Raw genomic sequence first — 72,089 nt, 5'->3', positions numbered from 1 at the left:
AGATGATTCAGTCTTGATTTCTGGGGTGTTCTACAAAAACGGTTTCCAGAGCTGGATCAAACGATGGGAGAAATACATAACTCTGGGTGGTTCCTATGTAGAGAACGACTAATAACTGTGCCAAGTTTCACTGCTCTACTGCTATGGGAAGTGGGTTAGGGGCATTACTTATTGCATACCCCTCGTATTCAGCCATCTCACTGATACAACTGCATCAACAGTAATAACCTGTACAAAACATCTTCTCGAGCCATGGTATACCCAAACAGGTAATATCCAATAATGGCCCCCAATTTAAGTCTCAACAATACAAGGAATTTGCTACAAAATTTTTCCATGTAACTAGCAGTCCAGAATACCCACAATCTAATAGTCTAGTCAAGAGAACCACCCAACCAGTGAAGAAAACACTGCACAAATGTTTCCAGACTTGAGACGATTCATATCTTGCTCTACTAACCTTACGTACAACACCTGGTAAAAATAACTCTCCTTCACCAGCAGCTAAACTGATGAACCGCCAACTGAGAACACTTCTTCCAAGCATAAGAAATAATGGTTATGATTTTTGCAGATCATCCCCAACTAACATGCAGAAGGTAAAACAGCATATCAGCAATAAGCATGTGCTGCCTTCACTAAAGATAGGGGATCACATCAGAGTATGTGATGGGAAAACTTGGTCCAGGATAGGCAAAGTGATTGAACATTGCTCTCAACCAAGGTCATACTTGGTACTGATGGATAATGGCAGAACTATATGCCAAAACTGCGGAGATGTACTGCTAGTACCTCATTCAAAGTACCAACATTCCAACCTTACCCTGACACAATATTTGGTTTACCCAAGCAAGTTCATCAACCAAGAGCAGGAGCACCAAACCCAACAACTCCAGAGTTAGGCGTTCGATCAAGGTCAGGACGACCAATACATCAACCCAGATGGGTGCAAGATTATATATGTTAAGTGAACTTGCATTTCAATAGCAAAGGACCTTGGGACGGGGGATGTTATATATGTATATATATACATATATATATGAAAGACATTTACTACGGGTTGGCAGTTGAGGACACTTCCGGTAAGATGGCGTTCTGAAAATAAAAAGGTGTTTAAAACTACTTGGAGTCAATCTCTTTCCTCATATCTCTTCCACAGGACATCCTGATCTCTACTCACTCATAATGATATTAAATAAATATCTGCACGTTAAGGCAAACTTATTTCATTGTCACACTCACAAATAAATAAAGTTTGCTTATATAAATCACATACATAATAATGTATGTATACAACACCCAAGAAGGGTGACCTAAGCATACCAAGCAACTACAGAGGAATAACACAGCAAAAATCTACAATGCCATGCTTCTCAACTGTCTCTAACCAACGATCGAAGAAGTGCTCAGGAAGAACCAGAATGGATTTAGAAAGAATCGCTCTACTACTATTCGAATGCTTACTGTGAGGAGACTAATCGAAGGAGTCAAAGCCAAAAACATTGAGGCAGTCATGCTCTTTGTAGATTTCTCCAAAGCTATCAACTCCGTACATAGGGGAAAAATGGCCAGCATATTAAAAGCATATGGCATTCCAAGTCAAGTCATTAATGCTATCATCATGCTATATGAGCACACTCGAGCAATGGTCAGGTCGCCAGATGGGGGACACTGAATTTTTTGACATCCGTACCTGGGTTCTACAAGGAGATACTCTTATCCCTTTTCTTTTCATTGTCTGTCTTGACTTTGTACTTCACACGCTAGGTTTCACCCTAAATTAATCCAGAAACAGACGTCATCAATCAGCTCACATAACTGATGCAGATTATGCAGACCATATTGCTTTGTTTGTGAAAAACACTGCTGATGCACAAACACTGTTACGCAAGCTAGAAAAGTCTGCAAATGACATTGGTCTCCACTTAAATGCAGATAAGACAAAGTTTATGACTTTCAATGTGGAAGGAGAGATCAGGGCTCTGGTTGAAACAATACTGAAAAAAGTGGCTGAGGTTACGTATCTGGGCAGCAACACAGTTTCCACAGAGAGATGTCAAAATTTGCATCTCAAAAGCATGGGCCGCATTGGATGGGCTGCATTCAGTACTGACTTCAAGGCTAACTGACAAACTGAAAAGGCAGTTCTTCAGGGCAGTGGTAGAGTCTGTCCTTGTATACAGTGCTACAGTCTGGACACTTACCAAAAGATTGGAAAGAAAACTAGCTACAAACAGTATTAAATATATCTTGGCAAAATCATTCCATGAAGCAGCAATTTTATGGCAACCTATCTGCCATATTTAATACCATCAGGGAGAGATGCCTATGATTTGTTGGTTACTGTCTGAGAAGCAAGCATGAATTAGTGAGTGATGCATTAGGTGTATCAGAATTTTTGTAGGAATTTTTGACACCCCTAACACGAAACTGCAAATAAAATATAAAAAAAACTTGTAATTTCTCTTTTAAAAGTGGGTTGTTTATTTTCTTTATGGATTATATTTCCAAAATAAACTATTCAAGTTGTATGAAAATTAATAGAAATATTATTTATTTTTTAAAAAACAGTAATGTTCAGTATTTTTCAATTTTTAAACTTTAAAAATCTATCAAAATTTTTTTGTTGATTCTATTTTTACGATATTTTCAGGGTCAATGTGAAATTTTATGCTCTTTCCAATAAACTGAATATAATATTTTAGACAAACGTTTTTTTATTTCAATTTACGCCCCCACCATTTTGAAATGTCTATTAAAAAGTAAATAATTAATTTACTCACCAAAGTTTTATATATCACAAATTGAAGATAAAAGATCAATAAATAATATATTCAAATTTAAAACAAAAAAAGTAGTGTTTTTTAGAAATTTACTTGTAAAGTCCGAAGTTTAAAACCTTTTTTTTTTAAACCACGTTGTTTGCTTTTTGCATTTTTGTTTTTCTTTTTAAATGAAACCTTGGTCCTTGCTCCTTTAATTGAAAAAATAATTAGGGTTTGAATTACATTTTTTGAATAGTTATGAGCTTGGAAAGACAGGGGGTCGAATTAATTAACGCCCCCCCATTTTGAAGTGTCTATTAAAAAGTAAATAATTAATTTACTTACCAAAGTTTTATATATCACAAATTGAAGATAAAAGATAAATAAATAATATATTCAAATTTAAAACAAAAAAAGCAGTGTTTTTTTTTAGAAATTTACCTATAAAGTCCGAAGTTTAAAACCTTTTTTTTTTTTTTTTTTTAAATGAAACCTTGGTCCTTGCTCCTTTAATTGAAAAAAAAAATTAAGGTTTGAATGACATTTTTCGAGTAGTTATAAGCTTGGAAAGACATGGGGTCGAATTATTCAATATTTTTCACAAAGTTTCTAACACACCTTGTGATGTATTGCTATGGACTCCACAACATGGATGCACAAGCAAAGGACGATCTAGATCCACGTACATCCAGCAGATAGCACAGGACGCCAACTGTGAACCCAAAGATCTGAGGCAGCTGATGGAAGACAAGAAACTCTGGAGAGGAAGAGTCACATTGGTCCGGGAAAGGAGCCCGTCCTGATGATGACAATGATGATGATGATGATACACGAGCACAAGGAAAAATGTCCGCGTAAATAACATTTTGGCATTTTTGGGGGGCTTGTGTACCATGTGACATTTATTTTTCGAACCGAATAAACATTTTACATTAAGTAAAAACACTAACAAATTATCCAGCTAGGTAGAAGAGTAACCTATCTTGCTTTTGGTAATATTTATTTGGGTGCTTATTCACTTTTGTTACTGCACTATTTTTTAAAAATAGTATTTTCAAATTAAATTCAAATTTTATGATATCTTTTATATTAAATTGTTAAATGATAGTAGAGAATAGTTAGAAAATACCCTCCCCTTCCCATGTTAAGAATAGCTTCCTAAGTAATAACATTATGTCAGCACGGTAACAAAAGTGCATAAGTACCTTTATTTGTTATTGTAAGAAATTCTGCAGAAATAAGCAGGCTCTTTATTGGACGGTTTTTCCGCCCTCGGATTTGTTTGAACCAATCAGATTGCATGTTACTATTAACTGCCGAGGATATTCTTGGCGCCAAAATTATCCTTTCCAGATTGACAAAATTCAAAAAGATGCAGGCTTGAATGGACCTCGAATTCTCACTCAAAGCTGCAAAATTACTTTGTTATTTTGAGACGTTTTAATGACCAAATGTGGGGTGAAATGTTATCATTTGCAAACACCAATGCCCTTATGTTGGGTAAATTATTATATTCTTGTACGCTTTGTGCTCTGTGAATCTATTGACTTTCTTCATTACAAATTAATGGCTGTCAAAGGCGAAATTAAGGTTTACTGTTTGACTTGCCTTGTCTGCCATTGGACTGAATCAACAGAGGACTACACGAGACTACCAGACTTGCAGTATCCATCTTGGAAGATATCTCTCAACTTTTCAACCTGCACAGTTCTTTGTCAGCGGAAGTTTTCTACCCAGCCTTTATCAAAGACAAACTATATAGATTTAACGTAAAATGAGCACTACTGAAAACCTATAAAAGTCATCATTTTAAAGATTTTTGGGGAGTTGGAAAGAAACTTGACATTGACCAAAAGTATGAATGAAATTTACTCAAAGAAAAAGTCAAAACAGAAAACACGCTTGACTAAAAAATAAAAGTTAAAGAAATGTAGTTGTGAAATGAAATAAAATAATGCATGAAAAAAGTTATACAAGTCTGATATAAGTTAGCTGTTGATTCCAATTCGTACTTGACGTAATTTAATGGTTAGACAACTGAAAACCTTCTGCATATGTCTGTTAAGGGAGCGGTCCATGGAAAGCAAACGTTTGCGTAGGGCCCACATTCCTCATCAAGTACCACGTCCTAAATTAGGAGATGAAAAAATGAATGAATCTCTTAGTAAAAAAAAGTAGTGCTGGTTTTCGGGGGTGCTGAAAACGAATATCACAGTTAATTTGCTTTATGATATGAAGAAATTATTAGGTGACCAGAAAGTGGGTGCTCATTTTACGTTAAGTTTCCCCCCACTTTTTGAAAAAGTAATTTCTTCATATCATGAAAACTACTTATCTGCCCCAAATTTAGATGTGATATTCATTTTCAGCACCACCGAAAACCATTAAAAGTCGTCATTTTAGAGTTGGGGAGAGTTGGAAAGAAACATTGATTCTTTTTTATTAAAGTACTACAGCATAATAATTACAAAACACCCCCTCGTCGTGATAAGAATGGCCTTCTAAATAGTGTTATTATTTCAGCTCGGTAACAAAAGCGCCCAAGTACCTAAATATTATTGTTTCATGGTTTTGAATTTGTTTTTAGTATTATAAAAGGTATTGGTACTCATGCACTTATTGATCTGTGCTGAAATAATAACGTTATTATTTAAAAAGCCATTCTTAACATGGGGAGGAGAAAGTGTTTTGTACCTATTCTGTAGGTGTGTCAGAAACTTCGTGAAAAATATTGAATAATTCGACCCCCTGTCTTTCCAAGCTTATAACTACTCGAAAAATGTAATTCAAACCTTATTTTATTTATTTATTTTTTTTTTTTTCAATTAAAGGAGCAAGGACCAAGGTTTCATTTAAAAGAAAAAAAAATACAAACAACGTGGTTAAAAAAAAAAAAAAAAAGGTTTTAAACTTCGGCAGTTAAATTTCCAAAAGACTGTTCTTTTTTTGTTGTTATTTTAAATTTGAATATATTATTTATTGATCTTTTATCTTCAATTTGTGATAAATAAAACTTTGGCACATAAATTAACTATTTACTTTTTAATAGACATTTCAAAATAAGGGGGGGGGACGTGAATTAACAAAAAAAAAACGCCATGTCTAAAATATTATATTCGGTTTATTGGAAAGAGCATAAAATTTCACATTGACCCTGAAAATATCGTAAAAATAGAATCAATAGAAAAATTTTGATAGATTTTTAAAGTTTAAAAATTGAAAAATACTGAACTCGTAAAATTCAATTAATTTCATTACTGTTAAAAAAAAAAAAAATATTTCTATTATTTTTTATACAATTTAATATTTTATTTTGGAAGTATAATCCATAAAGAAAATAAACAACCCACTTTTAAAAGAGAAATTACGAGTTTTTTTATATTTTATTCGCAGTTTCGTGTTAGGGGTGTCAAAAATTCCTACAAAAATTCTGATACACCTGCATTCTGTACTTTAAACTTATTATTGATTTAAAAAACATATAGAACTTTAATAAAACTTGGAAATACGATTTAAAAAATAGCGCGGATCAGTAAGTGCATTATGAAATATTTATTGGTTTCTTTTTTTTTATCTTTTTTTTTAATAAAAAATAAATATTTATTAGTTTCTTAAGAAAAAATAAATATTTATTGGTTTCTTTTTTTTTAAGAAAAATATTTATTGGTTTCTTTTTTTTTTAAGAAAAATATTTACTGGTTTCTTTTTTTTTAAAGAAAAATATTTACTGGTTTCTTTTTTTTTAAGAAAAATATTTATTGGTTTCTTTTTTTTTAAGAAAAATATTTATTGGTTTCTTTTTTTTTTTAAGAAAAATATTTACTGGTTTCTTTTTTTTTTTAAGAAAAATATTTACTGGTTTCTTTTTTTTTTTAAGAAAAATATTTACTGGTTTCTTTTTTTAAAGAAAAATATTTATTGGTTTCTTTTTTTTTTAAGAAAAATATTTATTGGTTTCTTTTTTTTTTAAGAAAAATATTTATTGGTTTCTTTTTTTTTAAGAAAAATATTTATTGGTTTCTTTTTTTTTTAAGAAAAATATTTATTGGTTTCTTTTTTTTTTAAGAAAAATATTTACTGGTTTCTTTTTTTTAAGAAAAAATAAATATTTATTGGTTTCTTTTTTTTTTAAGAAAAAAATAAATATTTATTATCTGACACTAATTTTTTATTCCGTTTCGAAAAAAGTGTAAATAAAAGTGGTCCATTAAAAAAATTTTTTTTTTTTAAATTTAAACTATTATCTATTCGACAATGCATGATTTATTATGACTTTATTTTTAATAACCAAAAATAAAAATTATTCAATTATTTTTTTGCCGCGTTAAACATTTTTTTCTTTGGATCAATCAAAAGAAAACGGTTTAAGATTAACAATTGAAACTTACGAAACTAGAAAACACAAGAGAAATTGGTTAAAATTTCAAAGATTTATTCATTGAAAAAGTTTTTTTTTTTTGATATTGGGTTGAATAAAAAAGATAAAATAAAAGCCCTTTTTAATTTAACAACAACAACCACAAAACTTGTTGCGATAACTAAAATGAATCTAAGAGAAATAAAATTAAAAAGGAAATATTAATTAATATCAAAGTATTTTTTTTACCTGAAGAGCAAGAACAAACACATCTTCTTGTCATGAGTAGAATGAAGAAAAAGAAGAGGAGGGGGGTAATTATATAAAGATATAGGTGCAACTTCACTATAAGAACGAAAATCGAAAGTTTTAATATTGAAGTTCAAACCAAACCAATGTCACTACTTAAGTGTCATGTGTCAGTAATGAATATATACCAAAAAAAAAAAAAATAATAAATAAATAGAATAAGAAAAAAAAGGGCAGATATGCATTTTAAGTTGCAAAATAGCCTCTAACCCTTTCATGACAAAAAGGGAAAGTGTTAGTTACATACGTAAATTGATTTCATTTTTTTTTCACTTAAAAGCAACTAATATATTATTTTGTTTTTAAATCATGCTAAGAAACATTGAACAATAAATGTATTAATTTTAGAAAGAATGTTTCATTTCTTAAATTAAAAAAATGTTTTATTTCTTAAATTAAAAAAAATGTTTTATTTCTTAAATTAAAAAAATGTTTTGTTTCTTAAATTAAAAAAATGTTTTATTTCTTAAATTAAAAAAAATATTTTATTTCTTAAATTAAAAAAATGTTTTATTTCTTAAATTAAAAAAATGTATTATTTCTTAAATTAAAAAATGTTTTATTTCTTAAATTAAAAAAATGTTTTATTTCTTAAATCAAAAAAATGTTTTATTTCTTAAATTAAAAAAAATGTTTTATTTTTTTTAATAAAAAATAATGTTTTCTTAATCATTATTTAACAAACCGGGCATTCACGAAAAAGGTCCACTCCGTTTCCTTAACTTCCTGATTACTTGGGATTTTTATAAAAAATTAAATGATAAAAAAAAAAACCCCAGATAAAACAAAACCAAATGAAATTGAAATTCTATGTTAAAACGAAAAGAAAAAATAGAATAAATTGTTTTTAATGCCTCAATAATAAAACCAATGAAAATTATATTAAAAAACTTTTACAAATGTTTAAAAATAGATACATGTTCGTAATCAATTTAAATTTTAACGACGTGTTGATATATAACAGAAAATGTGTTGGAATTTTATTCTTGCTTAATCTTTCTCCCTTTCTTTTTACTTTCTGCTTCCTTCTTACCCGTTTTTATCTATTTCTGATGATGATGATGATGATGATGATGATTGTTGTATCACGTACTCGCTGATTGGTTTGGAAAATTCCCTCTTGTTTTGTTTGAAGATTTGCGACATTTTCGTTTGTGGTTCTTCAATGCTATGAACGTTTGAACTTTGTCTCCGTCAATAAAGACGTAAAATGTAGAACAATCGTAACTGGAGTTAAAAACCAGTTGGAAATCTGGAAGTTGGGAGAAACTAACCAAGTAACGCTTATGTTTACCCCCCCCCCCCTTTTTTTTTAAATTATGTTCACCCCTTACAAAGCATATCGCCACTTGGACGTAAGCGCTACTATTTGGGATCATGTCTAAGAAAGATTAACAAGATTGACAACTCATTTTGGACTTTATCTAAGAGGGAGAGACTCGTGGCAGATGCACCGACCCAGATATGGCAACAATACTCCATGCATTGGCGAATGGTGCCCTTGTAAAGGTACAGGATACTCCAAGGCATGAGTAGTCTTCTAGCTCGATAGAGGGAACTCACCTTCTTTGCAGCAGCCTTTGCAATGTCCTCTATGTATTTGTTCCAGTTCATATTGCCCGCAAATGTAAGGCCCAGGAGTTTGAAGGTAGAATTCTCAGGTAGAGTGCTATTTGTCATGGATATAGGGGGTTGGAGGGGTGTCTTGTAATTGTTAATGGAGAGCAGCTTAGTTTTACTAGCATTAAATGTTACCATCCATTTGCGGATCCATTCCACGATAGTCTGGAGGCTATTTTCTAACAATTCTGCCATTGTCTTAGATTTATGTACATCTGATTTTCCCTCATGCATATTATAGAGCATTGTATCATCAGCAAATATACGCAACTCGGACATAATATTATCAGGGAGGTCGTTTATGAATTTAGGAAATATAATGGTCCAAGGATCGACCCTTGAGCCACTCCCGCATTAATGTTATGCTGCTTGGATGTACGTCCATCAATGACAACCTGTATACTTCTATTGTCTAAGAAGAATCTAATTATATTTAGTATACATCCAGTTATACTGTACGATTTAATTTTAATTAGCAGCCCTTTATGCCAGACTTTGTCAAAGGCCTTGGATATATCAAGGGCTACATCCCTGGCTTCGCCCGCCTTATCCAGTACATGGTAAATGTGTTCAGAGATGGCTGTTAAAATATCTGCAGTAGAACGACATTGCCTGAATCCATACTGTTTGTCAGAGAGATTTGCTTTTGCGAAGTGTTGAACTAGTGCTTGATTAATTAAGATCTCCAAGATTTTAGCAAAGAGTGGGAGGAGACTAATGGGACGATAATTGAGAGGGTTTGTTCTTTCATCAGAACTCTTGTACACTGGTACCACAGAGGCCATCTTTCAGCTATTAGGGAAGCAAGATTCAGCAAGGCATTTATTGTAGAGCTTGGAAAGTATGAGGGCTGGCTCAGCTGAACATTTCTTAATTAGTATAGCAGGGATGAAATCAGGCCCACACACCTTTGAGATGTCTAAGTTTTTTATGATATCGCGAACATGAGAAGGGGTGATTTTTACATCATCTAATCTGGCTTCAGTCCGCAAAGGGAAATTTGGGAGGGAATTGTTTGTTAGCTCTAAGGTGGAGGTGGAGGTGAATCGCCGGGCAACCAGTTCCGCCTTCTCCATTGCCATGCATGCAACCTTCTGGTTGTTGCTCAGTGGGGGAATTACTGATTGCCTTTATTCACTACACTATTATAGTTTCCAGAAATCATGAGTTCCTATCCTTTGCGATTCAATGCGCTCCCTGATTATTTCACCATGCTTTCTTTTGGCTGTTGCTATTTCACTTTTGCAATGATTTCTAGCATCTACCAATTTTTTCCTATTTGTATTTGACTTATGACATACAAACTGGCGGAATGCATGCTGTCTTTGGGCAATGGCAGCTGCACAATCTGCAGTGAACCATGGGGGTGAGAGGGGCTTGCTATAATACTTCCATGTGGGAACATGTGCTTCAATGCCTGCTTTGCACCATTCAGTTGTCTCATCGGTACACTGTTCAGCAGGAAGAGAGAAGATATCGGCCCATGGAGCATCTCGAATGTGTTCTCTAATGGCTCCCAGTCAGCCCTGTTGTAGTACCTTGTTGTTTTGAGCAATGGTTCCTCACTTTGAGGTTTGGATTTAAATGTGATGTCAACGTTGTAAGTAAAACAAATACTGTATACCCTTTAAATAAGGTTTTTATTAGCACAAAAGAACGATGTTAACACTATAAAGTAACATGGCGGACACTACTGGAGTAGTATACAGAGCTAGCACTTCGTCAGGGAGAGTACTATTGGGAAGTTTTGTATCCACACGAAACACAATACAACAGTCAACTGATAACACTAACTATGTTGTCTGCGTTTCCAAGTGGACTGTGGGCATTAGTCACACAATACTCAGGTGCTGTGGTGAGAAATAGCTCTAGAAGTGAAACCTGCTGAGGTTCACAATCTGGTAGGCGGGTTAGGAACATTACTATCTGTGTGAGGGAATGGCTATAGAGAAGCTATAAGTAGAGTGTCCAGCTGCATCTGTGTAACCTGAGAAACCAAGCCAATTTTTATGATGGACATTGAAGTCACCAAACACATGTATTTGGGCATTACTATCTAAGGAGAGTGCTGCATCTATTCTATCAGAGACATGATCGAGTAAGGTACAATCCTGACTTGAGGGAGAACCGTAGAAAAAATATAAGTAATTAACACAGTGATGAAATGTTAGTTGAAAGCACATAAAAACCTGGTCATCCGATTCAAGATTTTTCTCTCTAGTTAAAGGAAGGGTGCTATGAATATAAACTCCAAGCCCATGCATATATCTATCCGAGTCCTTACGGCAAAGTGGGAGGTATCCTGTCATGTTAAAGCAGTTAGAGTTAGAAGTTTGTTTCACTTAATACTAAGATATCCAGGGAGTTTACTAAGAGGTAGACTCTACATCATCTAGATTACCTCTAAACGAATGGATATTTGTGAAAGCGAGCCTCAATAGTGAAGGCAAATTGGTTTTGTTTGGGTGGTTGTCTGGTTTTATCGTGATATTTGTTTGGGTTGTCATTTCATTATGTTTTTGTTTAATGTCAGATTGGGGGAAGAGCATTGAGCAAAATGGGCCGGTTTTGATGCCATGTATACACACAGTGGTCCATTAGCTGATTCCTATCTAGAAAGTGAAAGCCCACCAGAGATAGCAGCAGGGTCCCTTTCCATGCACAACATGGTACTACAACTATCCTGATATTATACAATGATAGAGCAGCCGCTCTAAGCGCTACTAAAGAGGTAGGGCTTCTGTACTGTCAGTCGGAAACAGCAGTCAGACGAACTGTCAATCAAGTACCCTCAACCTCTTAAACAAGACCAGCCCAAACAAGTCGAGTGAGCACAAGTGGCATGCAAGCAAACCCAATTTGCTCAGAGAAAGGGAGAAATTTAAAATAGGGGATAGGGGAACGGCGTTCAATGTCCTAGTCAGGAAACAAGTCCAAGTACAAGGTGGCTCGGTTGAGTCCCTGGTATTGAACTCTGATGACGTGTCTAGACTATGAAAACGCTGAAGATAAAAAATTGTTAAAAAAACATAAAAATCTGAAATGTCAGTAGAGATGTAAAAAATCCGAAGTATTCCTATATTGGAACATAACTATAGTACATTTCTTTTAGTAGTTAAGACATTGGTTTATGGTCTTAACACGGGGGTTGAAATTTTGGATTGCTAAGTGGCCGGATTGCAATGGAGAATCACTTGCGGTGTGAACAATTAAGGAAGAAAATTTTACCGAGCTAAGCGGAGAGGAACCAGCTGTCAAAGAGACAATTCTACGGGAATGACAAAAAAATTAAACAAACAGTTGTAGTTATTTTTCATTATCTACAAGAACTTTCAAGGATTTTTACCATGATAACAAAGATATCTAAGAGTGTTGAGAAGTAACTCTGTTGACTTATTTCCTTACACAAGTAAAAAAGATAAAAATGGTCGACCATTATAATTAGTATCTCAGTGTTTTCTTTCTATCTATCTCTCTTTTTCCTCTTTCTATTCTGCACTTTCTCTATATATATATTTATAGTTACTTAAAGTCTGTTAGACCTTACTAAATGGACAAATTTGGCAGTTGTAGACACAAGTGAACATCTTACATCTTATTTTTTAAACCTTTTTTTCAATAAATTTTATCTTCTAGACGGTCGTTTCCGGCTTCCTTATTTTTGTTGTTGCATTTTTTTAAGTACTTTGGTAACTATGACCCGCGAATTACCATCGTTGAACATAGCAGCAAATTTTCCGCATAAATGAAACTAATTTATGTTTATGTAGACAGTGCAACTATTTTTTCCCTTTTTAGCGTACAAGGGTTGGAGGCTATTTTGTAACCCAAAAGGCATATCTGCCGAAAAAATTATTAAAGAAAACATTTTTTGACAGAAATTAGTGAAAATAAAATGTTTAGATATTTAAGAAAAAACAAACAAAAAAAAACAAAAAACAAAAAAAAACACCGGAAAGTTTTAAAGAGAGGTAAATAGCATTAAACTTTAAGCAATTTTTAAAAATAAATTGTGTTAACAACCATAAACATGAGTTACTTGCCTTGGTATTATGTCACGTGTCCCCAAAGAAATATGGCAAGGTTTTTTATGATAAAGATTGAAAACTCATGCTGTATTTTCTTTTTCTTTCATAATGCGGTAATATTTAAGTATGTTAGTTTTAACTAAACAAAAAATATATGAATAAACACAATTGCCCAATTACGTTTACACATTTATTATACACTGACAAACATTTAAACAACAATAAAACACAATACAATAGCGACAGTTCGATAACGCCGTTTGTGAATCTGTTTTAACTGCTCGGGCCGCTTTCGTCGGAGAATAGTTTTTAGACCTGGTTCTAATTTAGCAATTTATGTGATGAAAATCACGTAAAATTACTTTTTTTTTTTCTTTAGTGTAAAACCGTTTCACAAAAATAGCAATATACATATATACATATATATGACTGGCATTTCTTAGGAAGCGGATTCATATATACCTTATTTTTGTATGGTTTTACTGTTGTCCTCGAAAGTTCGTTTTTTTCTTTCTTTTTTTTTTTTTTCTTTTAAATTTCTTTTTTCACTCCGTCCCGTTCTCCTGGGTTTTTCTTGAAGATTGCGTGTATATACGCGCTCGGGGTTCACCATATTATGGTATTATTACCATACATTAATAGGGGAACTAATTAGAGGTCACCATTTCGGTAGGCTCTCACTTCGCGGCACCTCCGATAACAGGGAGAACTGGAGTGCTGAAATAGAAAGAAATACTGGCAAAAGAAGACATTGTCTTCTTATAAAAATGAGGACGTGTAACACGACTTTGTTATGAGTTCATGAGGTTTTATATATCCAATATATATGTGTGTTTTCCCGAAACTCGGGTTACAAAGAAAGACAGTGCATTTTGTAAAGTCTGTATTAATGTTCAATGCTCCTCTTGGCTACCTAACGGGAGCTGAGGAGTGAGGCGTGTGTTCTGTCTCTAGTCGCAGTGGAAGTGAGTACGTTTCCTTCACTCGAATGTCCCACGTAAACCATTCTCACTTTTCATTGGCTGGAACCTCTGATGACGTATAAGAAGAAAGGAAGGAAAAGAGAACAGAGTAGGGAGAAAGAGAGAACTAAGGTGAGAATACAGCCTATTCTCGTAGTAGTAACAGCTCGCTACAAGAGTCCCCCTCCAATTAACGGAGTTAAGTAACTTATACCCAATTATTAAATCTGTTCTTTGTTTAAAAATAAAAGTATTCGTTTTTCTTCTTCCATGTCACCTTCCTTCCTGCCCTAAACTTATATGTGTCAGTAGCAATTCCATCTTCGACTTTGTCGGTATCGTCTGTCCTAATAATCTTATCACTAGTATTAACTTTATCTGTCTGTGACTTCTCCGTCTGTCTAATTTTATTACTAATGGTTGGTTCTATATACGGTTTTAATCTATCTATCGATACATGTGTGTGAGTACCGTTGTTCATGTCGATCTGGAAATGCTTGTCTGATCGAGTCAAGACTTTATAAGGACCTGAGTAAGGTGCTTCTAACAGTTTTCTAACTCAATCGACCCTGAGCCATACTTTTTCACAGGACCATAAGGTTTTTGGTATGAAAGTTTTTGAATTGTCGTGGATATGTCCTTTTCCATTGTCGAGTACATCAATTTGGGACATCCATTCACACAAATTACGTATGTACTTATTATTAACTGGAGTCTCTCCTGCTCTCCGTTTGTGTATACCCTGCTGACGAATCAATATCGGAGCTCCAGTAACAGATGTAAAAGGGGAAAAACCTGATTCGTTAGGGGTGCTACGTATACCAAGTAGAATCACCGGTATGGCTTTCATCCATGATTCTTTGCGAGCTATTATAGCTGCTTTAAGAGTACGGTGTGCTCTTTCGATCATCCCGTTACTTTGAGGGTGATACAAAGTTGTCCTCAATCGGTAAAAACCTATTACCTTGGCTAATTCCTGGAACAACTCGCTCTCAAACTGACTAACTCTGTCAGTGACCACATGCAGTGGGACTCCAAATCTGGATATCCATGCATTGATAAATGCCTCTGCTACCGACTATGCAGTTATTTCAGTCATAGGCTGTACTTCAATCCAGCGAGTTGCACGGTCGATGCAGGTAAGCAAGTATTTGTAAGGGCTTAGGTAAGGGTCAGACTCATTGCGCGTTAAGGGCAAGGGACCAACAATATCAATATGTACCGTCTGGAAACGTACAGATGATAACTCGAATTCTTGGACCACAGACTTTGTGTGTCTGTGAACTTTTGCTTGCTGACACTCTACGCATTCTGCACAGAATTGCTTAATTGTTCTATCTAAGCTGGGCCAAAAGTATCTGGACTTAACCAGTTTAATAGACGCTCCCGTACCAGGATGCGCTAAGCTATGTAAACTGTTGAAAATAGCCTGACGAAGTTCTTTTGGGATAAACGGTCTGGGGTACTTCGTCGAAATATCGCACAGGACTGAGCCGATTTCCTTTGACACACAATATTCTTTTAAATCAGAGATGACTTTATCTCGTCATCACCTCTTTGTGCCTTTGCTATTTCAGCCAAATCGCATGCATCTATCTGCACAGCTAATGCAGGCCGAGACATGCAGTCTGCAACTATATTCTCGGCTCCTTTATTATACTCCATGTCAGCAATATATTCGGCAAGTACTGACAAGTGTCGTTGTTGTCGATCTGTCTTTGCTGATGTCTGACTGTAATATGCTCCACACCGAGGCTTATGATCAGTGAATAATGTCACGTGGCGACCTTCTATGAGGTGGCGGAAATGTATCACTGAAAGATAAGCTGCCAGTAGCTCTCTGTCAAACGTGGAATACTTAGTTTGGGCTTGGGAAAATTTTTTGGAAAAGAAACCTATAGGTACTGGTTTCTTATCTACCAACTGGTGCAGTGCAGCACCCGCAGCAAATTGGCTAGCATCCGTAACTAGGTGGTACTCCGTAGTTGAAGACTGTGGATGAACTAACGCCGTTAATTCAGACAACTTGCTTACTATTGCTTTGAAAGCGTGAGTTTCTTCCTCATTAAGCTTGGTCTTTGCTTCCGGATCTAACCTCATTCGTTCAGTTAACGGTAAAACTACGGATGCATAATAAGGGACTAACTTACGGTAAAAACCTGTCATCCCCAGAAATCTGCATAAGCTTTTTGAGTCCTTAGGGACTGGAAAATTTTCCAACTCTTTAATTTTCCTTGAAGTAGGCAATAAACCTTCTTTGTTTACGTGGAAGCCTAAAAAAGTCTAACTCTGGTACTCCAAATACACACTTATCTAAGGAAATCTTTAAATTGTTATCGCTAAGGATTCTAAATACTCTATCTAAGTCTTCCTTGTGTTGTTGTTTGCTATCGCTAAAGACTAATATGTCATCTAGGTATATAAATAAGCAGTCTAACTTGAAAAATATCTTGTCCATAAAACGCTGAAATGTAGCCGCAGCATTCTTTAAACCAAATGGCATGTAATTAAACTCAAACAAGCCAAAAGGTGTCACGACTGCTGTTTTAGGCACATCGTCAGGGTGTACCTTAATTTGATGATACGCTGAGGTTAAATCTATTTTAGAAAAATACTGTTTGCTAGCTAACTGCATGCAGAACGAATTTATATTTGGTATTGGATAGCGGTCTGTTTTCGTAATGCTATTTAGTGCACGGAAATCACCGCAAGCTCGATACGAACCATCCGCCTTCTTTACTAAATGCAACGGGGTTGCCCACTCGCTACTGGAAGGCTGGATAACTCCAGTATTTAATAACTTTTTAAATTCCGCCTGCGCTGCGTCTAATTTAGGGCCGGAAAGTTGTCTGGCTTTAGCAAAGACTGGTACCCGGCTGCCTGTATCAATCCTGTGATACACTCCACCATAGTCTTTGTTTGTGCCGCTATGTGGTGAAAGTACATTATCATATTTACTTATTACCTCGGTAATATAATCCGCTAGGTCGATTTTATTAATTATTACCGCATCGGTTCCTGTGACTGCATTCACTGTAATCTCATGCTCCGTTACGTTATCACGGATGGATCGATTTTTGCAATCCACTATGATGTGAAATTTGTTCAAGAAATGGAATCCTAGCAAAGGGTTAGTGACATCTGCGATCACAAAACTCCATTGGAAAGATCTTCTCAAACGTGGAATTTTTATTTCTAAGTTCGTTTGACCATAGCATTTTATACTCTCCCCGTTAGCGGTTGAGATATGCACAGGGGTTGGCTCCAGGGTAACTCCATTTACTACGGAGCGTGGCAAAATGGAAACAAACACTGGCCCCTGTATCTATAATAAAATTAAATTTAGCTGCTCCTATCTTGGCAGAGACTTGTAATAACGGCGGGACCACTGAAGCAAACGCAGTCCGCCTGTCTAGTTTTCCGAGTCACTTGGGGCAGGGAAGGAGGGGCGCGAATTAGGTAGCATTTGTATACTGCTCTTCTTCTTTAGCCACTTACACCAGGGCTTACATGTGCGAGCCTCTTCTGCAAAATAAATATGTGCTCTACACATCTTCGGTCACTGTTTCTATCGATATGGACGTAAACCGGCCGGGATGTTTTCAAAAGCGTGTCTGGTGGTACTATAATCGTTTGCCTGAGCATGACTTCTAACCGCCTGGAATACTGACGTATTCTCTATCAACGGCATCAAATTGTCGGACAGTCGACCCAATTCCATTAACGGCATCTCGGTGTGGGCTGCTACTACTGGTGCTATTTGCTTCGGAAGCACACGTATAAACTTGTGGCGCACTATCTCTTCACTCGCTCCTATCCTATTCGCGACCGTCACCATCTCCTGGAGGTATAACGATGGACGACCAGATAATGTAGTGGTCCTCATCAACTTCTCCAGGAGTTCGGGTCTGGTCTTTTCATAGGCAGATAACACCGACTCCTTTAATTTAGCGTAATTAAGTGACTGTAAGATTGCTGGGGGAATAAATGTCACTACGTCCGGTGGCAACGCGCTAATGACTGTGTAAAACTTTGTATCGTCGGTCGTCACGTGTCGGAGATGAAACTGCGCTTCTAATATAGAAAATCAACCGTTTACACTAGTCTCCATGAATTGTGGAGGTTTAATACTAACTTGCTGTGCATCCATTATTATTATTGTTATTATTATTATTAATAATATTATTACTACTACTATAGTTATTAGCTACTATCAGTTAATATTATTTCTTCTTTTTTATTTACTTGTAATGGCGACTAAAGGAAATTGCTGGGGAAAAGGGGAAAAGGTGTGATAGAAAGAAGAGAGAGAGAAAAACGTACTCACCAGAGGTTAAATTCAGCCGTTACAGGGATTGATTATCATTAGTTTTTTGTTATATATATATATACGTATATGTATATATATATAGTAAATGTTCTTCAGGGGGAAAAAAAGAGTTCGTCTGGTGAAATTTACCACTTGTGTTCCAAAGATGGCGTATGTTGTCATGCACGTGCCTTTCAAAGAAAGTTTTTGTATGTGTGTGTGTGTGTCAGCACGCCGTTTGTGAATCTGTTTTAACTGCTCGGGCCGCTTTCGTCGGAGAATAGTTTTTAGACCTGGTTCTAATTTAGCAATTTATGTGATGAAAATCACGTAAAATTACTTTTTTTTTTCTTTAGTGTAAAACCGTTTCACAAAAATAGCAATATACATATATACATATATATGACTGGCATTTCTTAGGAAGCGGATTCATATATACCTTATTTTTGTATGGTTTTACTGTTGTCCTCGAAAATTCGTTTTTTTCTTTCTTTTTTTTTTTTTTCTTTTAAATTTCTTTTTTCACTCCGTCCCGTTCTCCTGGGTTTTTCTTGAAGATTGCGTGTATATACGCGCACGGGGTTCACCATATTATGGCATTATTACCATACATTAACAGGGGAACTAATTAGAGGTCACCATTTCGGTAGGCTCTCACTTCGCGGCACCTCCGATAACAGGGAGAACTGGAGTGCTGAAATAGAAAGAAATACTGGCAAAAGAAGACATTGTCTTCTTATAAAAATGAGGACGTGTAACACGACTTTGTTATGAGTTCATGAGGTTTTATATATCCAATATATATGTGTGTTTTCCCGAAACTCGGGTTACAAAGAAAGACAGTGCATTTTGTAAAGTCTGTATTAATGTTCAATGCTCCTCTTGGCTACCTAACGGGAGCTGAGGAGTGAGGCGTGTGTTCTGTCTCTAGTCGCCGTGGAAGTGAGTACATTTCCTTCACTCGAATGTCCCACATAAACCATTCTCGCTTTTCATTGGCTGGAACCTCTGATGACGTATAAGAAGAAAGGAAGGAAAAGAGAAAAGAGTAGGGAGAAAGAGAGAACTAAGGTGAGAATACAGCCTAGTCTCGTAGTAGTAGCAGCTCACTACAGACTCACCGACTGGTGGAAAAAGTTCTCAGAGCTCACCTCGTGGTGGAACGAAGGTTCTCCTCTTCTTAAAAGGGAAAAGGCAACATGCCTGCCCGTGACCAAAGGGAAAAACCAACCAGCCTTAGAGCAGGGGCAGATTACTCCTCCCCGGTGCCCTCTAATTTTTAGTCCCTTACAACACTCCTCCCCCCCCCAAAAAAAATACGGAGTACTTTTAATTGAATGTTGTGAGAGGATTGTCTTTTTTTGTTTTTTTTTATGAAGAGACAACGTCTCTTAAATGGGCAGGCCATTTTACCTGTCTGCCTGAACGTGTTATTTTATAAGGGCGTTTTTTCAATGTCACTTCGACTGGCATCCTTTGTGAGGGATCTACTTCTAAATATGCATCCTCGAGTGTTGCGGGTTTCAACCAGTCAACTGAGATATTTTGTTCTTCGTCCTTAATGAGGACGCTGAAATACTTCTTGTTTTTCTTGTTGACTTTAAAAGGTCCGCGGTACGGTGGTTGCAGGGTATGTGACCTAGCTGTATCGCAAACAAACACATGTGTGCATGTCTCTAGTGCATTTGGCACATATATGTTAGCGCACTTGTTTATTCCGGATGGAGAATATGCCATTTTGGCCATGATTCTTGTCAGTCTATCAACAAATGATGCAGGGTCCCAAACTTTATTTGGCGTATCACAAAAGTATTGTGCTGGCAGGCGTAGTGTGGTACCATACAGCGCTTCTGCTGCTGAGCAATTCATATCCTTCTTCACTGCTGTGCACAAACCCAGCAAAATTAGAGGAAGGTGTTCTAACCACTTTGTATTGCTGGTAAGCACTGCGCGTAAAGAGGCCTTTAGGCTGCGATGTAGATATTCGACTGCTCCGTTTGCTTGTGGATGGTATGCTGTCGTGTGTATACTTCGGGTGCCCAAAAGTCCTGAGAGTTTATGTAACAGTTCGGACTCAAACTGTCTACCTCTGTCAGTTGTCACATTTTCCAGGACACCAAATCTTGCTACCCATCCAGCGAGGAAAGTTCTGGCTGTTGTGTATGCTGTCATATCCGGCATTGGTAAGGCTTCAAACCACCTTGAAAATCTGTCGACACATGTCAAAAGATAGCATTGGCCTTCACATGTCGGGAATGGACCGGTGATGTCGAGGTGTATGTGCTTGAACCTCTCATCAGGTACTGGAAATGTGCCTAGTGGCGCACGTGTGTGTCGACCGACCTTGGCCTTTTGACACTGCATGCACTTCTTTGTCCATTCTCACACGTCTGCTTTCATCCTCGGCCAGACATACCTGTCTGTCATCAAACGTATCGACGCATTGGCCCCTGAGTGTGATAACCCGTGTACCGCATTGAATATGTCTTTCCTTAAGGATGCTGGAACATATGGGCGCAGTTTGTTAGTGCTGATATCACACACTATTTTTCTAGGGCTGTTGGGATGTGCCATTTTCACCAGCTGCAGTGATGTTCCATTATTCTGCAGAAGCTTCTGCAGGTGCTCGTCTTTTTCTTGCTCCATAGCTAAGGTGTTGGCCTCGACGGAAGGTCCCAATGTGAAGGAGTTTATTCCTCATGGCAGTGTATCTGCTGGTATATTGTCAGCTCCCTTCACATGTCTGACATCCGATGTAAACTGTAGGATATAGTCTAACTGACGAACTTCTCGGGGAGAGTATTTGTCTGAGGAGGATTGCAGAGCGCCTAATAGAGGCTTGTGGTCAGTCACCAAGTAGAATGGCTGTCCCTCTAGGAGCTGCCGATAATGTCTTATTGCGGAAAACGAGGCCAACAACTCTCTGGAAAATGTGCTATAGCGTGTTTCTGCATCAGTCAATTTCCTGGAGAAGAAAGAAATAGGTCGCCAGTTCCCATTACATTTTTGCTGTAGGACCGCTCAAATTCCAGTTGCAGATGCATCTACTGCCAGGCAAAGTTCACTATCGGGTTGAATGTGGGACAGCTTTGCGGTGTCTTCTAACATGGCCTTTACTTTGTTGAATGCTGCTATTGCTTCCTCCGATAGTGTAATGTTACAGTTCTTCACATTTATCAGCATACCTGTCAATGGCAAAAGTACTTGGGCAACATGAGGGAGAAACCTACGATAGAAGTTAACTAATCCTAAAAAATTGCCACAACTGTCTCATTGTAGCAGGGATAGGGAAATCTCGGATGGACTTGACTGTCTCTGGGGATGGGGAAATTCCCTTCTCAGAAATATGGTGCCCCAAAAATATAACCTCGGATTGACCAAAAGTACATTTCAATGGATTTAAAACAACACCATATTGGTTCAGGCGATCGAATACTTGTTGCACATGATCTATGTGTTCCTGCCTATTCCTGCTAGCAATGAGGACGTCATCTATGTATGTACACACAAATGGCAAGTCTTGTAGAACCTGGTCTATAAAACGCTGGAACGTTTGAGCTGCGTTGCGTAAACCAAATGGAACACGAAAAAATTCAAACATTCCAAACGGTGTGGTAATTGCCGTTTTGGGAATATGTTCAGGCTCCATAGGGATCTGGTGGTATGCCCGAATAAGGTCTAATTTAGTAAAGACCCTATTATTCTCGGCCACTGCTGTTATATCTTGGATATGTGGTACTGGGTACCTATCCGGTTTCGTAGCACAATTTAAAGCTCGGTAGTCCCCACATGCCCACCATGCATTTGGACCCTTACTAACAAGATGAAGAGGCGAGGCTCATTCGCTATTTGAAGGACGAACTATGCCAAACTGCATCATCTGCTGAAATTCTGCTTTTGCAGCCTTTATTTTTTCAGGTGTTAAACGTCTGGCTTTACAATGGACGGGTGGGCCTTTTGTCTCAATGTAATGAGTTACAGTGTGTGGTAACACTTCCTTATGAAAGGAGGGGACCGATATTGAAGGATATTCCTTCAACAGACTCAGGAAGGCTTCGTCCTGGTCTGCATGTGCTACCTGTGGACAATGGTGTGCCAGTCTCCACCACCCCACATGCTACAAGTTGTGTGCTTGGATCTCGGAGACACTGGCCTGACATCTACTACCAGGCCAAATGCTTGCAGAAAGTCAGTACCCAGTATAGCACTGCTTACGTCAGCCACTATCAAAACGTGGATAAACGATCTGTGTAAACCCAAGTTAAGGTCCATGCACCTCTCCCCATAAGTCCGTATTATCGAACCGTTTACAGCTCGCAGTGTAAATTTACAGGGAGGAGACGTTTTGTCCACTGATGTTGCTGGGATAAGGGAAACTTGTGCCCCACTGTCCACCAAAAACGAGATGCCTGTATTTTTATCTACAACATAAAGTAGGCGGCCAGAGCAGGATGCACCGACAGTTGATGCCGCTCTCGTCTGTCGGTTTAGGCTTTTCCCTGCCCCTTATAATTGTAAGGTGGAATACGAGAGTTGGCATTTTCACCAAATCTCTTGTGCTTCTTGTTTGCATTCCCGGGACTGGCTGCGACCTCCTTTGCTGCCATGTCCCTGCTTCTGTTTTAATGATAGTCTTCCGCCATTCTGTCCATACGGGCTTCCAACCGTTTTTGGCCCGCCATTAATTTTTCCAGAAGCTCGTCTCTTCCAGAGGTCTTCACGCTGGATACTGCAGACGATTGTGTGGATAATATGTCTGCAATGTGATCTGCTATGATGGCGAGTTGTTCCACCGGCGTGGACTCGTCCTGAGCAGCGATAGCCACCTTATACTCTGTCGGGATCCGTTGGAGGAAAATATGTTAACGATGCTTTTATCCATCGCACCTTCAGCTAATTTTTGTAACCGTTTTAGAAATTGGGACGGCTTGCTATCTCCCAGGGTCTGTTGTTCCAACAACTGCGAAATACGCTTATGTGTGGAAACAGTCACAGCAGTCGTGACTCTCTCCTTAAGTACATCGTACGGCTTTTCTGTAGGTGGAGAGATTATTAACTCTCTTACCTCAGTAATTGTATCCTGAGGTAAAATGGATGCGACGTAACACAATTTCTCTGCCTGGTTGTCAATCGATTTTTGTTTGAAAAATAAATCGAGTTGAGCAAAAAACAAAGCAGGGTCGTCGCGAACTAACCAGACATTAACGTTACAAGTTGTCGCCATTAAAAAAATATATATATTTATTTATTTATTTTACCGCACTGGAAACTACAACAGTCTAGCAGCAGAGCATGGAAAGAAAGGAATAGTAATAATACAACACGGAGGGTAAGGGGGCACAGAGACAGAACGCAATGTACTCGCCCATATCAGCCAATCCTGCATCAGGCGCCGAATTTGACAGGAATACCGACAGCCGTTTCAGGAACGAAATTTTCCTATAAGGAATAATTTAGTTTCGAAAAAAAAAAAAAACTTGTTGCTTTTGTTGTGCACGATTAAAACAAAACCCTAGTTCTATCCTTATTCTATCGACAAAAATATGTAAAGAATAGGAGAAAAATCGTGTTGCTATCTTAATTACGCTACCCTACGAATTTTTATTTAGGGAATAATAATTAGAATTCTAGAAATAAAATTTACATCCTAGCTTTTTCTTATTGTTCATAAAAATATTATTTTACTTTTTTTTAAACAGAACTTATTATTATGTATGTGCGTGTACATATATATTTTCTCGGAGTCACCAATTTGTTTGTTTTAACTAAACAAAAAATATATGAATAAACACAATTGCCCAATTACGTTTACACATTTATTATACACTGACAAACATTTAAACAACAATAAAACACAATACAATAGCGACAGTTCGATAAGACTCACCGACTGGTGGAAAAAGTTCTCAGAGCTCACCTCGTGGTGGAACGAAGGTTCTCCTCTTCTTGACAGGGAAAAGGCAACACGTCTGCCCGTGACCAAAGGGAAAAACCAACCAGCCTTAGAGCAGGGGCAGATTACTCCTCCCCGGTGTCCTCTAATTTTTAGTACCCTACAAGTACTTCTGACATACCAATTGAGTAGATATCATTGCTTTTAGTTAAAGGTCACAAACTGTCTTGATTTCCAACTGTTTTAAAGTCCAGTGAAGACTTTCGAATCTCCAATTGACAAAATATCGCAAATTTTCAAAAAACAAGCAGGAATTTCCCAAACAAATCAGCAAGTGTAGGATACGTCGTTCAACACATGGTAATGTGACGACGTTGTGATAAACAAGGTTTATCTCTTTATGATTAATGTGGAGATGAAATAAATAGTCTTACCGTTGAAAGATGAGATTACTTGTTCTTGAAAGAGAAGAAATCATGACGTCTTTACAACAAAGGAAGAAGATAGACATTGGAGAATGTTTTATTCCAAGAACGTCATTACTAGAAGACCCAACCCCGGACTAGCCCTATAAGTCTCAGAAAAGAAAGTTGTTTATGATTCTGTGTCATTCGGACTTGGGTGAATCTTCTTGTGCCTTCATTGCCTTCAATGGTTCTTTTTTCCCATAAGCTGAACATGTGGTACCCCAGACTGGACATTTTTCTTTTTGATGAGTGTGTTGCGGGCCAGGATATAAATATCCTAACTCGCTAGAAAAGAAAATAATGAAACGAATGGAAAGAAGGAAACAAAACTCAATTGCTGGATAAAATAAACATGTTTATTTTCTGTACAGTTTGTCTGAAGAAACTGAAAAGAAACGGCAAAATACAAAAAGTGTGCAAAAGCGAAACGCTTTGCAGTAAATACAATTGCCGATCTGATTGGCTCAAAACAATACAATGGGAGGCATGATGTAATTGTTAAATTTCTAACACACTGCCAAGCAAAGGAGGAAAAAGTAATGGATATTCATTACTTTTTTATTAAATTATGCGAAAATTTAAAACGGCCATTAAGACAAATAACCAAGGTTGTCTAAAGGGACTTAATTTTAATACAGTTATTTTTTATTATTATTGAATTAAATGAATGTATTTAAAAACTGTCATGAAGAGACAGGTAACAAAGGTTATTCCAAAGGACTTAACTTTAATAGTTAATTTTTTATTATTATTCAAATATGTGTGTCTGCTGTTACGTTCACGGGTTAGTATCAGAGTGAAGACGACACAGAAGTTAAAATATAATAGCAGCTTTATTGAGCGGTTATGTTACAAGACATAGTCCTCCTCCTTTTTTAGGAGAGTTCTATAGAAAGGGGAGAGGGCAAGTGAGGGCAGTGGTGGGGGTTTCGATGTAAGCAACATCTCCCCCCCCCCCGTCAGGGAGGGTTTTTGATCATTTTGTTTTCTTCTAAGGGGGAAGGGGTAGGGATATGATTTTGAATGGCAACATCGGGGAGGGTGAATTGTTCATTCGTTGTAGTGTGCAGGTTTTTGAATAAGGCGTCCTGAGCACGTGGTCAGCTGTTGGCTGTCATTCCTTTCACAAATGCTTTCTTCAGTCGGTTCATTTTCCTGTGTACTCCTTTCTTTTTGTAATATGGGATTGTCAGGCTGTATTTGGGATTGAGGGTGATCATCAGCTGTGTGTGTTGCTTGATGGTGTCCTGGGAAGGAATGTTTTGACTCAGGTGTTTTGCGAAGGAATCGCCTGTTTCAGCGGTATTGCTGTCCATCTCTTGCTTCCACTTCATAGGACCTTCATTTTCGGACCGTTGCTTCCCTCCACTCTCTTGTGTAAGGACTGTGTGGTTGGACTTGAACATTATCACCCACGTTGAGGCCTTTTAGCTCTTCTCCCGTCTTATGGTGCCTAATCCTTCTCTCCTGTTTCTTCCATGCTTCATAAGTTGAATGTGGGTAACGGGGCTTCAGCTTTAATTCGACAGCTGGAGTCTTTGTGCTGGGCTGGTGCTTAGTCCTTCAGTTGGTGCATTGCGTAGGTTCAACAGTCCCAGGAATGGATCTTCTCCTGACGCTTTGCATTTCTGGAAGAGGTGTTTGGTGATTTTTACTGCTGCTTCGGCAGCACCATTTGCTGGGCTGTTGCCTGGCGATATTGTCTCGTGGATGAATAGCCATTTACTTGCAAACCTTCGGAATGCATAAGATGAAAATTGAGGACCATTGTCGGATGTCAGCACCTCTGGAATTCCATGGCGTGCAAAATGCGCTTTCATGCATTCAATCATGGCTTCTGATGTGGGCGTATCCAGTTTGTCAATTTCAAAGAAATTGCTATGTCTGTCTACTGTGATCAGATAGTTGTTCCCTCCCCATGATAGGAGGTCTGCTGCTACTTGTTGCCAAGGTCTTTCTGGCACTGGTGCTATGATCTGTGCTTCTGCTGGCTGGCGACCTGCATAGGTTGCACAGGTGTATTGTCTAATCTCTTTAGACATTCCTGGCCAAAATATGAGGTCCCTCGCTCTTCGCAGACATGTATTTATGCCGAGGTGGCCGGCATGTGTTTTTTGTTTCATCTCACTTTGCATAGCATGCGGTATGACTATTCTCTGTCCTTAAAGTATTAGTCCATCTTGTACCGTGAGTTCATCTCTGTAATCAAAGAACAGTTTGATAGAGTTGGGTAAGCTTTCCTTATTATGCAGCCACTCCTTAGCGATTACTTCTGCCAGTGCTCTCATGTTGGAGTCCTCAACTGTCTTTTGGCGAATCTCTGTGAGCCTGTGGTCTTGTATCAGCTGCATTGTCAGATTATTCACTGACATTATTTCTTCCAACTCTGGCTTGTGTGTTGGTGCTCGTGACAGCGTATCTGTTAATGGGATATCTTTCCCTGGCTTATATCGTAGTGTGTAGCAGTATTGCTGAGCCTGTAGCAGTAAGTTCTGTAGCCGTTTTGGTACCTTTGATAAGGGCTTTTTGCTGATTCAGACAAGCGGCTTGTGGTCAGTCAAAACTACTACTTCTCTTCCATGTGTGTAATGGTGAAATTTCTCTAGGCCGTATACAACTGCCAGCATCTCCTTCTCAATTTGTGCATATCTTTGTTTGGTATCTGATAGTGATCTACTTGCAAATGCAATTGATTTGTCAACCTGTATTAGTGCTGATCCTAATCCATACTCACATGCATCATTCTCGAGAATCAGCTCCTTGTGGGGGTCATAGTATGTAAGAACGGGTGAGTTCGCGATTGCTTCTTTGATAATGTCGAAAGCTGCTTGTTGGGAATCTGACCATGACCACGGGACATCTTTTTAAGTGAGGTTCTGGAGGGGTTTTGTCACTGTTGCAAGATTTGGAATAAATTTCCCTATGTAGTTCGCCATACCTAGGAATCTGCGGAGAACTCCAATGTTTCCTGGTGCTGGCATGTCAGTGATAGCCCTTACTTTTTCTGGGTCGACTCCAATGCCATCTTTAATGATGCGATGCCCCATGGAAGTGATTGCGTCTAGTCCGGTCTCCAGTTTTTCTGGGTTGAGTTTAACTCCTATTGTTTGGCATTTCTGGAGTAGTTTGTGGGGCCGTCTGTCATGTTCTTCTTGGTCTTTGCCATAGATTACCAAGTCATCTATAATGATAACAACTCCAGGCATGTCTTAGAATTGTTCATTCAGCTTTCTTTGGAATATCTCTGCTGAGGAGTTCAGGCCAAATGGTAATCGACGCCAGCAATATCGGCCGAAGCATGTCTGAAAAGTGGTCAAGTCACTGGATGCACCATCGAGCTCAACGTGCCAATATCCTGATGAGAAGTCCACTTTTGTAAATATTTTTGCATCTCTCATGTCATGAAGGACGTCCTCGAGAATTGGTATGGTGTAGTGCTCTCGCATGAGTGCTTTGTTGAGCTCATGAGGATCCAAGCATATTCTCATTGTCCCGTTTTTTTTCTTGTTATGACAAGTTGGCTAACCCACGGAGTGGGTTTATCTACTGGTCTGATCACTCCTAATGTGGTTAGTTGACTTAACTTCTTCTTCAGTTCAGAGCGTATAGCTATAGGTACTCTCTGATTGGGCATTATGGTTGGTATTGTGTCTGGCTTGAGCTGGAGAGTGGCTACACCCGGCAGCTTGCCCAGTTGATCATCGAACACTTCCTTGTAGTTTTCCTATATGTTGACTTCTGCGACACGGTAAAAGTTCTTCTGCTTTGTCTCCACAAGGCCCATTTGTACGCTCGCCCGCAGACCAAGCAGTGACTGGCAATCATCTCCATCCCTAAACACTACAAATTACACTGCATGCCTCTGGAACTCTGTTCCGTCTGCCTGCTTCCCACCGAACTACAACTTGGATGTCTTCAAGTCCAACGTTAACAAATTCCTAATGAACCGCCCCCTTAAGTAAACACTTCATCAAATCTCCACACTAACGTAATGTACTTGCAATAACCCTTATCCCTGAGTGGCTTCCGGGCCTTGATAAGCGGTGATCACTGTGTAAAAAAAAACAAAAAACAGTAGGTTTGCTGCATTTTGGGGTTTCTTATCTTTCTTTGGCATACACCAAGTATCTTCATCAAAGACCCATTCCACATTGTATGGTTGCATCCTCTATGCAAACCTTTCAGAGAAGGTATTAATGGATGCCCCTGTGTCAATCTGGAAAACAACTTTTTTGTTCAGAAGGAACTTGGCTTCTTTTGCCTGTTTTGTCTTTTTGGGTTTTATCGCATTCACCCAGTGGATGTATTCTTCATCCTCCTCTGTTGAGGATGCATTAAGTTGGTGTACTCGTGGTGGGGGTGCAATACGTCTCTTGCTTTCATACATTCGTGTGCTCTATCTCTGTTTTCGTGTCATTCTGTCTTTGTTGGGACACTTGGATTCGAAATGTCCCTTCTCATTGCATGCATGGCACTATTTGCCATGGGCTGGGCATCTGTTGCACTTTGGCACGTGTGCATAGCTGCAGAATAGGCATTCTCTTTTGGAGACGGGTTCCTTCATTTGACTGCCTTCACATACCCTCATCACCTGGGCTGTATCCAGTCCCATTCCTTGATTGTGGGTTGAGGCCATTTCAGCCGCTCTGCATATGTCAACACTCTTCTGTAGGGTAAGGTGCGTATCTTCAGTAGCTACAATCTGGTCCCGCAGAAGTGAGTCACTGCATCAGGTACAAAAATTACATGTCTTCGACAGAACTCTTAAATCGTTGTAGAATTTGTCGAAAGCCTCTCCCTCACCCTGTTTCCTCTGACAGAACGCAAATCTCTCATAGGTTTCATTGAGAATTCCGACGGAATACTCCTCCAGTGCTTGTAGCATGTCTTCTACAGTGTGCTCCGTCTCTGGGGTGTCAAACTGCATGCCCTGGTATGTTTTCATGGCGTCATTGGCCAAGCAGTTCTCCAAAAGGGCAACCTGAATTTCTCATGGTTTATGGTGCAGACCAGTCAATAACGATCATAACAATAACAGACTGCAGAGATTAGCAGAGACCACAAGGCGAAGGGAAGCCATTGATTGAAGCGACCGACCGATAAAAAAAAAACATTGCAGAAGTTAAAACCAAAAGTGATACTGCTTACACGTTCTTTGATGATTTGCCGGTCTCCTTGGATGTTATTAACTCCATAAACACTGCTGCTACCATGTTACGTTCACGGGTTAATATCAGAGTGAAGACGACACAGAAGTTAAAATATAATAGCAGCTTTATTGAGTGGCCATGTTACAAGACATAGTCCTCCTCCTTTTTTAGGAGAGTTTTATGGAAAGGGGAGAAGGCAAGTAAGGGCAGTGGTGGGGCTTTAGCTATACGCAACATCTGTCGCTGAATGATTTTATAGAAAAAAAAACTAGATTGTTTAGAAGAGTTATTAACCACAAGAAAGAAAGTGATTACATTTTAAATCCATATTGTGGGGGAATCACCCTCCAAATGGACTGTTCTATTCATTATATAAACGATAGACCTTTTGATCCCAGGTGTGGATTAAACACCAGAGCGACCCTCACCTGCTCGGTGACGTTTACTACTCTTTTCAGTTGTAACCTTTTTACGTTGTTGTTCCAGTAATACATTGTTTAAACTCTATTCCGTTGTTCTGTTTTCTTTGTGGCTTATTGCAAGCCATAACACTGGCGACATAGGATTCGGAGAACGTACTCACGTTTAAAAACAGTGTTCTAAAAAGTAAACACTGACGACATTGGATGCTAGGAGCATGCTAAAATCGAAACCAGTAACGACATTGAAAAAAAAAATACCCGTGTTGAAATAATATTCTAAAAATACTAACGACGTCGGACTCAAATGTTATCAAGCCTAAGGAAGTGTCTAAACACTTGCAACTGAAAGGTTCATGGTAAAAAAAAAAAAAAAAAAAAAAAAAAACGCAGATCAGTACGGGGAAAAAAGAGTTGAAAAGAAAAAAGTTTGTCACGACTTTCAAAGATAGTGCTGTACTTTTGCAAAAAGAAAAAGGTTCGTCGCGACTTAGAAAGGTAAATTTTTATACTTTTGGAAAAAGAATTCGTCACTTGTGGTTTTTCGCTGCTAAAATTGGGCGTTATTTTTTTTTTCTCTGGAGAAGAATATACACTTGATTTTTTTCCTTTAGACAATGAACTTTTTATATGTTTATGTTTTTTTCTGCTCATTTTATTGTCTGGAGGAAGAAATAAGAAATAGTAAAACGGTTTTGTAAAATTCAGTGAACGTTTTGAAATTGCTAATGCTGACAAAGCAAAATGGACGAATTGAAAGTAATGTTGAAACGTTTGACCAAGTTGCATATCGATGCCGCAAAGCGTCAGTCACAATCCGAAAAACACTGGACTGAACGTCAAATACGATTCAAGGAACAGCAAAAGGAATTGTAAAAACAGTTAGCGGAATGTTAAATACGAACCGAGGAACAGCAAAAGGAAGTTAAAAAACAGTTAGCCGAACATCAATTAGAAGTTCAAAAACAGTTAACCAAACGTCAATTACGAACAGAGGAATTGCTTACAGAAATGGTTAAGAATAATGCGAACGCGGAAAGCAAGTCAGCATTTTCTCAGAATACAATATGGACCGTGATAGATAATTTTAAATACGAGGAAGAGGAAAAATCATTTGCAGCGTATTTCCGGCGTTATGAAGATTTTTTTAAATATTGACTGCAGCAACTGGTCTGATCAAAAGAAAACCAGACTTCTACTACGAAAATTGGAAACGGCTGAGCATGATAAATTCGTGGATTACATTTTGCCTCGGAAAACAGCAGATTTATCATTCAATACCGAGAAGGAAAAGAGAATGTAGCAGCAGACACTCTCACGTGAACAAGTTGTGCTACACTTACGGACAGCAAACTGTTAGCATTATACAAATCCCTATGTCACCCAGATGTAACCAGAATAACACACTTTATTTGAAGTAGAAACTTGCCATACTCAGTTGAAGAAATCCGCGTAGTGACAGCCAATTGCAAAACATGCAATATTATCAAACCGAATTTCCACAAACCACCTAACTTACATCTAGTCAAAGCAACTCGGCTATTTGCTCACCTAAGCATTGACTTTAAGGGACCACTACCTTCTTCATCTCGGAACAAATATTTACTAACCATTGTAGATGAATTTCCCAGGTTTACCTTTGCTTATGCCTGCCAAAACATGGAAGCCAAAACTGTCAACAGATGCTTATCTAATCTATTCTCTATCTTTGGCATGCCGGCGTACATACATAGTGACAGAGGATCTTCATTCCTTTCCCAAGAAACAAGAACTTTCCTTCACAATCATGGAGTTGTCACAAATAGAACAACGCCATATAATCCGGAAGGCAATGACCAAGTGGAAAGGTACAATGGCATTATCTGGCAGTCAATCCTTCTAGCTTTAAAAACTAAAAGTCTTCCAGAGTCACGCTGGGAAGAAGTCCTGGCTAAAACTTTGCATGCTAGTCGTTCATTGCTGTGTACATCAACCAACGCTACACGACAGGAACGACTATTCAAATTTAACAGACGCTTAACCACTAGGATCACCTTACCTGCTTGACTAAGTCACCCTGGGAAAGTACTGATGAAACAGTATCCCAGGAACAACAAACACGAACCACTGGTCGATGATGTTGAACTGATAGAAGCAAATCCACAATATGCCCACATTAGAAAATCAGATGATAGTGAAGCAACTGTCTCACTTAAGCATCTAGTCCCCAAGGGCAGAGGCCATAATGTATCACCACAAGAGAATATTCCCAGGGATGTACCTACATCAACCCAGTCCGGAAGCCTACCCCCTAGAGACAATAATCAGGAAATGCACATTACTGTGGATTTGCCAACACCAGCTCAGCAAGGAAGTCAGTCCTCTAAGGAGAATCATAAACTAAAAAGAACTGTGAACGACTCTGTGAAAAAAAACACACAACTAGTCCACAAATCCTGCATCGTTCCACTCGAGTCATATCTCCCCCCAATCGAGTAAATCTGTAAAGAGACTAATTCATTTGTTTAGTAATTTTAATAACATCATATTACACCTTACTTCTTTCAATGTGGCGGTGATTGTGGTAAAATAATAATCACTTGAGAGTAGTCTTCCCCTTTCTAGGAAATTGTCTCCCTTTGTTTGATATACCAAGTCACAATCTTGTATATGTATCGTGTGTTCTTCTAGTTGAATAAAACCTAAATCTCCTAACGGTTGTGCGAGCCATTTCTAGTCTCGCACAAAAACCTGCGTTCACATCTCAAGCCACTTTTCTTGTCATACACATATGCACACACAAACATATGCACGCACGTGCACACATGTACATATATTCACGTTCACGTACATACACTCACATTCACGTGCATGCACACACATGCTAATGTACACACATGTACTCACATATACGCACACGTACGCACACATGGGCAACGCCACTTTCCCTTTGAAGGAAATCCACACATGCGCAAAAGACCACCAGAAACAACTATAAAAGCAAGAGGTATAAGCTGCTTCATTCTTTTCAATTCGGCTTCCGAGCTGAGTGGTCGAAGACCATTCGCTCCTGCCGGAGCATGCGCTGCACACCCCACGTCACCTGCTACTATGTGTGGGGGAAAGAGTCAACAGACAGTACGTACACTTTACACGTTTTCTATCTCCAAACTGGATTGACTTTCTCTCTCTCTCTACAAGAATAGACTTTCCCTCTCACCAGCTAACAGCGAGAAATGCACGCCAAACTGGATTGACTTTCTCACTCTCTCTCTCTCTCTACAACAATAGACTTTCCTTCTCACCAGTTAACAGTGAGAGATGCACTCCAAACTAAACACGTGCTGTACCATTTCATTTAATTTGTTTCTTCACGAAATAAATTCTAGTTCATTTAATTCAATAAAACCGGAAACCGGAAGTAGGGTTATGGGAGAGGAGTGGTGGAAGACTGGGTGGGGGTATTACTATTGGTTCTACAACACACACCAACAGCAAAAAAAAAAGGACAAAAAGTCAAATCCTAAAACGTTACTTAAAAAAAAAAAAAATATGTACACTGCATATTTTTTTTTCCTGGGAAGAGGAGTATTGTGCGAGCCTTTTCTAGTCTTGCACAAAAACACGCATTCACATCTCAAGCCACTTTTCTTGTCATACACATACGCGCACACAAACATACACGCGCACGTACACACACGTACATATATTCACGTACATACACTCACATTTACGTGCATACACACATATGCTAACGTACACATATGTACTCACATATACGCACACTTGCACACACATGGGCAACGTCACTTCCCCTTTGAAGGAAATCCACACATGCACAAAAGACCACTGGAAACAGCTATAAAAGCAAGAGACAAGCTGTTTCTTACCTTTTTCAACTCTCTTTCCGAGCTGAGTGGTCGGCGGACCAGCCGCCTCCCTTGCAGGGTGCGCACACCTCACGCCACCTGCTACTATGTGGGGCAAAAGCTAACAGACAGTACCTACACGTTATACGTTTTCTCTCTCCATGAACTGGATTGGCTTTCTCACTCTTTTTTCTCTTTTGCTTTGGTCCATCAACCAGACAAGTTCGAGTCCACAGCTAGTGGCATGAAGACATTTCCACGTCGACAAGTACCAACATGTGTGCGCAGCTTTACTGATGACAACCCTCTATCCTTTTCTTTGTCTACACTCTGGACTACCATTCCCATTTACACTACATTACTCACTCCTTTGTCCACGTGCGGCCATGAACACGTTACACCTAAAACATTCATTTTTCAACAGGAAATAAATGACATGTTTATTTTATCCAGCAATTGAGTTTTGTTTCCTTCTTTCCATTCGTTTCATTATTTTCTTTTGTAGCGAGTTAGGATATTTATATCCTAGTCCACAACAAGGTATTCTTTATTCTTGTAATTCGCCACACAACCTCACCTACAGAAACTTTCTGGAGACAGTTGTCCCTTAACTCAAGGGAACATAGAAGTACCATTCTATTGGGAGGGTCAGGACACAACTCCTCAGAACTGTAAGTATTTATTAGCGAGCAATGGTGATAGCTCGTTTGCAAAAAATGGTAAGGGGTCAGATTATCAAGATCTGTATCCGATGCTGATATAAAAGTGAGTGGCCTATCATTTATGACCTTTTGCACATCTGATAGGGCGGTAAGGAATTTGAAACAGTCAAGCTTCCTCGTACCCAACAATGTTGTCACACACTGCTTAACAGTTTTAATCAGCCTTTCCCATGCACCTCCTTGCCAAGCCAAATAAAGTGGAATGGTAAAGTGATTAATTGACGTAGACTTAAAGTGTTCTTTAAAGTCGTTGGAGACGATATATCTGATAGTATTATGCTCGACGCTAAGAATGACTTGGTGTTATCGAAATACACATGAGTTAGGCACACCGTATAAATTGATGAACCTAATAAAGGCTAACAGAAAAGAATGTGTGCCCATGTCCGGTAGAAGTTCCAGATGGATAGTGTGCCAGTTGGCACAGTTTAATATTCAAATTTAAAATCGTTAAATACAATTTAGGCGCGCAGTGCAATTGATTGTTTCGGCGCGTTAAAAAAATGAAAAATGACACCCACGCAAATTCCGGCGTGACCTTTATATACCAAAGGTGTGGACCTAGTTGAAAGCACCCCATGTGATGTCTTCCGTCCAATGGAATTCCTCCTAGGACATGTTTTAAAACTGATTTTCTAGAGCTCGTTTGGAGCCGATCAAATCATATATAAACATGCACAAACACAAAATCTATCTCTTTAGTCTCTTAGCCTTTCGAGCATTCTTTCGTCTCTTTAAACTCTTCCGACTCATTCAACGCTTTCTCATTAGGACTTGCCACGTGTGCAAACATCAATTATTTCATTTCTACTGCTCCGCGCATTAATACTCTCTTTTAACAGACGAACATTAATATTGTCTCTGTTACATATTTGAACATTCAAAGAACACAAAAAAAGAGACTCTCCATCTTTCATATGAACTAAAAAAAAAAACTCTGAAATATTGAGAACTATGTTTTGCTTGTTATTGTTTGTTATTTCTATTCCCGAAATAAACCTCCGTTTGTGTTGCACATAAGATTTCTTATTTTCATTTTTATTATTTGTGGAGGAAGTCAGTTCCCCAAAAAAGGCCAGGCGACCCCCACAATAGCACGCAAACTCATACATGTGAACAAAACATACATTTTTGCATTTCGTTCATTGCATTTAATAAAAAAAATGTCCAGTAAAATCCACACCCATCTGTTTGAAGAGGTGGACAAAATTTACCCTATGAGAGAGTAGCTGAGACCCCGATGAGACCTTGCAAGGTAGAGAATTGATTCTCTTACATATAATACAACTGTGGAGAAAAGTCTTCACCAGAAAAAAACAAGAATTTAGTATTTCGGTGTCATAACTTATCACTGAATCTCCAAACCTTTTCTAAGACATTAATCGCCTTAGATAATGTAGAAAAATCAGATATTTTTTTAGGAAAGGAGTTCTCATCCAAACTGACATCATCCGAGAACATGCAGGAAACGATTTTCCCATTGTTGCCATTAAGGCAGGATAAAGGAGAAACGGGCCAGTTGATGCTATCTTGGTGAAGTCAATCTGGTCCATAAGCCCATGGTTTTTGTTTTTGTCTCCGTAGTGAAGAAGGCTGTAGCAGAAACAAATGGGACTTTTTTCTTCCTCGAATCAATGCCTCTCCCCTGTGCTATTCGTCCACATCTTGACCAGTCAGGGGTACGGTGTCTCTCTGTGTAAGAATGAGTTGTTCTTCTTCAAAACGGATGCTGGCCGATTTCCTTTGGGGATAGGAAGTATCAATGTGCCGTACCTCTGATTGGTCAAGATGTGGCTGAATAGCACAGGGGAGAGGCATTGATTCAAGGAAGAAAAAAAGTCCCATTTGTTTCTGCTACAAGGCTGTTCAACCTGGTTGATTTTCGTCTGTGGTGTAAAACTGGACGTGAAACAGGCTGCCATGTCACTAACACTCCTGTCTGCATTTTCCATGGCAAGAGCTATCTGTCAGGCATAAGGAAATGTTAGTTTCCTCTCGGAAAGCAGTCGCCGATGAATTCGATCATACACTAATCCAACAACGAGCAAATCTCTCAACATATCTTCTATCATATTTCCAAACTCACAAAACTTCATAATTTTTTTTAAATGAGCAATAAAATCCGAAATGGACTGACCTGGTTGTTGGTGGCACATGTAAAAGTTGAATCACTCAACAATTACGGACGGTGCTGGGTTGCAGTGCTCTTTTAATGAGAGTGAGTGTTCCTCATAGCTTTTGTCTCTTAAGCTATGCAGCATGACGAGATTTTTCAGCAGAGAAAATCTTTCCCCACCACAAACAGAAAGAAGGACTTTTTCTTTTCTGGATCTTGTATTCCGTTCACCTCGAAATAATACTCCAATCTTTCTGAATATGTGTCCCAATCACCTCACTTGGCGAGAATTCGTCGATCCTACCATAAGATGTCATATTTTGGAATGAGTGTGTGTGCAGGTAAAAATTTCCATTAAACGCAATGTTTTTGGAGAAAAAAATTAAAATAATGTTCCCCTATATGAGAAGTGATCTTATCCTACATACAAATATCCGTGCATGAAGTCGCCAAGTTAATCAAGAACCTAGATTCCAGTAAAGCAACTGGCCCTGATGGCATCCCAATTATAGTGTTTAAAAAGCTTCAACCAGAACTTGCTCCCATACTTACGAAACTGTTTAAGCGCTGCCTTAAGGAGAAGTGCTTTCCGACTCCATGGAAGACCTCATCAGTTTGCCCTGTATTTAAGAATTCAGGGGATAAGCCATCTCCCTCTCAGTACAGACCAATAAGTCTCCTGTGTGTTATGAGTAAGTTGCTGGAATCCATATTAAATAGAGAAATAGTCAACCACCTCAGCAGGAATAACCTTCTTAGTGACACACAATATGGTTTCCGCTCTGCAAGATCTACCGCAGATGTGCTGACGGTTATATCCCACAGGATTAGTGAATCTCTTGACAAAGGCTTCCTTTCTAGGGCAATTGCTCTTGACATATCAAAGGCCTTCGACAAGGTATGGCATAAGGGTCTACTTCACAAGATTTCCAGCTACGGTATAACTGGAAATGTTTTCTCAATCATTAAATCATTTTTCTCCGATAGGCTCATAAGAGTAGTGGTAGATGGACAAAAATCGGAGGCCTGCAATATAAATGCTGGAGTCCCTCAGGGGTCAAACCTAAGCCCAACTCTCTTCCTGATCTACATCAATGACCTCCCTAAACACATACTTAAATCATTCGTTGACATCTATGCTGATGACACGACCATCTACGGCAACACATCAAAGGCTGTAAATGACAAAGTTCTCTCTGATTCTCTCTCCTCTGATCTCGAGCGCGTGGTTCAGTGGGGGAAGATGTGGCTGGTTACCTTTAATGCATCCAAAACCAAACTCCTATCCTTACATCATCAACGCTCTGATCCCCATCTGGCATCAATTTTGATGGATAGCTCTCGTCTGGGTGAGGCCCCGTGTTTTGACAAGCTTCTGGATTTGACCTTTACTCCTGATCTTAAATGGAACACATACATCAAGTCTGTTGCCAAGGTCGCTGGAAAGATAGTGGGATCCTTCTACCGCTCCAGAAGATATCTCACTACTGATGCAATTTTCTATCTATATAAAAGCCAAGTACGTCCAAGGATGGAATACTGTTGCCATATCTGGGCAGGAGCTGCTAAAAACAGCCTATCCTGCCTTGACAGAGTACAAAATAGACTTTGTGGCTTAGTGGGGGATGCCCTTTTCTCTACCCTGCAACCTCTCTCCCACAGAAGAGACGTTGCGAGCCTATCCTTGTTTTATCGTTATTTCCATGGCAGGTGCTCGTCTGAACTCTAATCTCTGGTCCCCCCTCGCCAATCTTTCACGAAAAACACCCGTCTAGCTGAATCCACTGTGAAAAATTTCCCCACTCTATATCTATGCCTAAATCAAGACGCGGATTCCATGAACAAAGCTTCTTTCTTAGAACTGCACGCCTGTGGAACTCTGTTCTGTCTGCCTGCTTCCCACCGGACTACAACTTGGATGTCTTCAAGTCCAATGTTAACAAATTCCTAATGAACCGCCTAGTGGTTGATTGACAGAAATTAGAAGCCCACAGTATTAATGCTGGTGTCCCTGATCTACATCAATGATCTCCCAAAACACATACTTAAATCATTCGTTGACATCTATGCTGATGACACGACCTTCTATGGCAACACATCAAAGGCCTTAAATGAGAAAGTTCTCTCTGATTCTCGCTCCTCTGATCTTGAGTGTGTGGTACAATGGGGGAAGAAATGGCTGGTTACTTTTAATGCATCTAAAACCAAGGTCCTATCTTTACATCATCAATGCTCTGATCCCCATCTGGCATCAATTGAAGGATGGCTCTCATCTTGACAAGCTTCTGGCTTGACCTTTACTTCTGATCTGAAATGGAACACATACATCAAATCTGTTGCCAAGGTCGCTGGAAAAATGGTGGGATCCTTCTATCGCTCCAATAAATATCTCACTACTGATGCAATTCTCTATCTATATAAAAGCCAAGTACGTCCAAGGATGGAGTACTGCTGCCATATCTGGGCAGGAGCTGCTAAAAAGAGATTATCCTACCTTGACAGAGTACAAAATAGATTTTGTAGCCTGATGGGGTATGCCCTTTTCTCTTCCCTGCAACCTCTCTCCCACAGAAGGGATGTTGCGAGCTTGTCTTTGTTTTATCGTTACTTCCATGACAAGTGCTCGTTTGAGCTCCAATCTCTGGCGCCCCCCCCTCGCCAATCTTTTACGAAAAACACCCGTCTAGCTGAAACCACTGTCAGAAATTTTCCCCACTCTTTATCTATGCCTAAATCAAAACGTAGATTCCATGAACAAAGCTTCTTTCTTAAAAGTGCACGCCTGTGGAACTCTCTTCCGTTTGCCTGTTTCCCATCTGACTACAACTTGGATGTCTTCAAGTCCAACATAAACAAGTTCCTGATAAACCACCCCCTTTAGTAAAACACTTTATCAGATCTCCAATACTAACGATTACTACAACATTGTCCCATTGATTACTGTACGCGCAATAATCCTTCTCCCTGAGTGGCCTCCGGGCCTTGATAAATGGTGACTTTGATGTAAAAAAAAAAAAAGAGTGCACATTTAGCAGCCTTCTTTTATGCTTGTGCGTAGCGTAAACAAAAGTTAGGCTGCGACATGGAAAATAGTCCCAGAGTTCAGCATTTAAGCGGTAAATTTGCGACGGAAACGGTTACCATATTCTTTTAAAGCACACTGAAATCTACAAAAAAATATTTTTTCTATACCAATATGAGACGAGTCTTAAAGTAAAATAATACCGATTTTTCTTTATTTTTTAATTTCCTCGTATCTTTATTTAAAGATGAAAACAGAAAAAGAAATCGAAAAAACCTTCTAGCCAATAAAGACTAAAAAAAAAAAAAAAAATGCTCCCTCTCTCAGGTGACCAGAAAGTGGATGCTCATTTTTAAGAAATTTACATGGAAAAGTGATCACCCTCTTTTCGAAAAAGTAATTTCTTCATATCATTAAAACTATTTTTTTTTTGCGACGGAAACGGTTTGCAGATTCGTTTTTAGCACACCGAAATCTACAAAAAAATATTTTGTTCTATATGGACGTGAGACGGGCCTTAAAGTAAAATTTTACCGACACTTATAGGTTTTCGGATAAGTTTACAACGAATAAACATCCCAATCCCTGATGTTAAGAACAGCTCTCAGAATAGACACCACGGCACAGCAATAAGCAACCGAAAAACGAATTGGACGTAATGTAAAAATGCACCGAATTTAAAACGGAACGAAATTTAAATTTCCGTTCCATTTTTACAACGCAAAAACAGAGCATTATCAGCAAATTTTACCATTAGTACTCTTACGTTAAATATTTTATTAATTATTAATCATGTTTAAATCTGTTTTGAAAAAAATTCATTAAAATTTTACGCCTTTAATTTTCTGCGAACCAGTTTTTTTGACGCCATCTTGAAATCTCTTGACAACTTCGTCAGGTTTTAATTAACACATCTTAACAACATTAAAATTGTCGCTTTCACGAAACCAGATAAGCCATTCGTTGTGAAACATAAAATGTAAGTATTATTTGAATTTAGTTATTTTTTTATACATACAGGAGGCGCGACTGAAACACGATGTTTCTCTTTTGTTTTTATATGAATGTCGAAATATGTCAACACTCCAATTTTGCATGTAAACAAAATATTTCAAAATATCACATACACACACACACACACACACACACACACACACACACACACACTAAATTACTTTAACGGAATTGTGGGTTTGTAACAAATAAATGTTACCAAAGGCAAGATAAGTTACTTTTCTACCAAACTGGATAATTTTTTAGTGTTTTTATTTAATGTAAAATGTTTATTCGGCTCGAAAAACACAGTGTTTACCGATATATTTGAAAAATACAATTGGCGGTCGACTCTGTGTTGAACACGTTGTTTGGGAAAATGAGTTAAAACTAAAAAAAACTAGTATTTTTTAGTTTACCGACCGCTCGCTCGGCATTCACCTTTAATTTGTCGATATTTAAAGGTTTTCGGGTACGTTGAGAACGAATATTGCATTTATTTTTTGCGCAAACAAGTAGTTATCCATATTTGAAGACATTTAGTATCCAACGTAATCACTATCGTTTCCACTGGCGGCCATCTTGTTTTTGATTTTCCAATTTAGGAAGAAAACGCCAAAAATAGAGCCAAACGGAGCCAGAAGGACCAAAATATGGTCCCCAATACATTTTCGGCTATTTTTTTTTTTTTTTTTTTTTGCTTCAAACACTACCCCCACCCCTCTGGATATTTTCCTGCTTCTCGATATCGAAACGGACAATCTTTAACTTTCTTCGTTACATTCATTTTTGCACTTTCTTAATTGCATTCATTTTTTTTTTCAATTAATTTCATCTATTTTCTGGAAACATGATTCGCACGGATTGTGACAGTTGCCAAAATATGTATTTCGATACTATTGGGAAGTTTCTTCGACAGGAAGAAAAAAGTAGAAATTTTCTGTGACTGCATGGGATCTTACCTGCAAGTGTCTATAATTGAATCTCCTCCCTTCCCCAATTTTGAATGTGATATTTGTTCATAACAGACCCGAAAACCTTTAAAAATGGTCATTTTAAGGGTAAGTTGTGCGTTGTATTATTGACATTGACCGAAAAAAACAAAAAACTTTCAATTTTGATTTTTGACATAAACCGTTTTTGGGATTTCACGGGAAAGATGGACCCTGACTAAGCGGCTTATAATTTAATGTCTTAAATTTTAAATAAGGGTTTGTATTACTGCTCACAGATTCGAAAAAGTTGTCCAAAAAAAAACAAAAACAAATGAATGTTATCAAAGGCAAGATACATTACTTTTCTACCTAACTGGATATGTTTTTAGTGTTTTTATTTAATGTAACATGTTTATTCAGCTCGAAAAAACATGTTACATTAAATAAAAACACTTTTTTGGGGGTATTGAAAAACAAGATGGGCGCCAGTAAATTGATAGTGATTAGGTTGGATACTGAATGTCTTCATAAAGGAATGACTACTTTTTTGCGCAAAAAATAAATGCGATATTCGTTTTCAGCATACCTGAAAACCTATAAAAGTCGAAAAATTAAAGGGAAATGCTGAGGGGTCGGAAAACTAAAAACTTACCAAAAAGCTATACAAAATACTGTTAAAAACCCACCAAATATGTCAGCCTATGTCACGGTAACATATATTGAGTATTGTTAGTATTTATTTTTGGCACTTCTGCATTATGTGAGTGAACGCTATGTTTTTTTGGTGCGTTTCCCTCAACTGTTGCCAGGTGGCGCTCTTTGGAAAAACGTTTCGGTTCGGAAAAGTAGTTTTTTTTTGGGGGGGGATTCTAAACTTCCATTGAAAATAATTTTTCAGAAAGAAATCCAATGTTGCTTTAATTCGGAAAAATGTTTCATTTAAATTATTTATTTGTTCGAAAAAAAAAATGTATTTCATAAAACTCCAATGTTGCTTTCATTAAAAAACTATTTTATTAAAATTATATGTTTAAACAATTATATATTGATACATTTTTATACAATAAATGTTTTGGTTTTCAAATATTTTTTGGTTCTGAAAAATTCTTGTTTGTTACTTATTTGACCAAGAAGAAATTGGTGTTATCGCCCCCTAACAATGGCGTTCGCCTGCATAATTTAAAAAATTTTTTTTATGTAAATGATGAATTAATAAGGCTAAAACTTCCTGATTTTCTTTTACATTTAATTCTATAACACACAGTTGCAATGTGCCTTGCTTGGGGTTAAAATGTAATAAAAAAAAGACACTTAGTAAAAAAAAAAAATAATCATGGAGGTCGGAGTGAAACTAAATATATATTTATGTTGTTCTTACCTGTTTTAGTTTGGCCTTAAAAACTGGCGCAAATTACTTTTGGTGGCAAAATACCTTATTTCATTTTTTTTTTCTTTTTCAAATATAAATTCAGTTTAATATTAGAAGTTACCATAAACAGAAATCACATACCGATTCATACGAAAATGCAGATAAGCTGAAAAGGGCCAGCATTGTTCTTTTTCATTTTAAATCTCATTTTTCTTTTTCCAAACTGAATTTGCAGCTGTTATATACAGAGAAATCGCACAAATTTTCATGTTCAAGCACATAACTATTTTATTCATTGAATTTAACGATTACTTAAGAATCTCGTTTGCCATTGAATTATACATTGACTTTGAATTAATGTTATGTATTCTGCTACCAGGTTTGAACGATAACATATTCACTTTTTTAAATTGATATTTCATTTTATTTGCCATATTTTATGTAAGATTGTGTGGCATTCTTCTTAGTGATATCATGAATGAATGGAAAATTTCCCCACCCCCGAAAATACAGTATTTGACAGATGACTAGCTGTTCTCTCCTCCACCATGAATTGTTCATATACGTTTTTGTTCTTATTATCTTCTAGGTTATATTTTAATAGCAAAAAGAACCCTCTTCTAAAACCTTTTTAATAATTTGATATTTTGTAAGTTTTAAATCGAAATTCCAAATCTTCCAGCTAGGATCAACGTGTTGTATTCATGCTATCATTTACCAGAAAATGAGACATGTTTTTTGACTGAGTAGATAATTTTTGTTCCATCAAGATTAGCAATTAAGGGCGAGAGATAGGATATCACTCACTTTAGGAACCAACATTTACCTAAAATTGCCTTTATTTTGTGACCTTTATTATTCCTAAGGGAGATTTTAGCATCATCTCTCTTCAAAATGATATTGTTTAGTGGTTACCTCCTCAAAGTGACTTTAGATGTTAAAGCCAAGATCAAAATTGATAAAATCTGATTCTTTCATAATTATATTGACAAGAAAGTTGTTACTCTTTGTTGAATTGTCAACCATACATAAAAATAAAAATTATATTCACTAATGGAGCTCTCCACATTTTTGATGGAGTCTCCTTTTAAGTTTTTGTATCTACATTGGAAACTTTTGTAGTTGGGTCGCCCACATTTATAGCAGATAATGTTCATTTGTTTTTTTCTTCTTAGAATAATTGTCCTTTGGAATATTGCAGTTTTCATTTAGTTTACAGCAATCGTCCAAGGCTCCTCGCATTATCAGAGATAATGTCATCGAAGCACTGTATCAATTCTGCAAAAAACAGTTGCATTTTTTCAATAAATTTAGGGCCGTTTCAATTTTTATGTGTTTGAATGACTGTAGTTTTTGAATTCGTTAATAACCCTAAAATTTCACCTGCAACAATTCATATTTTGATTTTGATCCATTGAAGTAAAGTTAACTGTTGGGCACATAACCTTTGGAGTTGTAAGCCATTTTTAGTTTTAGAAAAGTTTCTGCTGGGTAGATAATCAGTACAAGTGCTGAAACGAAGAGTAAAGTTTCTTCTCGTGTGAAGAACAAAAAGTATGCGCAGAATTCTAAAATATCCAGTATATTTTATGGAGTGATTCTGATTTCTAATTGGTCGGTAACAGCGTCTTTTTGAGTTGATTGGTCAGTTCTTATCACCTCTGTCTGTAAATAGAACCTTTCAATATTTTAGAATCATATCCTGTATTTATATAAAAAAAATATTGCAGCAGTCTACAAACTGTGGGGAGTTTTCGGGTGGTGTCCTTTGGTATTTGTTCTAAGAAATCTGAACCAGAACATGCTCTCTGAATAGTTGTTTCAGTAGAGGGTTTCTCTTAAACTGTTCATCCCCTCTTGATATGCATTGCTGTTACTACATATAACATTTGTTCGGTGTTGTAGGTAACAGACAATTCCTTTCTTTACATTATATGAATTGTGTGGGTTAAAGCTTAAGTATTGTCCAGTGAAAGTTGGTTGTCGATATACAAATGACATAAACACCTGACCAGTGCAGATTATCAGCACATCTAAGAATGATAATTCGTTATTATGTTATTTTTTCATCATGAATTGTACAGATGGACAGATAGAGTTCACAGTAATGTTTGAACATATTCCTAGTGGAGCTAGAGTATGAATGCATCATCCACATATCGCAACCACATTATTGGCGTTAGTGCTGTTGATTCTAATGCCATTTCTTCAAATATTTCATATATACATTAGCTAATACTGGGAACAATGGTGATCCCATGGCTAGACTTTTTTCCTGCTGATATATATCAGATCCCATCACTAAGTATGTAGTTCTTGCACAGAAGGTCAACATCTCCATTATATTGTTAATCGAATGCAAGTGCATTCCTTTAGTGAAGCAGAAGTCAGCTTATCCTGTACCACTGTCAGTTTCATTAGTGGGTGGATAAACACAACATTTTGACTCACTTTCTGGTTGGAATGAATGAGAGCATTCTTGATTTTTTTCCATGAAGTTAGCTGAATTCTTGACGTATGATTGAGATTTTCCTATGATTTAGGTGATTATATCAGGAATTTGCTCAATAGATGGCATGTTTAACCTTGGACGCTGATACTGGGCCTTTATGAATCTTATGAATCTGGGTCTTTATGAATCTATGGAGGCCGTATAATTGTGGTACCTTGTTGTAATGTTCAACTTGCTGTCTATATTTTGTGGGTGGTTTTAGGGTCTGTTTCTTACTGAGAATCTGACAGCTTCCTTTTTGTTTTAGAGTAGCCACCGGACTCTATTTGATCTGCCAATTTCTTGAAATATTCTGCTCTATCCATCAACACTGTAGCATTGCCTTTGTTTGCTGATAGTATTATGATATCATTATTACTGCATAGTAACTTGATAGCTAACACTTCTTTGAGAGATTAGGTTTTGGAGGCTTTAAATTATTGAGCGCTTGTCTCACTTTCCACCTTAGTTCGGAGTGGTAGTACCTGTTAGGGTCCCAACTATGGGTTAAATAGAATCCAACTTAAAAAACAAATATACTCCATTAAAAATCGTTCCTCAAAATAACTAGATTCGGCATTAAATAACCTGTAAAAGGTTGATATGCCGTAAAACAAAAACAACCAACCAACCACCTTAGTTCATCTTGTGTGTTGGGCTTATTCAAGGCTTCCTCCTCTATTGGAGCTATGATATCTAAGTATAGAATCCATTTGATCGTTGTGGTGAAGTTGAGAATTTTGATTAGCACTGATTCCTCAGACAGAGCTGATGTTTACTTTTGTTGACAATGTTTTTTATTGATTAATGGTGGACACATACATCGTTAGCTCTTTGATTTTCCAAGTTTCTTTATTTGGTGAGACTTAACCTCCTTAAATGTTTTCTTATGTGATATGTCCAGATATTCTTGGATGTAGGTTTTGGCAATAGTTCATGATATACTTTCCAGGAAAGGGGCAAGATCGTTTGAAGTTTTGGTCTGTAATTGATAATTCTTGCACCGGCCGTTGTGGATTCTGTCTCTGATGAGCTCATGCTCTATTCGTTTTGTGATCCTTTGTGTTCTCCTGGAACTGACTTGTAGTTTCAACATTAAGCCTGATGGCATTAGCTTAAGATTACAGCATCGGTATATGAATGTGAGGTGGTTACTCATCCTTGCTAGTTTTTGGTAGAATTTTTCAATGTATTTTCATTTTTGTATCCGTATCTGTAGTGAATTGCTATTATGTTTCTGAATTTTTGAGATGAGGATTGATTATTCATACTATTGGTGTATTATGGTTAAGCATATATAGTAGGAAAAGGGAAACCATCTACCCTTATGGAGCAAAGTAAAAATTATGGACAGAGAAGAATGGTGAAGAGTAAGACGACTCAAAGAAACAGAAATGACGATCAGTTACTTAGTAGACCTAGTATAGAATTTAACACCATATGGGAACCATTAATTATAAATAATAGATAACATATGCAGTATTAAGTAATAATATAGTAATAATATGTAGTTAGGAATAGTGATATTAACATCTAGGAATAAAATGCATTCAACGCTTCTAAAATTCATGCTAGAATAGGCTGCAAGGATCTGGGGTGCATTGGTTAGAGTACTTAGAAAAAATCAATTGTAAAGTGATATTGTCTTGAAGATTGAATCTTCACTCCTCAGTGTCGGCGATTGAAAAATACAATTGTGAATTACTTCGGACCTCTATCCAGTCATGGCTGATAGAAATAGAGCATGTTACCATCGGGAAATAAATAAAAAAAAGTTCAGTTTGAAATTCCATGTAGATTCCCGAGTTCAAGAGAAAGATTCCTGGGTTTGACAATATATACATGAATACATCGACCAAAACCTTATGAAAATGACATTCAAGATGAGAACAGTAGTCAGAAGAATCCAAAAATATAAATAACGAATCCTTATCTTAACATTCAGAAACGTAATAAATTTTAATATTGTAAAATTAAGTCACACATGTCCGTTCTCATGAATGTTTGTTTGCGCTAGTGAGCGATCAAATCAACCAAATAAGATAACATATTTTATACATAGATATGGATGTTTATCTTGCTGGTCTTTTTTCACTGTTACTTCCTTTTATTGCCTTTCCATGTATGTTCTATAATCATCTTTTAACTTAGATGAAATAGTTTTCCTTCGTGATTGACTCCAGGATGTTCCTGAGTTTTAAGGTTTTATTTGGAATGAGAGAATTCATGGAGAGAAAGAGAAACGACATAACCAATTATTTTCTTATGTTACTAACTACTATTAAGAACAGACAATGATGGAGAGTGTGTCAAGGTAACATTTAGGTTATCTATATTATTGGATGTCATTCACATGGCTTGACTTCCCTGACATTCTTTTGCTTGAGCATGTGATATTATTCATATCCTTCAACACCTGCTTTTCTAGAGTGTTTATCCATTTAGTCCCACTTTAAATCATGTTATCTGCCTATGTATGAATTTGTTTGCTGCCAGGTTATCCTGACCTGTAGTCATATGACCTTCACCAGAATTCACACTAGATAACCTAAACACTACTTACTATCTAATAATGCAATTTAAAATTTTTGGTATATGAATATTTTCATTGGCAAAAACTGTTCAAAACATTTTTCATGGTGCTGCATTGTATTTCAGTAGATTCTCCATAAATCTTTGGTGTTGGATCCAAATCCAACATAGGTTTTTCACATCACATCAGCTTCCTCTTCACTCACATTACATAGTATCTCTGGTAAATAGTTTGTTTTCATGCTCATTCTATTTCCAATTGCTTGCACACTCAATGATAGCCCCTTTTATAGCACATTTGTAGTGTTCTGAACAAAATTATACTTCACATCACTAAATTTCTATATTATTGCAACAAAGTGTGGAACTTTAAGAGCATATATTTGTATTTTAAATTAAATTTAATTTTCATACATTAGTTTAAATGAAACCATATACAAAATGTGCTTCCAGCAATCACAATTAAAATTATAAAAATTTATGCAACACGAGAATTAGATAGTGACAAAAAATAAGAAGAAAAACTAATAAAAACAATAGAATTAAGGAAAAGTTAAAAAATAATTTAATCGTATTTTGGTTCAAGTATTGGCTGATTTATTAAATGTATTGCAAATAAAATTATTTTTTTTTAGATCATCAATATTCAGTATTTGTATTTTCAAAATATTTTCGGAAATGACCAATATTTGTAAAATGAAAATTCAATAATTTGATGTATTGGTTTGGATTTTGTTTGCAAAGAACATGTAGAATGATTATCACCTTTTCCTGAAATTTATTTTTATATTCGCAGAATTTAAAGCAATAAAAAATAATTTTATTTGCAAAAAGAAAATTCAATTTATTTTTGGAACAAATATCAGTGTATTTTTTTCCATTTTCTAAAGGAACCAATATTATTGCAGAATGAAAATTCAACGATTAAATTTTATAGATCAGTATTGCACCGAATATACTAATACTTGGAAATTAATGTACTTCATTTACCTTTTCTCATGGACTTAATTTACCTTTTTAAATTAATCTTTTTTTTGTATTTGCAGAATCTACAGCAATCAAAACAAAAAACAAATACTTTATTGGATTAAAATGAATCTGCATCCACTTCATTACTTGAAATATGGAAATGTCTTGAAAATATTAAATATCTTTTTGTAAATTGTCTGATGTTAACAGTCTAAAGGAAGAGATAGACCATTTTGTGAACTATATGAATCTCTTTTCATAAAAATCGCAAATTAAAAAAAAGTTTTATTTTTAGATGTATATTATTTCTTTTTACCCCCAGTCTAATTTAAATGAAAATTAGCTGGATAATCTGGATAAAAAAAGTTGCATTCACGGATTCTTCAAATAAATGTATATCAGGCATACTTAAAACACTAAACAAACATCTTGCTAATTGTACAAACTGAAATTATATTTAATTTTTTCTGTTGTAAAATAGCTACTTTTGACAAATTATCTATTAGAATAAATTCAAATTGTATATTGGACAAAATTCTTAGAATATCTACACATTATGTAATTAGTGTAGAGTTTTAATATTATTATGCTGTATGCAAATGTTTATCAGTTATGGTTTACTTTCACCTACCTGTATAGGTAGACGATCAGACTTATTCAACTCGAAGTCCATAGACATAATAGCTTTAAAGTAGTAAGCTGCTATGCAGAGAGCTACACAATTCTATTAATAAACTAGTTTTCTTTGGAATATATGAAAAATTTCAGCTAAAAATATAGGATTATTTGTACAAAATTAAACATCCATAAACAATTGAAAAAATGTTAATGCTTCATAACTAATTTCGTTTCTAGCACAAAAGCAAAGTATGGAAAAATACAGTGAAACAAACTATACTGAGAAAATCTCAAATATTTCGACTTCAAACATGAACTTTAAATCAGTTACTGAAGAGAAACCATATTCTTGTGAAGTATGTGGTTCTTCTTTCAAACGGAGGAGCCATTTGTTGCAACATGTGCGAACACATACTGGGGAGAAACCATATTCTTGTGAATTATGTGGTTCTTCTTTTACTATGAAACAAGATGTGCTGCGGCATATGCGAACACATACAAGAGAAAAACCATATCCTTGTGAAGTGTGTGGCTCTTCATTCTCACGCAAAGATCACGTGTTGAAACATATGCGAACACATACAAGGGAGAAACCATATGCTTGTGAAGTATGTGGCTCTTCTTTTACATTTAAAGAGAATCTGATTCGACATGTACAAACACATACAGGAGATAGACTACATTCTTGTGAAATCTGCGGTTCTTCTTTTAGAAGGAAAGAGAATATGTTGCGGCATATACGAACACATACAGGAGAAAGGCCTTATTCTTGTGAATTATGTTGTTCTTCTTTTACACAGAAGCAACATTTATTGCAGCATAAACGAACTCATACTGGAGAGAAACCATATTCTTGTGAAGTATGTGGTTCATCGTTTTCCAGCAAAGATAATATGTTACAACATATGCGAACACACACAAGAGAGAAACCATATCCTTGTGAAATATGTGGCACTTCATTTTCAATGAAATCATCGATGTTAAAACATATACGAACACATACTGGAGAGAAACCATATTCTTGTCAAAGTTGTGGTTCTTCTTTTACACTGAGGGAACATTTGTTAGGCCACATGCGAACACACACTGGTGAGAAACCATATTTTTGTGAAATATGTTGCTCTTCCTTTTCACAAAAATTCTCCATGTTGAGACATATGCGAACACATACTGGAGAAAAACCTTATACCTGTGAAATATGCGGTTGTTCTTTTACACAGAGGCACCATTTGTTACAGCATGAAACTGAAAAGTGTTTAAAAACGGTAAGTTCATTAGAAAAGATACAGGGAATATTACATTAGAAAAAACAAGCCAAGAGGAAAAATGTTCAAAAGATAAAATTTGAAAAATTACCGGATTTAAAAAAAAAAAATTATTCCAAAATAATATTTCATTAACAACGTTTTAAATTGTAATTATTTGTTATTGACACCTGTTATGTGCGCTCATGTCGAGGAGATTGAGAACTTATAAATAAATGATTAAAAAAACTAGTTGCTGTTCCCATACATTATCATTAAACAAGTAAATAAAAAGCCCTCTAAACATAAAACAATGGTCAAAAGAATCTGAAGGTCAACAAATAAATGGAGAATGAAATGCGATAGATTATATCACTTTGGTCCAATGCTTACACATTTTGAAATTCGTCCAATCGAAATAAATGCTTTTATATACTGTATAGCAAAAAATCCCAGAGATATCATTTACCAATAAAGACAAGAATCATTTTTAAATAACATGATTTAAAGCTAATAGCTGTTTTTAAAACAAAAATTCAAGAAAACATAGCGATGTTGAGAATTTGAGAGACCTGAAACTCACATGTCTAAAACAACATATTCTTTGTCATACAGCAGGGAGAGACAAACATTTTATTCAATTTAGTATATCACAATGAACCACACTTAAAAAAGCATTAATATACATAGACTCCGTAACAATAATAGAACAACTAGTACCAACAAAAGCATACATTACTCAACTTAGTCACAGATTTTTACAGATTCCCTGACATATGATAAAAAACTTCTTAGCCTTGGACTCAAATATTTCACTAATCAAATATTTTTCACTGATCCCTACAAACAGACCATTCATCTCATCCTAGACAAGAACTCTATAATCTTTAGTCTCGTTTATATTTCTGCACTATATCCCATGCTATGAACAGGGTTATCTCTATTCACATTATGTTTACATGCTAATAAAGATGGCAAAATGGAGTTGTAAATATTAGAAATGAACATTGTCTCTTTCTATGCACCACAGTGAACGAAATCCTAACACTTGCAATATTACTTTTCTTTTTATTAAAAAAATTCTAGGTCTCTGAAAAAAGGAAAATTATCTTTTTTACATAGGAATGACCACTTATCAAGACTCCAAGGCCACTTCAGAATAAGGGTTAATGACTGTACAGTATTCACTGAGACAACAGCATATTAATAGTTAGTCATGGAAATGGTGTAGAAATGAATTATTTAGGGGGCTCAACAAGAATTTGTTTGCATTAGACTTGAAGATGACCACATAGTCAGCTGGAAAAGCGGGCCAGCAAAACAGAGTTCCACAGGCGGGTAGTTCTAGGAAAGAAGCCTTGTTCTTGCAATTTGCATTTAGATTAGGCACAAATAGAGTGAGGAAAACTTCATGTGCGTTGTAGCTAGATGAAAGATTTTTATGAAAGTTTGGCAAGGGGGAACCATAGAGTGTATCTCAGATGAGCACTTACCATGAAAATAATGGTAGAGCAAAGATCGGCTTGCAATGGGTCTTCTATGAAAAAGAGATTGCAGTGGAGAAAATAGAGTATCCCCTACTAGATTTTGAAGCCGATTTTGAAATTTGTCAATGTAGGATAGGGTGTTCCGAGCAGCTCCCACTCAGATATGGCAACAGTACTCCATCTTAGGACGCATCTGTCTCTTATACAAATAGAGGTTGTGTTGGGAGTTAGACACCTTCTGGGGCAGTAAAATAAGGCAATAATTTTTCCAGCAACCTTGACAACAGATTTGATGGAAGTCTTCCATTTCAGTTCAGGAGTAAAGGTCCAACTCAGAAGTTTGTTAAAACAATGAGCCTCTTTTAGACGAGAGGAATTAATATTAATTGGTTGCAGAGCATTTATAGTGAATAAAGCTTAGTTTTGGATGCGTTAAAATGCCCCATCTACTATTTTACTCTATTGCACCACATGCTCAAAGTCTGAGTAGAGACTCAGATAGCTCTAGGTCGTTATTGGTCTTTTAAGTGTTGCCATAGATAGTAGTGTCATCTGCATATATGGTGACGAATTAATTTATGTGATTTTGGAAATCATTGATGAAGATAAAAAAGAGTTAGATTCCTGAGGCACGCCAGTATAGATACTTTGAACTTCAGACTTTTGCCCATCAATGACTACTTGTATAAATCTATCAGAAAGAAAAGATTTGATGGCTGAGAAGACATTTCCGGATATTCCATAACTGGAAATCTTGTGAAGTAGATCTTAATGTCAAACCCTATCAAATGCCATTGATATTTCAAGAGCTATTGCCCTTAAGAGGACACTCCCATGTGCCCGACTCTGACTGCCAGTATGCAAGTCTTCTAGACCTTTTTCTCACAACTTCCCTCAACTATGTTCAGTTTCCGTTCTGTCTCCACTTGGATCTTCTGACCACTCTGTTGTATCAGTTAACATAAAAATGAAATGTAAAAAGTCTTCAGATGTATCTCTCCATCATACAGTATATCAATACTCTATGGCAGACTGGGATAGCTTCCATACATTTATATCAGATCTACCTCTGTATTCCATGTTTAAAAAAGATGTGTCCTCTATAAGACCTGACCGAATGGTTAATTGTAGGTATTGACCGTTTCATACCCTCAAAAAAAGTTCCAGCAAAAACCTAACAGCCAGCCATGGTTTTCTCCAGAATGTGCTGCTGCCATTGCACACAGAAATCACTTTTTCCATTGCTTCAAACATAATAGATGTACTGAGACTAAAGCTGCTTTCATAACTGCCAGCAACCATTGTAAAAAATTAATAAAGAATGTAAGAGAGTTGTATGCTCAGTCTGCTAAATCCAAAGTAGCTGGGCAGCGACTTCGTTCCCAGCAGTTTTGGCAAATAGCAAACAGAATCCTGAACAGAAATGTGTGCTCTATCCCAACTATCATGGACCTGAGGTAATCTCGTCAGCATCAGACAAAACCAAACTTTGCAGCTAATTCTACCCTTTGCGACCAAGGCAGCCAACCCTCAATATTTCCTCCTGTATCAGAAAACATGCGATGTGATATACAAATATCTGTATGTGATGTTGCCAAGCTAATCAAAAACCTTGATTCCAGTAAAGCAACCGGCCCTGACAGTATTTCCAATTATAGTACTGAAAAAACTTCAACCAAAACTAGTGCCCATACTAACAAAACTGTTTAAACATTGTCTTAAGGAGAATTGCTTCCCATCACCCTGGAAAATCTCATCAGTTTGCCCTGTATTTAAGAATTCAGGTGATCGGTCATCTCCCTCTCAGTACAGGCCAATAAGTCTCCTGTGCATCATGAGTAAGTTGCTGGAATCTGTGTTAAATAGAGTAGTAATCAACCATTTCAAAAAAAATAACTTTCATAGTAACACACAATATGGTTTCCATTCTGCTAGATCTACAGTAGATGTGCTTACAGTTATATCTCATTGGATTAGCGAATCTCTTGACGGAGGCTACCTTTCTAGGGCAACTGCTCTTGACATATTAAAGGCCTTTGATAGGGTATGGCATAAAGGTTTACTTCACAAGATCTCTAGCTATGATATAGCTGGAAATGTCTTCTCAATTATCAAATCATTTCTGATAGGTTCATAAGAGTAGTAGTTGATGGGAAGAAATCAGAAGCTCACAGTATTAATGCTGGAGTCCCTCAGGGGTCCATCCTGCGCCCAACTCTCTTCCTGATCTACATTAATGATCTTTCAAATCACATCTTTACATCATTCATAGGCATTAATGCTGATGACACTACCATCTATGGTAGCACATCTAAGACCATAAACGACCAAGTTCTCTCTGATTCTTTCTCCTCTGATCTTGAACATGTGGTACAATGGGGAAAGGAGTGGCTGGTTACTTTTAATGCATCTAAAACCAAGCTTCTATCTTTACATCATCAACGCTCTGATCCCCATCTGGCTTCAATTAAAATGAATGGCTCTCGTCTTGGGGAGGCCTCATGTTTTGACAAGCTTCTGGGCTCGACCTTTACTCCTGATCTGAAATGGAACATGTACATCAAATCTTTTGCCAAAGCCGCTAGAAAAATGGTGGGATCCTTCTATCGATCTAGTAGATATCTCACTGCTGATGCAGTTCTCTATGTAAGAGCCAAGTTCGTCCAAGGATGGAGTACTGTTGCCACATCTGGGCAGGAGCTGTTAGAAAGGACTTATCCTGCCTTGATAGAGTTCAAAATAGACTTCGTAGCCTCATAGATGTCCTATTTTTTTCCCTGCAACCTCTTTCCCACAAAAGAGATGTAGCGAGTTTGTCTTTGCTTTATCGTTATTTTCATGGCAAGTGCTTGACTGAACTTCAATCTATAGTCCCCCCGCGTCAAACTTTTACAAGAAACACTCGTCTAGCTGAAAACACTATCAATAATTTCCCTCACTCTTTATCTGTGCCTGAACCTAAACGTAGATTCCATGAACAAAGCTTCTTTCTTAGAATTGCATGCCTGTAGAACTGTCTTCCGTTTTCCTGCTTTCCAGCCGACTACAATATGGTTGTCTTAAAGTCCAATGTAAACAAGTTCTTGATAAGCCGTTCCCCTTAAGTTTACAAATTTACTGAATTTCCATTACTGACAATAACTATATTGTCCAATTGACACTCTTTAACCCTTTTCCTCGAGTGGCCCCTGGGCCTTGATAAATGGTGACGCCTATGTAAATAAAAAAAAGAAACTCCTGTCGATAGATTCACTGATTCCATGGGAAATTACAGTCAGTACATCAGCTCTAGATTTCACCAGACAAACCATATTGCTTATCATTGAGTCGACTATTTTTGCTGAGGTGGGTGAAAATTTCTCTATTTAACATGAATTCAAGCACATTATTTACTATACACAGAAGACTAATTGGTCTGTACTGCGATGCAGAAGACCAGTCTCAACTATTTTAAAAATATTTGCCTAACTAATGAAATTTTCCAAGGTATTGAGAAACATTTCTCCTTTATGCATCGATTGAACAGCTTTGCAAGAATAGGTGCTAGTTCTTGTTGCAACTTTTTGAGTATTATTACTGTAATATTGTAACCCCACACTGATGAAGCTCGCTAGAACCCCTGTTGTCTGGAAACTGGGCTCAAATCATCTGGTCCTTCTCAGAGGGTTGTTACATTGAATCCTGTATGCGGAAAGCGAATATCGAAGCTGCAGGCAGAAAGAAAAACAGATATGTGAAATTCTATTCTACGAGGATTAATTCACAAAATTATGTAAAATGTTTTTACAAATATCATTCAGTTCTTAGTAAGTTTTTCAAAGTCTCAAATATTCTTCACAGACAGCGTCATACGGGCGGAGGAGAAGGAGTCACGTCCTCAGGGAACTGCGAGTTACTTTGAGTTTCGCGCACAAACTCTTGCTGGACTGCTTCGAAACTTTCTAATTTCTGCGCAACATTTATATTAATAGTGATGTATGTGGTCTTCCCAGCCAATCAGATCATGCCACAAAATTGAGAAACCCCAGATTTTGCGGGTGTGCAATCCACCAATTTTGTGATCTGAGATATATAAAATTCCCATGACCCCTAAGGTCGTCACTGTCAGTCCGACATCTGGCTTTTGAGTTCGCTATGGCCAGACAGTGTTATGTTATTGTTCTAAGTTCCCTCTCATCAATTTTAAATGCAAAATATATTTCTCTGACTTCCAAACAATATCTATTTTGACAATGAAATAAAATATATATTTATATTCTCTATTTCAACTCCTCGGGATATTTGTCACTACCCGGGATCGATTAAAGCGATCTTAGCATAGTTATTTGGCCCTCCTCAGGCCCTTGGGGGGGATCTAAAGTTCCCCAATGAGGGAAAATTGCTCCCTCAGGTTGATTACGTCACAATATTGTCAGGACCAGTTGCTTTGCTGGCATCAAGATTCTTTATGAGTGTGGCACCAAAACTGATAGGAATCAAGCCTCTGTTCTGCTACTTTTTTTGCGGTTGCTGCAAAGTTCTTGGAAAAGAGTTTGGCTTTGTAAAATGTTGACGAAATTACCTCAGGTTTTTTGATGATGGTTGGGATAGAGGACACACATCTATTTAGGATCTTGTTTGTTATTCACCAAAACTCATGGGAAGCAAGTTGCTGTTCTGCTATTTTGATGAACTGAGCATACCATTTTATTTTCATAAATAATTTTAAAAAATGTTAAAATGTTTCAAGTAATAATTCTTAGAGTTCAGTTCCATGTGAAATTGTTACCATTTCATTTGCTGATCGAACTGAGGATGCAAGTGTTGTCAATTTTATTTTCAATAATCTTCCTTGTTTTGAGTCTTGTTTCTTTCTTTCTACAGTTTCTCATACAAATTCCTACACCAAAGCACAGTCTCCACATGAAATATCTTGCCATATGTTATATTTAATAATTTGACATCTCTGTAGTTTTCTTTTTTTCCTTCATTTTTTTCTCTCTGTTTACTTATTGTTTCACAACCTTATCAATGTAATGCCATTGATAAGGTTGTGTAAAATTATATATTGTATGTATCCTTGCATAAAATTATGCTTCTATATGTTTTTGTTAAATATTCTCTTAGTTAAATAAGATAACATATTAAAGTAGGATTAAATGGTAATTTTTTTTTTCGTCAATATCTCATGTCAGAAGTGCAAAAGCAAAGCTATGGGAGAAAAATATATTAATCTGGCAAAAAAAATGAAGGGCGAAAAATTATTACTGTTGTTACAAAAAGATGATACCTGTAAGAAAAATCAGTGATATTGCATTAAGTTGTGAAAAAATGAGTTGACAGAGGAAAGTGAGAAAAGAAGCCAAACTTAAAAATAATTATCTTATGACAAAATAGTGAAGTGAATAGTTCGCTTGAAATCTAACAATCTTAGTGGCATTGTACTGACGAATAAAATTTGAAAGAAATGAGAAAGGAATGCATTGAAATTAAAATCAATAACATTTGCTGTACTTGGTTCGGTTTGTATAATAAATGATTAGTCAGAATTCAACAATGTTTTACAATATAAAATATATATGATGTAAATGTGCCTTAGGGGTCTATCCTTGGACTTTTGTTGTTCCTAATATTCATAGATGAGATGTCTGATAAAATTGTCTCTGAGATGGGTATATTTGCTGCTGACACTATGCACTATAATAGGTATGAGGGGAAAACAAATGAACATATATCAAAGGAAATGCCAGAAACACTAGAGGAAGACCACCCTGTAGTGGAATGGGGACAAAAATAGATGGTCACATTCAATGCTACCAAGACTAAACTTGTTTACTTCAATAATTACAAGAAACCTTCTCTATCACCAATAGTAATGGCCAAAAACACACTACCTGAAATTACTTCTTTTAAACTCCTCGGCCTAACGTTCACAGGGAACATGAGTTGGAACAGATACATTGAGAGCATTGCCAGGGCTGCTGCAAAAAAGTAGGCTCTCTCTACCGTGCTAGAAAGCTACTTATGCCTGAAAGTATCCTGTACCTCTATAAGGCCACCATTCGCCCATGTATGGAGTATTGTCATATTTGGGCTGGTACATCTGCTACTAGTCTTTTGCTCCTGGACAAGGTTCAGAAGAGAGTCGCCAACCTGACAGATCCTGAACTGTCATCTAAGCTTTAACCTCTGTCTTATTGATGAGATGTTGCATCCCTCTGCCTGCTATACAAGTATTTTAATGGTAAATGCTCTAACGAACTACTTGTACCCTCTCAATGTAATTACCCCCGACAAACCTGACAAGCAAAATCCCACCCCCACACAGTAGAGATCCCTTGGTGTAAGAAAGCCTTCTACTCCAATAGTTTCTTCCCCAAAACTGCTAGACTTTGGAACTCTCTTCTGGGATTCTGCTTTCTCAACTGTATTGACACGCAAAAGTTCAAGTGTAATTTGAACAGACATCTTGCTGGTCGTCTCGCTTCATAAGATCCCTGCAATTTATGTCCCCGATAGTAGCCCCCTACTTCAAACTGGCAGTGTGCCTTGTGTGGGGTGAAAATTGAATGAAAAATAAAAATAAGTGATTTATTTAAAATTAAATAAAAACAGTATTTTAATATAAATAGCTACCATTCTCGGTGCACTTTTGCCAGCACAAAATATGATTACACATAGGGTGTTCAGTGCACCTTTCTCATATGAGAATCATTCAAAATCGAAACAATCATATTTTTTTATTTAAAAAAATTGAAGAGCTACAAAGAAGTTGTACCATTACAATGAGTGGCGTTTTGTGTTTTAGAATTTATTTTTCAACATAGTTACCACAATTTTAAATGTGATTTTGCTAGGAATTTAATGACTCATTTCTGCTTAATCAATTGTAAGTAAGGTTATCAGTGGTGACTGATGTGCGAAGCGCATAACCAAGAACAATTATAAATAGAAAAGGAGCAAGTGGATCCCCCTGAAGAACTCCTGTGTCTATCTTAAATTCATCTGTATCTCCTTCTGGCATGATCACCACCACGGAAGTGTCCCTGTACATCACATGAATCGCGTTGATAACTCTTGTGGGAATTCCATAGGCTTTTTTTTTTTTTTTACTCGGAGGTCACCACTTATCAAGGCCCGGAAGCCACTCAGGGATAAGGGTTATTGCAAGTACAGTACGTTAGTGTGGAGATTTGATGAAGTGTTTACTTAAGGGGGCGGTTCATTAGGAATTTGTTAACGTTGGACTTGAAGACATCCAAGTTGTAGTCAGGTGGGAAGCAGGCAGACAGAACAGAGTTCCACAGGCGTGCAGTTCTAAGAAAGAAGCTTTGTTCATGGAATCCACGTTTTGATTTAGGCACAGATAAAGAGTGGGGGAAATTTTTCACAGTGGATTCAGCTAGACGGGTGTTTTTCGTGAAAGATTGGCGAGGGGGAGACCAGAGATTGGAGTTCAGACGAGCACCTGCCATGGGAATAACAATAAAACAAGGATAGGCTCGCAACGTCTCTTCTGTGGGAGAGAGGTTGCAGGGTAGAGAAAAGGGCATCCTCCACTAAGCTACAAAGTCTATTTTGTACTCTGTCAAGGCAAGATAGGCTGTTTTTAGCAGCTCCTGCCCAGATATGGCAGCAGTATTCCATCCTTGGACGTACTTGGCTTTTATATAGATAGAGAATTGTATCAGTAGTGAGATATCTTCTGGAGCGATAGAAGGATCCCACCATCTTTCCAGCGACCTTGGCAACAGACTTGATGTACGTGTTCCATTTCAGATCAGGAGTAAAGGACAAACCCAGAAGCTTGTCAAAACACGGGGCTTCTCCTAGACGAGAGCCATCCATTTCAATTGATGCCAGATAGGGATCAGAGCATTGATGATGTAAAGATAGCAGTTTGGCTTTAGATGCATTAAAGGTAACCAGCCACATCTTCCCCCACTGAACCACGCGCTCGAGATCAGAGGAGAGAGAATCAGAGAGAACTTTGTCATTTACAGCCTTTGATGTGTTGCCATAGATGGTCGTGTCATCAGCATAGATGTCAACGAATGATTTAAGTATGTGTTTAGGGAGGTTATTGATGTAGATCAGGAAGAGAGTTGGGCCCAGGATTGACCCTTGAGGGACTCCAGCATTAATACTGCAGGCCTCCGATTTTTTTCCATCGACCACTACTCTTATGAGCCTATTGGAGAGAAATGATTTAATGATTGAGAAAACATTTGCAGTTATACCGTAGCTGGAAATCTTGTGAAGTAGGCCTTTATGCCATACCTTGTCGAAGGCCTTTGATATGTCAAGAGCAATTGCCCTAGAAAGGAAGCCTTTGTCAAGAGATTCACTAATCCTGTCAGAATTTCAATCATTCGGGCATGATTGATGGAGTCGAAAGCCTTGTGGTAATCGATGAAAATTATGACAGCCTCCTTCTTTGTGGTTCTTCAGTTCCTCCATAATTCGTTGAGAGGGAGAATGTGGGATGTGGTTGACCGTCCCTTACGGAATTCATTTTGGTTCGGATGCAAAACTTCATCGATAATAGGTCTAATTCTGTTAAGCAGGCAGTAATTATAAATCTTGGCTGCAATTGGAGAAAATAAAATTCCTCTGTAGTTGTTCATTTTGGAGAGATCCCCTTTCTTTGGTATTCGTATCAGACAAGGTATACTCCACCCTTTTGGACAATTTCCATGGAATGTCTGTTTACAGAAAGATAGCAGACTCTTTCTCACTTTTGGCATTTTCCAAAATTCTGTTTGCGATTTGTCAAGACCGGTTGCCTTTCCATTGTTTAACTGTCAGACAGCAGTGTCTACTTCATTCTGAGTCGGATCACAACTTTTAATCTCAGTGAAAAGCTCAAACTCAAAAATTTTCTCAACAGGCGGTAGATCTGTTTGAGCAACATCAATCACTAGTAGGGATGGCCATAGCAGTAGTTACCCTGCTCAAATGCTAGTGGACTTGGACTATGCTGACGACATTGCGCTCCTGGAGGATTGTATTGAGTCTGGCCAAGATTTTCTGAAGCGAGTTGAGAAGGCTTGTCAAGATGTTGGGTTGTATCTCAATGCTCCAAAAATAAAGTATATGCATCTAAATCGATCTTCTATTGCTTTCATCAAATGGATCAGAAATTGACTGTGTTGACAACTTCAAGTACCTGGGAGGCTATTCTGAAAGCGAACATGATATGGATGTTAGGATCATGCTAGCATGGAGTGCACTTCATTCTTTAGAGAAAGTATGGAAATCTCCAATCCAGAAAGAAACCAAGACCAAGATCTTCAAAGCCTGCATAGTCAATTCTTCTGGATGGCTCAGAATCATGGATACTAAGCGTATCATGACGAAAACATCTTGATAGTAAATATACAAGAACGCTTTGACTAGCCTACAACATATCATGGAAAAGTCACCCAACAAGCAAGTCGTATGGTTCCCTACCTTGTGTCTCCAATATTGTAAGACAGACGTCTAGCACTTGCTGGTCATATTAGTCGCCATGATGAACTGGCAGAAAAGCTCCTACTTTGAACTCCAGACACAAAAAGGAGAGTTGGACATGGATGTGTAACACTGAAATCCATTATTGAAGAGTAAACTGGTCTGTCAATCAGAATTTGTTCACGTTTCACCTGTGCATACTGGCATTGGATAAAACAAACAACAAAAATCATTTCTGCTTCTGACGCACGTCCATGACAGGAGTTGCTTTCTTAGAGTCTTACATCATCAATATTTGCAACAGAAAGCTAAAATTTTCGTTATTAATGCATAAGTTCAGTTATCACAGGAATGCAATTTGCAATCCTCTTTATTCCACTTGAGCAAAGTAAAAAATAGGAGCCATTACTTTGGGAAAGGTCATCATAGTTTTATGCAATGACAAGATTTCATTTATGTAAATGAGCATTGCTTTGCATGAGCATTTTCTTGTTGAAATAAAAAAGTACAACTTTTCCACCAGAGCAGAGATAGTAAAGTTGATAGTGTTTAGCAAAATAAAAAAAATTGAGTATGTGTCATACATGTCAGGTTACTCAATTAAGGAAATTTGTGTAATAGAGAAATTTAAATACAATTCGAAAATTGGACTTTTTGATATTTTGTCTGTGCATTTTCAACATTTCAACATGAATAATCGAAATAGGAGGCTTTACTTTTAGAACGACCCTCATATTCTATTAATATTAACTAAGAGTTTTAAACAATAAAAAACGGTTCTAATGTATATTATCAAACCTTAAAAGTATCCAAACGAAGTGCTCCAATGATTTTCCAGATGTTTTTAGTATGAGCAATTTTATTCATCATACAGACATAAAACTCTGGTCCCCTTCAAAGTAATCTCGTCCGGCTGCAATGCACTTGTACTGTTCCAACAATTTCTGGAAGACCTCATGGAAGTCCTTTTGTGTAAGCATGTCAATGACTCTTGTCGCAGCCTCTTTCATCGCCTCAATTGTCTCGTAACGACAACCTCTAGGTTTTCCTTGAGCTTAGCAAATAACCAAAAGTCACAGGGAGCAAGGTCTGGGGTATAGAGAGGGTAAGGAATTGCCTTGATGCCCATCTTGGTCAAATAGTCTGTGATCTTCTCTGAGCACCCCTGAGAAAACGTTGCACAAATCTTCTGCATCCTCAGTTCTTTACAAATAATTGTGTGTACAGTTCCTACACTGACATCAAACTGTGCATTTATTGTCTCGTACGCACGACAATTCTTATCTATGAAATTCTTTATTTGGCTAATCAGCTCTGGTTTTCTGCCTTCCTTACTCCCACACCTCTCATCATCCCTTACAGACTCCCTGTCTTTGAAACATTTATGCAACTGATGCTCGATTCATGCAAGATGGTCTAAAAGCAGTCTGAAGCATTCCATACGTTTCTGAGGCATTTTTCCAAGTTTAAAACAGAATTTTATTGTATATCGTTTTATATTCTAATGGTAACACCTTGCATGAAGAATGACACAAGACTAAATCTACATGGTAAAAAACAAGCCGTGGTTAAAACCGGAAATGACCGCTCAACGCTCTCTTTGTGTGCCAAAAAAGAGAACTCTTCTTAATCTATTTACGCTCTCCGCAAGTAAATTACTTCCCTTGAGTATTTTTTGTCTTTTACCTTCTTTTAAATCATCGTGAGCTCATGTAAAGTCCCTACGACATTCAAAGTTACATAAAGCTTTCCAAGTTTAATCCGTCTTCGATTTTTTCCTTACAAATTGTGTAACTGAAACAATAGGAAACAGAAATTCCCCTCCTGGTTTAAAGAGCCCTAATTAATCACATTGAAATTTATAAAGTAAGGGGAATAACTCTGCCTCAATATGTTGTATCCCTCCAATCTAGCTTGGGATCACAGACATAATCTTTTAATTTTATGGATGGTGTACAAATATGTCCAAAACTGCAAGTGGGAGGTGTTATGTTACAACATAAGAAGTTGTATTTTTTCCTTCTGAGTCCCTATACTGATATGAAAAGTTAATGGCTCCAAGACATTGAATTTGGTCGCCTTCATATGAGGTGTGTCTCCTATGTGGGCATGGGTCATAGAATCGAGAAATCTTTTAATGATATTCTTATGTTATAAAATGTTGTAGAAGTACCAGGACTTGCAGTTGTAGGGCTTCTGATATGCAAAAATTTTAGTGGGATTACCAAACTCCTTCTAAAGGAAGATGCAGAACTTTTCATCAACCCTCTATGCAAATGTTGTATCCACCTAAAAGACAAATTGAAGGCTCGTTAACAGGCTCATTGAGGAAGACATATTCTGGAAATCTGAAGAACACACAGACTGGCACTCCAGTTTGTCATACAGCACAAAGACACGTCCCTTCAAATATGTATGGACCCACAGAAACTCAACACCAACCTCAAAAACTGTCTGCACAAAATACCGACAGTGGGAGAGTTAAACCCAGCTTTTGCAAAAGCCAAAGTGTTCAGTATGATTGGTGTCAAGACTGGATACTGGTCAGTCTATGTGAATGAGGAATTACAACTGTTGACAACCTGTAGGACGCTATTTGTATGAGTATGCTGGAAGCAGCTTCTGTTTGGTCTTAATGTCTTACAAAGTATCACTTCATGGTAGCAGTAGTGGTTCCCTTCATTTCTATCCTACAATGAATGAGGAATTCCCAGCAAGTGCGAGTCAACAGCCCGCATCGATCACATCTTAATCTGGCTTTACTCTTCAGAATGCAATAGGGAGCCACAATTTTGTGAAACAAAGCTAGCAGGTAAAACACATGCTCAATGAATTCAACATCCTGTGCAATAATTACGAGTTTAACCTTTTTCTGTTGGGTCATTTTTTTTTTTTTTTACACAGTGATTACCTCTTATCAAGGCCCAGAAGCCACTCAGGGATAAGGGTTATTGCAAGTACAGTACGTTAGTGTGGAGATTTGATCAAGTGTTTACTTAAGGGGGCGGTTCATTAAGAATTTGTTAACATTGGACTTGAAGACATCCAAGTTGTAGTCCGGAAGGAAGCAGGCAGACGGAACAGAGTTCCACAGGCGTGCAGTTCTAAGAAAGAAGCTTTGTTCATGGAATCCGCGTTTTGATTTAGGCACAGATATAGAGTGGGGGAAATTTTTCACAGTGGATTCAGCTAGACAGGTGTTTTTCGTGAAAGATTGGCGAGGGGGGACCAGAGATTGGAGTTCAGACGAGCAACTGCCATGGAAATAACAATAAAACAAGGATGTTGTGACAGTATTGCAACCAGTTCTGGCGAGAAGCACTTTTCCTCATTAAACTGAAAAGTGGACCTAGTATTAATTAGTAAATGATTGGGATATTAGTTAACTGCCCTGTGTGGGGTATATGGTTAGAAAGAAAGACAAAAAAGAAAAAAAAACGTACCGGGCGTATCTACATCGCTCTTTGGGAAAGAAGGAAAGGATGGTTAGCTCATTTATATACACGAAGGGCATCTTGGGAAGGCAGGGCATGATGGGAGAAGCTATTTTTTTTTCTGTCTCTTCCTTTTTTTCTAGATGGGATATAAAAGCTGGGAAAATTGTTCACTTGGGGTCGTTCGAACGTACAGTTAATTCACATGTCAGTGGGAAGAAAGAAAGACGAATTTTCTACGAACGTCGAAACTGGAAGAGAACAAGGATTGTCGTTTTTTTTGTGTGTGCGTGTGCCGAGCGTTGCAAGCTGAAGAAGAAAAACCTTTTTTTTTTTTCTTTTTTTTTGTATGAACATTTAACGGTATTCGGCAATTAAAAGGAAAACTTTAATTTCAATACTAGACCCTGATATAGGCTTTTAATTCCATAATGTTTCGTGGCGGATATGCCTCTGTCTTAGCAATCACCTTGTCTGGAAAAGGGCCTGTGCTTTTTTACTGATTCCGAAACCCAAATATGTTATTTCAGAGAGGAAAAACTTTCATTTACTTCTCTTTAATTTCGAACCTGATTTATCCAGAGTAGCCAATACACTCCTTACATTCTTTAAATGACTTAAAACTAAAACGGCATCAACATGTACCTTGCAAAAGGCAATGTTTTTCAACCTCTTGTCCATTTGCTCTTGAAAAATTCCCATGGCACTGTGTAGCCCAAATTGTAGTCTGTGGTGGTCGTCAGGCCTTTTTAGGAACTAACTTCCTCCACAAATAAATAAAAATAAAAAGAAGAAGACTTACATGCAAAACAAACGGAGGTTTATTCACAGAAACCAACCATTAACAAATAAAATATAATTCTCTTTATAATGAGTTCACAAGTCCTTTTTAAGTGTTCATATAAAAAAAAGGAGAATGTCTTTTTTGTTGAACTGTTCATATGTTAAAACATGTTAAGAGAGGCAATAGGTAATGTTCGCCTGTGAAATTGTATGAAGCGCGCGGAGCGGTGAAAATGGAAGAGTGATAGTAACACGCGTGGAACGTCCGAATGAAGATACAGTTGAGAGTGAGATTTGATGTTTGTGTGTGCTTAAATACTATTTGGACCAGCTCCCAGCGAGCTTAAAAGGAAAAGTTTAGAAAAATGTCTTTGGAGAAATCCCATTGGACGGAAACATCACGTGGGGTGCTCTGTACTACGTCTGCTCGTTTTGAGTCGATTTAATATATAAGACCACGCCGGAATATGTAATGTATTCCTTGAAATGTTTCGGCCAGTGGACTTTCCTACCTGTTTTTTGTCGTAGGTTTGATGTTCCGGTCATTTTCTGCTGGACTCCCATGTTCTAAGAGAATTTGTTCTGGTGGGGAAATTTTCTGAGGGTATTCCAAAAAACTTAACCCCTGCTTGCAAACCTATTGCTACTAAATCCCGAAATTACCATGCGGAGGATGCTTGATTCATTGAAAAGGAAATTCTACAACTGCTTGAGGATGATGTAATTGAAACAAGTTATTAACCACGGCGTGCTCAGATTGTTGTGACTTCGTCATCTTATAAAAAGAAAAGATTAGTAGTTGATTTTTCCCAAACTATTAACCGAATTATAATGAATTTAGGAAGATTCGTCCGCGGAAGATCCGTCCATGGATACCCCCCTCACTTTTTTTTTTACTCGGTAGGAAAATTGGGCCATTATTAAATAAATATCGATTTAAAACACATTTTACGATCGTTCTTGAGGAAGACGTTTTTAAAAGATATTACACACTCTATAATATGAAAAAAAAATATTTTGACTATTTTAAAACATATGAAATGGATTTTTCTAAGTGTTTGTTTTATACATAGCTGAGCAAGATTTTAGTGTTTTAACTTATTTTTAAGCGTTTATTCAGTTAAAAACAGATAGCGTTGAATGTTATGTGAGAACAAGAAAAATGTCCAACATGAGAGGATCACATCTTAGAAGCTTTGATAAAAATGTTAATTTCACACATTCTTTAAACGATTTTGAGAGATTTTGATAGGAAAGTGTATCCATTATAAGGTTTATTTGGATCGCCGTAGTTCGAATTGAGTAGTCTTCGCTTATTTATAAATCATGGCTGAGTAAAATGCTATGTATCGATTAGTCATAAAATGTGAATTTATCAGTAAAATAAACTATTTGATCAATTTACATGATTTTTTTAATAGAACATCGTTTTGTTGAGTGTAGCGTGAGAACAAGAAAAAATGAGATCACATCTTAGGAATCTTGACAATCGCTCAGAAATAGGAAATAAAACAAAATACTGAGGGATATATAGTTTTAAAAATAGCCCCCGCTCTCCAAAAATAAATTTTGATATTTGTAATATGTAATTTAGAGAGGGGAGGGGAGCTTTTAAAAATCTATATCTCCCTCAAAAACAAAACAAACAACGACGAAAAAAAAGAAAAAAAAAAGAAAAGGAAATTAAAAAGACCTTTGAATGCAGAAGTAGAGTTTTCGCTAAAATTGATAAATGAATTTCTTTATTGATTACTTTTTTTCTCAATGATTTTACAATTTTGAAGTAAACATGTTATACTTCGGAATTTGTAATTTTGCAAAAATTGACAGAACGACAATGTTATATTACAAAACTGAGCGTATGGAAGCAAGAAAGGACAAACGAAAGGTTTATGTACCAGTCGACACTCGCTATAATCACAGGCAGGAGCTATTTCTCATGATTCGAGATTTGAAATCCATTTCCTCCTTGTTAGATATGGAGTACACACGAGTTATCTCCCTTTGACTTAGTAACTGACACCGTCACTCTTGATTGCAACCTCCCACTACCGTTGAGTAACACTTTTTTTAGTAGTAAACTGCTTTGTTTCTATTCAGTGTAAATAAATCCCCCATTACGATACCACGTGCGTTTCGTCTCTTCAATGAATGTTTCACTAACAAATTACTAACATGATTCTAACTAATATTCACCTGTATCAACCCATGATATAAAATGGTGTCAGGATAAAACATCGAACCGTCAACACTCACAGCCGTATATCAATATCTTCTCGAAAAAAGAAAAATTGGAATTTTTACCACATCCAAAAGAATGAAATTTTTCTTCGGATAATCTCGGACAGGAATGGGAAACTTGGAAAAACCAATTTCAATTGTTCCTGCAAGCTACAGAGTCGGACAAGAAACTGGAGAAGGGGAAAACTTCAATATTGCTGACCTGTATAGGAAACGAGGGAAGGAAAATATATTATACATTCAACTTTGAAAATGACGATGAGAAACTAAACTTGAAAAAAGTTATAGAAAAATTTGACGCGCACTGCCAACCAAGAAAAAAAACCTGACGTTTCTCACATATCAATTTCGTGAGAAATTGATATGTGAGAAACGTCAGAAATAGAAAGAAACAGAGATTTGATGAGTACGTCACGGAAACAAATGTGAATTCGGTGACCTCACTGAAAGATTAATAAAAGACATTCTAATTTGTGGCGTTAATGACAATATGTTGAGAGAAAGAATGCTCAGAGAACCTTCACTGGATTTACAGAAGGCGATACAAGCAGGCCTGAGTGCTGAAGAAACGAAGAGACACTCCAAGATAATGGCTACATGTGAAACAGAAAATATTTCAACAATTCGCAATCCAAAGAAAAACAAGCTGTCTTCCAACGTCATGTTCAAACGTGAAGACAAAAATCCCGCCAAAACACAACAATGGATTGAAACATGTACCTACTGCGCTGGGTCACATCAGAAAGGAAACTGTCAAGCATACAATAAAAACTGCACAAATTGCGGTAAAAAAGGACATTTCGCTCGAATGTGTTGAACGAAAAAGAAAAAAAACTATACAATGTCGGACATTCATACAATTCAAACCACATGGAGCAAAACCATTTTAACATGGACGCCATATTGAAAAAAAAATGTAGACGCACTACAAACTGACAAATGGAAAGTAAAGATTCGAGGCAACGAAACACTCATCAACTTCAAAATCGATACAGGTGCTGATGCTGAAGTAAACGTATTATCAGCAAAAAATATATAAAACTATTGAACCAAAACCAGAATTAAAGAAAACGTCTATAAAATTAACCGCCTACTACTGTACGCAAATTCCCACAATAAGGAGCTGTGTTATACAATTACAAAATAAAAATATAGAAATAAGTTCGCATTTCATTGTGGCGAATACAAATGAAAACGCAGTAATTGGCGCAGAAACAGCGGAAGAGCTAGGACTGATAAAAAGAACATATGAAATAAACAAGACGGGCATAGAAACATTAAAAGAACATTAAAGAAATCGCTTGAAAGTAGACAAGACCCATACCTAGCAATGTTAGCGTTACGGACTTCACCATTAAAAGATAAAACCCTGTCACCAGCCCAGATGAAAAGAACGCTAAGAACAAATCTTCCAAATATCATGCATAAACAAAACAATGAAAAAGCGTGAAATAAGTAAAAAGTTCAAAGAACTACCAAAACTAAAGAAAGACGATACTGTCCGTATTCTTTCACAAGAAAAATGGAACCTAAAAGGTAAGATTGTGAAAAAATTAAAAGAACCCCATTCATATCTAATAAAAACAGAACAAGGAAAATATGTACGGCGTAACAGACGTCATATTTTAAAAACAAAAGAAAATAGTCAAAAACAAGTCGTATCAAAAACAAGTTCAGAAAACAAAATAATACAATACTCCACAAAGAAAGGGAGACCAATTAAACGTCCAACGTCCAACCCGATACAGAGACTAAATGAGAAAACTTTAAAAATAAAAATACTTTTATTTTTCAGTGGTATATGTATGAACAAATGATTAATAAAACATGTTAAAAGACATCTTGAAAAAGAGTTAGAAACATATTTAATTTTAAAAAGGAAGCACAAGATAAGTGGATAGTCCTTAATCCACGGAGTTTCGAAGAAATACTCTCCTTCTCATCAGAGGGCAGGAATTAGCAAAATGCGGGATCGGATTTTGCATGTAAAAGTATTTAATGAAACTACAAGTAAGTCACAGATCTTACTTGGTTAAAAAAAGAGTGAGGTAAGGGAGGTAAAAGAAAAATGATAAAAAGAATGGACTATCCAATTAAAATGTAATGGCGTAGATTGGCCTTCCTTTGTTTACAAAGCGATTTGACGGAAGTGACGTCAGACATTTTTATCTACGGATGGTAAAACCGTATAGAATGAACCTTTTTTTTATATATATATAAGTTTTATTCAAACAGTCTTTATTTGAACTTAATGGGCTTTTTTGTATTTATTAACAGTTTTATTCTTTTTATCAAACAAAAAGAGAACTTTTATAATGAAATATATATTATAAACTGTTTTTCAAATATCGAAATGTTAAAATTAAAGTTTTATTTAAAAAAAAAAAAAGACGAGCAGTTTTTTCTTTTCAAGATATTTTTTTTCACCATTTATCACTTTGAAATTTTATTCAACAATGAAATGATAAAAAAAAAACTTTTCGTTAAATATATTTTAAAAAAATATTATAAAATATCTATAAAGGCTATTTTTTTTTATGTCTGTAAAAGTTTGTTGAAAAGTTCAAATAAAGTTTATAATTGAAAAAAAAACCCACCTCGTCTTTTCTTTTCTTTTTTTTTTTGTTAAATAAAACTAACTTGAATTTTAAAATTTCGATGTTTGAAAAACAGTCCATCATATGGCATTATAAAAGTTCTATTTTTTGTTTGATAAAAAGAATAAAACTGTTAATAAATACAAAACAAAACAAAACAGTCCATTAAGTCCAAATAAAGACTGGGGTTTGTATTACTGTACACATAGATTCGAAAAAGTTGTCAAAAAACAAATATATGACAAATAAATGCTATCAAAGGCAAGATAAGTTACTTTTCTACCTAACTGGATATATTTTTTGTGTTTTTATTCAGTGTAACATGTTTAGGTAATCTCCAAAAATACCGTTAGGGCTTACAACATAGCCGCCAGAAGAGTCAATAAAAAACTGCGAATAAAATATATAAAACTCGTAATTTCTGTTTTTAAAGTGGGTTGTCAATTTTCTTTATGAAATATACTTCCAAAGTAAACTATTACAGTCGTTTAAAACATAATAGAAGTATTATTTTTTATTTTTTAAAAACAATGTTTACAAAATGTCTACGCACGTTCGTAGACATTTCAAAGCAAGACATTTATATTTTATTCTTTACCCCCTCCCCCTCTTTTGTTTCATGCTGTTTTTTTTTTTCAGGTTAGTTACTTACTTTAGCGTCGAATTTATCTGGAGCAAGATAAAATTCCGACATTTTGCAAATTTTTCTTTTATGTAAAAGTAGTTTGGGAAATTTCTGCTTTTATTTGAAGGCATTTTGTAAATTGTTTTCCGACATTTTGCAAATTTATTATTCCCTTTTTCGGAACGCTTTGAAAGTAAAGTGTATTCCCTTTTCATCGAGATACATTAATTCTCTTTCGGTAAATGCATTTTGCAAACTTTGTCTCTATATTAAATACATTTAGCAATTTTTTGTCCCTTATTTGAGACACTATGAAAATTAAGTGTACCCTTTTCTAATCGAGATACGCTTT

General features: G+C 36.9%; 1 protein-coding gene and 2 long non-coding RNA genes across 3 annotated transcripts in view; 1 reads left to right on the top strand and 2 right to left on the bottom strand.

Moving 5' to 3' along the window:
* LOC145279589 (uncharacterized) overlaps positions 1-7,447 on the bottom strand; it is a 511,586-nt gene extending 504,139 nt beyond the window's left edge. Inside the window, exon 1 of the long non-coding RNA XR_013868404.1 lies at positions 7,372-7,447. This is a non-coding gene — a long non-coding RNA (uncharacterized LOC145279589). The remainder of the gene's footprint in view (positions 1-7,371) is intronic.
* Positions 7,448-19,721: 12,274 nt separating this feature from the next.
* LOC145280178 (uncharacterized) lies at positions 19,722-20,531 on the bottom strand. The gene has a single exon (XM_080131941.1). It carries the CDS (start codon positions 20,529-20,531, stop codon positions 19,722-19,724), a length of 810 nt encoding a protein of 269 aa, XP_079988067.1.
* Positions 20,532-40,690: 20,159 nt separating this feature from the next.
* Positions 40,691-49,441, top strand: LOC145279587 (uncharacterized). The gene is made up of 2 exons (XR_013868403.1): positions 40,691-40,966; positions 49,354-49,441. It is a non-coding gene; the product is annotated as an uncharacterized LOC145279587 (long non-coding RNA).
* The last annotated feature ends 22,648 nt before the right edge of the window (positions 49,442-72,089 follow it).

This window comes from Euprymna scolopes, chromosome 7 (genome assembly GCF_053919585.1).
Source record: "Euprymna scolopes isolate OS-2025 chromosome 7, ASM5391958v1, whole genome shotgun sequence".
Lineage (NCBI taxonomy): Eukaryota > Metazoa > Mollusca > Cephalopoda > Sepiida > Sepiolidae > Euprymna > Euprymna scolopes.
Note: the sequence above shows the minus strand (reverse complement) of the source record. Positions and strands in the feature narration are given on the sequence as shown.

What these genes read in the sequence shown, in the direction of transcription:
- LOC145280178 (XM_080131941.1), bottom strand. Translation starts at nt 20,531, where the DNA reads ATGCCGGATATGACAGCATACACAACAGCCAGAACTTTCCTCGCTGGA.